This window comes from Triticum urartu, chromosome 3A (genome assembly GCF_056163025.1).
Source record: "Triticum urartu cultivar PI428250 chromosome 3A, HENAU_Tu73, whole genome shotgun sequence".
NCBI classification, from domain to species: domain Eukaryota; kingdom Viridiplantae; phylum Streptophyta; class Magnoliopsida; order Poales; family Poaceae; genus Triticum; species Triticum urartu.
In genome coordinates, this window is record NC_141875.1 from 732,378,642 (window position 1) to 732,450,392 (window position 71,751).

At 43.3% G+C, this 71,751-nt stretch overlaps 5 protein-coding genes and 1 long non-coding RNA gene across 14 annotated transcripts; 2 read left to right on the plus strand and 4 right to left on the minus strand.

Annotated features, from left to right (window-relative positions):
• Positions 1–1,983: 1,983 nt before the first annotated feature.
• LOC125546286 (acetyl-CoA carboxylase 1) lies at positions 1,984–6,391 on the minus strand. 9 transcript variants are annotated; one of them, XR_007300531.2, is made up of 7 exons: positions 5,929–6,391; positions 4,999–5,091; positions 4,763–4,858; positions 4,254–4,415; positions 3,422–3,501; positions 3,113–3,285; positions 2,431–2,819 (listed from the first exon to the last, which is right to left on the minus strand). XR_007300531.2 is itself a non-coding variant. In XM_087514352.1 (7 exons), the coding sequence occupies exons 1-4, from the start codon at positions 6,010–6,012 to the stop codon at positions 4,439–4,441; spliced, it is 333 nt and encodes a 110-aa protein (XP_087370478.1). In that variant the 5' UTR covers positions 6,013–6,391; the 3' UTR covers positions 2,431–2,819; positions 3,113–3,285; positions 3,422–3,501; positions 4,254–4,438. The 9 variants fall into 9 exon arrangements, 5 of the variants coding, with proteins under 5 accessions (XP_087370477.1, XP_087370478.1, XP_087370480.1 ...); XR_007300530.2 differs by having other exon boundaries at positions 4,254–4,433; XR_007300528.2 differs by adding an exon at positions 5,772–5,841 and having other exon boundaries at positions 4,254–4,858.
• An 8,096-nt stretch (positions 6,392–14,487) lies between these two features.
• Positions 14,488–36,083, minus strand: LOC147982365 (uncharacterized). Its single transcript, XR_015599185.1, has 10 exons — positions 35,956–36,083; positions 35,548–35,624; positions 35,369–35,464; positions 33,855–35,040; positions 33,403–33,479; positions 28,974–29,062; positions 28,806–28,876; positions 28,673–28,723; positions 15,022–15,147; positions 14,488–14,792 (listed from the first exon to the last, which is right to left on the minus strand). It is a non-coding gene; the product is annotated as an uncharacterized LOC147982365 (long non-coding RNA).
• On the plus strand, positions 15,167–22,083 carry LOC147982366 (uncharacterized). Its single transcript, XM_087514355.1, has 2 exons — positions 15,167–17,320; positions 17,408–22,083. Exon 2 carries the CDS (start codon positions 18,483–18,485, stop codon positions 19,668–19,670), a length of 1,188 nt encoding a protein of 395 aa, XP_087370481.1. The 5' UTR covers positions 15,167–17,320; positions 17,408–18,482; the 3' UTR covers positions 19,671–22,083.
• Positions 36,084–44,181: 8,098 nt separating the features above from the next.
• Positions 44,182–44,953, plus strand: LOC147982367 (uncharacterized). Its single transcript, XM_087514356.1, has 2 exons — positions 44,182–44,443; positions 44,520–44,953. Exons 1-2 carry the CDS (start codon positions 44,427–44,429, stop codon positions 44,902–44,904), a joined length of 402 nt encoding a protein of 133 aa, XP_087370482.1. The 5' UTR covers positions 44,182–44,426; the 3' UTR covers positions 44,905–44,953.
• Positions 44,954–45,101: 148 nt separating this feature from the next.
• On the minus strand, positions 45,102–48,326 carry LOC125546287 (uncharacterized). Its single transcript, XM_048710504.2, has 2 exons — positions 48,008–48,326; positions 45,102–45,482 (listed from the first exon to the last, which is right to left on the minus strand). Exons 1-2 carry the CDS (start codon positions 48,239–48,241, stop codon positions 45,366–45,368), a joined length of 351 nt encoding a protein of 116 aa, XP_048566461.1. The 5' UTR covers positions 48,242–48,326; the 3' UTR covers positions 45,102–45,365.
• Positions 48,327–50,439: 2,113 nt separating this feature from the next.
• Positions 50,440–54,560, minus strand: LOC125546288 (UDP-D-apiose/UDP-D-xylose synthase). The gene is made up of 9 exons (XM_048710505.2): positions 54,148–54,560; positions 53,842–53,934; positions 53,641–53,748; positions 51,716–51,830; positions 51,494–51,627; positions 51,297–51,398; positions 51,109–51,201; positions 50,891–51,026; positions 50,440–50,774 (listed from the first exon to the last, which is right to left on the minus strand). The coding sequence occupies exons 1-9, from the start codon at positions 54,418–54,420 to the stop codon at positions 50,653–50,655; spliced, it is 1,176 nt and encodes a 391-aa protein (XP_048566462.1). The 5' UTR covers positions 54,421–54,560; the 3' UTR covers positions 50,440–50,652.
• Positions 54,561–71,751: the final 17,191 nt, after the last annotated feature.

Genomic DNA, 71,751 nt, shown 5'->3' on the forward strand with positions numbered 1-71,751 from the left:
ACATGTCCCCACCATTATCACCGGCATCTACTTTACAATACTAGCCTACGCCTTCCTCCCCTACCTCCAGGCCAATGGGGAAGTGCTGGGATGGGTCATTACCTGTGTCTTGTTTCCCAGGTTATGCATGCACCTCGTGGTAGTCGTCAGACTCGATTTATGAGTTATTCATTCTTTGCATAGGTCATTATCTTCATTGTGCCCAGTACTATTAAAGATATGTTATTATCATCTTTGTAGCTAGCTGGTACAGGCCATTTCATCAGACTATTGTCAATGCCAAGTATTCTTCTTCTTCTTCTTCTTCTTCTTCTTCTTCTTCTTCTTCTTCTTCTTCTTCTTCTTTCAAAGCAGGGATGACCACTCATAAAAATCCACTGTAGATGGTCTATACCGAAGAAGGTTCTCCTACAGGAACCCACATCCTGAAACCGCCAATTCACAACCAGGGTCAGTCGCCCTGTGATGACGGGAAGGCTATACCTAGTTCTGTCTAGCGGGCTGCATCAGGGGCCCAAGATTCGCCCACCGATTATGTCAAAGGGAAGACCCATGTGGCGATGGTGGCGGGGTCACATGACTGGACTTGCAAGGCTGCGCAACTGCAATGGCGAGGAGCTTACATCTAGTGTGTTGTGGGCCTCCCTTGCACATATCCCTGGCTGGCAATGGTGAGGATCACATCAGTAGACTAGGGACCAACAAGACTTGATTTTATGAGGAGGCGATGCCCTCGGATGGATGGTTTGTGACACAACTCGTTTGACTATGGCATCACGTCATGGTGTGGAGCAGCAGTGCTTGGGAAGAGTGGGGTGGAGCGCATGATGCGCCATCGAAGGTTGAGACGATGACCTAGATGGAGGGACAAATAGGTCTCTACAAAATTTCAGCATTTGTTTCGTTGGACGATTTGGATGAATGGAGTTCTCCTAAATGCAACTAGGTGGAAATGTTGTATATGATGATACAAGTTAGGGGAACACATGCATAGAAAATGAAAGAAAACGTTGGGACTCAAGATCCTATGTGATATGTCATATAGTTAGCACGAGATTATTTCGATTTCGTGCCCCACCTTTTTTGGGGTGCATGTGTGGTTGCTCACCTCGCACACCCTCATTGTCAGCTTGGTGGGGTTGGTGCTATGGCTTGATTCCAACCTCACCAAGCTCGAGGTTGTGGCTTGAATTGGGTGGCGACGGTGGCCGGTATTGCACGTGCACGCAGGTGGCCGCAACCTTGGGAGAGGTGCACTGCAACAAGGAAGGACGGAGTGGTCGGTCACGACGCCGAGGAGCTCTGCTAGCATGTCGACGCGGGCTACGAGCTCCAGCTCGATGGTGAGTGATGGCGATAGCGGGAGGGGTCTGAAGGCTCCCATAGGGGGGGGGGCGTGGCTGGGATTGAGCGCAGAAATGGGCAGCGTAGCACACCAAAGGGGACCGCGTGGACAGAGTGGTCCCCATGGCAACTTTGGTGATGGTGGGCCTTTTTCTTAGTTTAGAGAGGTTTGGGGAGTTATCTTATCCTTTTCAAATTTGAGCAGAACATAGAAGTTTTGAGGAATTAACCCAAAAATGTGGAGTCAAATCTTTTGGCAGTGATGGTGTGAACTCCCAGAAGGAACCTCTTTTTTTATTGAACAAGATCGTTGTGATTTCATTAATAATCGAGCTTAGTCAATTTGCTAGCCACAATACGGCATACATAACGCACATGACATTAGTTCGGGAGAATGTTTTTTCTACCATGTAGTATATGCTATATAGCATGATTCCCATCTATACAGAAGTAGACCATTAATTTATGCAACGCGTTTGTTACTTAAGTCGCATGAAAATGGTGAGTTGATTCCGCAGCGTCCCTGGTGAGGCCAAGCCAAGACTTAGATGAGTTATCATCAGAAAAAGCTTTTGCAAAAGTAGTGCAACATTCCGTAGATTGCTGTCATCCAAGGACATCAGATTTTTTGAATTGAATACAAACCAAAACACCTTTTTAAATTTCTTCAACTGCTCAAAGAGGTCCATGAAAGAATTGAAGTGTCAACGATGGCTAGAAAATTATGAAGAAAAGAGGATACAGAAAATTAGAAATTTATACATCGGATGATTGAAACCCTAGACGTGTAGATAGAATGACAGAAAATTAGGATGGATCATGGATGGATGAATAGTTGAATATGTACTAATAAAGAATAAAAAGAACTACAGAAATAGGGCTTTGGGGGGGATCGGGGATGGATCAGGTCATCAGGAACATGTACATGAATGGATTCATGGATATGTACCGTTTAGTATAGATACTAGTGGCAGGGGCGCGCCTCCTCTGCGGTCCTTTGCGCACCAATCCAGCTGTTTTATTTGTGAACGTGCGTATGGAACCCAGATGGACACCAGTTGTTCAAAAAAGAGCACAATTAACATAGGTGCAGCAGCAAACCGTTTAGTGGTAGGTCTATATTAACATAGAGAGGTCATATTCTTGCAGAGTGGATTAGAAGCACGTCCTAGAAGCACGTCCAACAGGTAAAATGATAACCAGAGATACATAGCTCTCTACTGCCAAAAAGAATCAGAAATACATAGCATCTAAAATTGAATGCTAGCTACTACGTTGATTCTTCCTTTTTGAGGGAGTGAACGGTGTACCTCGGCGCCCATCTTTATATGTTGTTGCTTCCTGCACCCGCTGCAGCTGGCACCACGCCTCGCCTCATGGTCGCTGCCAAGCAGCCGATCAGCTCCATCTTGCCCGTCGTTAGGAAGTTGGCCCACTCCAATGCCCCGGAGTGACCAGCATGATCCGCAAGAACCCTATAAAATCAAGAAGTTCAGGGACATGGGCAAGATCTTTGTATAAAACGACCAAAGAATTCGATATAGAGCGTGAAAAAGGAGGCAAACTCATTCTGCAACTTCTTAAGCTTTAGCTCCCCAGATTTATTATCTTACAGTAAAGTGAAAGATAATCAAAACAAGACTTTATAGATAATCAAAATAAGAACTCATTCTGGCGAATTTAAGGTCCTACTCTTATCATGAGCTGCAGGGACAAGTTCATGCCTACCATATGCACACGAAGGGTTTAAAAAACACGACATAATTACCTAAAATATGCAGGTGGAATTTCCAGTTTGCTCCATTACGTTAGTAGCCCTGCCCAATGAGAATTTGAGACATGCCAGCCACCAAGATCAGGAACAGGCAAATCACAGGGGAGACAAAGTGGGGTTGGGGAAGGAGGAGCTACTGCCCGTGAAGCAAGCTTGAAAATTTCCCCCTGGGGTAACCAAAGGCGAATAACTTCAGCGAGCGATCTCCAAAAGAGAGCCATTGTTAGTACTCCCTCCGTTCCAAATTACTCGTCATAAAAATGGATGTATCTAGAACTAAAATACATCTAGATACATCCATACCTGTGACAAGTAATTTGGAACGAAGGGAGTAGAATATAAGGGTTGTGTACATGTAACTTCGGCATCCTTCCCTAATTCAGCTGCACATCAAGAAAAAATTCAGTCAAACAGAATGTTTAGAACTTCAGCATCATTTTCAGCCTAGAACTAAAAAGCAGCTAAATTTCATCGCTGATATCAATAGTGGTAGAGGCAAACTTATGTAATTCTGTCTACTAATGTAAAAATGAGCACAATTAAAGAAATCTTAGGTGTTCTTTTTCGATTCGTGCTTATTTACCCCTTGTATATGTGAGTTAAAATAAATACACAGCAAGCTAGTTCTACAGGTTTTTGGATAGCAGCGACTTATGTTTGCGCAGAGACTGATTTAAATGGGCTAATCCTGCCACCCAGAGGCTGAATTTGATGAACACATATGAAATAATAAACTCAGATTGCAAAAGGGGCTATATACAGAAGGGAGTATAAAATCAACCATCAGCCTACCAAGGTTCAGATAATGATAGAAAATACTAACATCGATACCCATGTCCCAAAGAAAAGAGAACGAATGCGAGCCATAAACAGAATTAGCAAGTTTGAGATGAAGAGGTGCAAATACTAAGCAGAGAATCTACTAAGGATGATATAGCTAAAGTGAATCCCTAATGTTTGGTGGTGCTAGTATCCATTTGGAAGACCAAACTTTAACTTAGCTTAGCTGGTTGATTGCATGAAGTAGCATCAGTATGTGTGTCTCAGAACTGTTACGCATCAATTATTGGAAGCCGCAACAGCAATATAAGGGCTCAACTGAATCAGCTTCTATCGAACGAACGAACGAACTGACCTCGATTGAAACCTTGAGTTTTCCGGCACCGAGCAGAGCAGAGCAGATCTCAGTCACTCACCAGAAATCAAGACGAAATCGTGCGCACGCACGAGCGCACCTCGAATCGTAAGCCAAAGGATAAGGAAGCCCCCGATCAGATCGAAACCGAATGGACGGGCCCTGCCGTTCGGCAGCGCGCTAGCTCAGGGAGAGAGAGGCCGACGTCCCGACACATATATCAATACAGGAAGAAAAGGTTTGTTCTTGAATTTGAAATGCAACATTCAACTATTTTAGTACAGTATAAGTATAACTGACAAAAATAAACGATTGCATTGGAGAAAATCCTAAGACTTAAATTTTGTATAACTCGTGCAACATTTTGCACTTTGCTACATCGTCCAATGAAGTTGTAATTCCTTGAAGCTGTAGAACTTCTACCAATACTCAGGACACAAATGTTTGGCTCAGACTAATTCCAACAAAACTGATATTGAACAACACAATGTTTCAGGAGAATAACGAACCTTTTGGTGCCTTCTTTGAACACTACAGTCTCGACTGTCCAGTGCTGCCACGTTGTCATGCTTGTTACAGAGCAATTGAACCTCTAGATGTTGGCTCTACAAAGAAATAACAGAAAGGCAAGATTGTAGATAAATAAACTCTATCAGTACAGAAGAAGCACTTGCTGAATACTGAACATGAGTAACACAAAGATACAATAGAAAATAATTACTGTTATCAGTGTATCATGTATGACCTGAGATGCCACTTTCATAATAAATATAGGAGATCCAGGAACTTCTCCTTGCACTTGCTTAAACAAGGCTCTGACCTCATCATCGTTGTGTACCTGTAAAACCATTTGGATGGCATAAAAATCATCTTTGGTTAATATACAATATTTGCAGAAAACTTGAGTTCATTTTGTATGGACAGTGGACATTTCCATGCAACTGTTTGGAAGTAGAGCATTCAATCTCACTATGGTAGAGTTGAATTAAAAATATTAAAAGAATATCAGCCTCCCTTATTCCTTTACAACCCCCACCCCATGATAAATTTTTGCCCAAAAACAAACATGTCATTATTCTGTTCTTAGTCTCAACTACGTACAGATTATTATACAGCATTTCCACTGCCCTGCCCTGAACATTAGTACAAGAGACCCAAGTACAAATAAAGGACCTAAAATGTCCCTACAAATAAAACAAAATTACAAACTTGCACCTAGCACACATATATCCTACTTATCCGTACACAGTCTACAACTTATCCAGTAGACCCGCAAGGGCAAAAGGTACTTTACGTATTGAACTGAAATTAGGAGAAAAATGACTTGAAGGTACAACAGAAATCTGATTTGATCAGATTAATATGCAATAAATGCAAAGCATGCCTGCTCGAGTTGGATCAATGTCAAACTAAAAAAGCTCAAATCAAATGTATGTATCTGAAACATTAGAATTATCTCCAAATCATGCAGAAATTGAACTGTTCCATGTGAAATTCCTAAAAAAAAAAACTCATTACCCTGCAAGTAGTGCTGCACTTGAGTGCATTCTCGAGTCATACAGATTCCTAGTTTCCTACTGCTACAAAGCTATAATAATCATTGGATTAGTGCAAGGAACAGAAGTGTAACGATGTGTAGTGGATTCAAGAAGTGGGAGGGAGGTGCAGGGGTTACCTTCTTGCAGGTCAACGGGGAGGCGAGGTAGTAGATGCAGTCAGTTCTCCGACCACGCCGCAGCTCCTCCTCGTCAACCGGCATGTGCGGCGATGGAATCCATCGCTGCAGTAGAGCGAGCAAGGCCGAGCAGCTGAATCAAAGGAAGCAACATAGGAATGAAGCGGAAGCACTTCTCCTTGACCTGGATTTATTATTTCCACCATCAAGCCGAGCCTGCCGCCTCCCCCACGACAGATCAAACCACCACCAGCACCTGCTCGCTTGCATAGGCGAGGAGATGAAGACGAGGACGAGGGCTGGGGAGACTGGCGGGGACGGGGGCGGGGGCAGGAGTAGGCGGTGGTCCAGCGAGGAGACGGAAGGACAGTGCACGCTGGGAGCAAGGGAAGAGGAGGAGACGTGTCTGAGTCAGGCGATGGAAAAGGAGGCGGCGTGGAGACGAGGATGTGGGTGTGTGAGTCAGACGCGTAGGTTGCCTTCCTAGGGAAGGAAGAAGGAAGCTGCTGGGAAATTTCCTTCTGATCCGAATAGTTTTTTCGTCCTAATTCTTTTTTTGCCAACACAGTAAATAGCTCGCCCTGGTTTTACCTGTGATGAGGTGGACATCGCTATGAGGCGCTATAGTAGCGACTCTTATATTGGGTTTAATTGCCGCCTTGCGGGATGCCAGATGGCCGCGCGGCGCACGCAAAGACGACGACTAGCGGCGGCCAAGGAGCCGAGCGATAGGTCAACAGTCGACGAGAGAACGAAGTTGCGAAGATGAACTGACGAGCAACGAAGGCACACGACGAGATCTTTGATTTGTTTCAGAAGCAAAACAAGCGGCCGTGGCGCCGGGAATATCCTAGCGGACGCTCATTGCGGCAGATTGTCGAGCGAACGCACAGAGCCGAGCGACCTAGCGATTCAGATGGGCCGGCCCAACTACGCGCTACAGTATCCGGTTTTGGGTACTTTCGGAAGGTTCCTGACCTTTTTTTTCTTTTTCTGTTTTTTTATTCTTTCTATTTCCTTTTTGTTATCCAGAATTTCAAATTCCTTTCTGTTTCCTTTTTTTCTTCTTTTTCGTTTTTTCTGTTTTTTTCTTTCTTTGGTTTATTATTTCATTTTCTTTTTCTTTTCTCTTTTTTTTCAAAATATTCCAATTTTGTTTTCCTTTCCGTAAAATGTTCAGTTTTTTAAAAATTGTTCTCAAAATTCGAAAATTGTACTCGTTACACAAAAAAGTACAAAATTTTGGAAATTAATATAATGTACCAGGCTTCAACTTTTTTGTTCAGGTTTCCAAAAAATGTTTGTGCTTCCAAATATATTCGGGATTTTTCAAATTTGTTCTCTGTTTCAAAATTTGTTCTCAATATTCAAAAAATGTTCGTGCTTCCAAATTTATTCTATGTTTCAAAATTTGTTCTCAAGATTCAAAAAAAATGTTCATGCTTTAAAAAATCCGCGCTTCCAAACTTGTTCTCTGTTTCAAATTTTGTTCTCAAGATTAAAAAAATGTTCGTGCTTTAAAAAATGTTCATGTTCAAATTTTGTTCTCAAATTTCCAGGCTTACAATTTTGTTCTCCATGTCAAAATTTGTTCTTAAGATTAAAAAAAGGTTCGTGCTTTAAAAAATGTTCATGTTCAAATTGTGTTCTCGATTTCAAAATTTTGTTCCCTAAATTCAAAAACCGTTCTGGATTTAAAAAGTGTTCAGTTTATCAAAAATTTCTTCATGCCTTTTAGTTTCTCTTCTAGAATTTGGAAAGTGTTCTCTTTTTAAGAAACACCTTTTCAAAATAATTTTCGCATTAGGAATTTGAGAAAATGTTCGGGTCTCCATTACATTTAGCTCCGCACGCCATAGAAAACCAAGAAAGCTTGTCTATCGCGATGGTTATGCTCGTGCGTACAAAGATGGAGGTCCTTGGTTCGATCCCTCTCTCTAGGATAAGTTTTATGGGATTTTTTTACTGCGTTGCGCCAATGGGCCGGCCCAGCTGGAGACGCGCCTGTGCGTCCGCTCGACAATTCGCCGCTGCGAGCGGCGCATAGGAGCTCTCGTGGCGCCGTGCCTTGCGTCTGGCTGGGGTGACGCTTCGCCATCGCTAGCTAGCTATCTGCAGGGCCGGCCCATCTCGTTTCTTTTCTCATGTATAATTTTTTTCATACCTATTTCTTGCTGGGCTATACTAATATGTATCCTATATCATGGGCCCCCTCCCGGCCTGGGCCCTGGGCCGTCGCCCCTCCCGCCATACCCCAGGGCCGGCCCTGCTGACGCCTCACCGAATGTCGGCATTGTCGCCACCATCGGGAGCTCCTATATGGCGCTTAAGCGCCCATTCAGTCAACTGGCGCCTGCAGCAGCGTCTTACTGGGCCAGCCCACGAGCGCGCAACGCCAGCGAACAAAAATTCCAAGAAAAAGTTGCACCGCACAGGATTCTTACTCACACCTATGCAGTCTAAACCAGCTCGGCTAACCACTAGAGATGCTAAGTACTTGTGGTGATTACTACCTCGGTAGTAATTAAGGACAATATGGGTTGCGCGGTTCCAAAAAAAATGAGAGTTCACAGATTAAGAGAAGTTTGCGAATTTTTTTCGAAAAAGAAAAGGTTCACGTATTCATAGAAGTTCACAAAATAACGAAAAAGTTCACGGATTTGAAAAAGTTCAAGAAAATTGAATAAAGTTCAGTAATTTGAGAAAAAAGTTCATGAATTTGAAAACAATTTCATCAATGTTTTAAAAGAGTTCATCATATTGAAAAAAAGTTCATAGTTTTTAAAAAAAGTTCATAGTTTTTGAAAAAAGTTCATCGGATTTTCCAATTCACGACCAACGTCTCTGATGGGTGCTCTAGCTTGGATGGGCTATCTGTGACCGCCTTGGAGAGGCTATTATGTGTGAGTGGTGTTTTCAATCGTGTACTCCTAAAGTTCTAGCCCTTTCTAGAAAGGTAGTCTTGGCCAATGATTTGGCTACTTAATTGATGAAGAAAAATCGGTTTTGCTAATTCTCGGCTAGCTAGCTGAAGCTGAGAAATAGTTATACCCCAATCACGCAGCTGACCGCCGGATCCCGAGAAAGTGATTTGTGTCGTTAAAGGCTCAATAGCGTGTGGGGGGTTGTGGGATGATGCGGCCCATTTCCTTTTTCCGTTGGCCTTATCATTTTTTTTGTTTGATACTGCCTCAGCTATTTATCTCATCAAAAAGTAAGGCTGCCCGTAATGGGAGTATCATAGGTAGAATCATGTATGCCAACTAAGCGTTTTTTATGAGGTGGCATAGAATTAAATGAAGAAAGGGATGCTTGAGTATCATATCAAGATACCGTATTATATTAAATGATATGCTACTTTGTGTCATGCATAGTAATAAATGTAGCCTTTTATGATACCAACATATGATACTATGCATTACGGATGTAGTATCATACACTAGTATATGATACACCCCATTGCAACCAGCCTAATAGAACCATCGTTTGTGAAAATTTCTGGCCAACCGAGCCTTAGAGGCTACACTCTATAGCCACTCATCTCTCCTCACATGCATACTGTTTTCTTTGCTCTCTCTCTCTCTCTCTCTCTCTCTCTCTCTCTCTCTCTCTTCCCTTGCATGCATCAGCCTACCTTTCTCCTTTCTTGCTTTCTCTCAGCCTTTACACCCCAAGAGGCCGGCTCTTCTGTAGGTTACATAAGCTCCTGTGAGGCTGTAGCTTTTAGTCTGAACTAAGCTCCGAGCCTATGTGGACCCGCGGGGCACTAGGTTGAGGCTACCCATTGGCCATGCCCTCAGCCATCCCTGTTTCTCATATGTGCGTGTGATTTTTCTTCAAGAAATGTTGTCATGTCATGTGTTTTTTCTATTGCAAGGCTGCTCAATTGTCCTATGTGGATGCTGATTTTCTGTTCACTTTACTGCAAATTAATTGCAAGGTTGTTCCAGATTGGTCGATAGTTAGTCGAGAGGCAGTTGCAAGGTTGTTCCAAGGTTGAATGGGTTGAACAAATTTACAGGCGCCTCGTAGTCGACAGAAACATCGTGACTCACCGACTGACACCTTCTCTTGACATCGCAAGGGTAATAATAAAGATTCTCTAGCAGCAACACTACCAAGAAGGGCCGATGTTGAAGCACCGCCTTCATCGGATCTAAACAACAAAGGTCATATCCTGGGTTTTCACACCAAAGATAAAAATTCAAGAATATCCAAGCAATGCCTTCAACAAGTAATGATGAAAAACTCCCTAATGTCAGGTATCACAAACTAGGGTTAGGCGTAGGGTTTTCATCTCGGAGCTCGAGACCATGTACTCAAGAAGCACCACCAAGTTGAAGTTACCATGGTCTATTGCCACCACTTTCGGTGATCCCGGTAGTACATGTGTTGCACGATCTTCACATGGGATGGGACGCAAGTGAAGACAATGTCCGCACAAGCAGATGGCCTAGCCACAACATGTGTGAGTCGCCACCAAAGGCTCGGAACGACGAAGGTTGTCGTCGCACATGCAACGAATATTGATGAGAGAGGAAGGTCGCACCGCTAAAATCTCTGTTTTGGACACTCTGGCAGAGTGGCAGTACCACACAGTCCACATGCTCTGATGCCCTCGTTTGTAACGGCAGAATTGGTTAGCAAAACAAAATCGTCGTTGACGTCAGATCTAAAGGTCCAAGACCCTACGGCCCATTGTGACAACCGCATAGCAGTGTGGAACCACGACGCCATCCGTGCGCCTGAGCGCAGGACCGCCATATTGGCACATAGAAGGTCGCCGATGTCGTCCATATAACTACATATGGGATGGCGGCAACCGACGCCTCGTCACCATGGGCCGCTAACCCAGCGAGAAACACCAGCGCCAAAGTTGCACAACGATACCCTCTGCCCTTAAGTCATCATCTGGAGGTCACGTCTCGCCTCGCCCGCTAAAGACTATCAGAGCAGAGATCTTTCTGCCATCGCCTTCATCGACCAGTGTCGAGACTTAACCCCCTACCACCTCTAGCAGCACCGAGGGAAAGAAAACGGGCCGTGGGAAGGGGGGCGGGGGCGATTGTGGGGAGGCATGTATGAGTACCTGGCTATGTACGTGATGGGACATCTTTTCGGAAGAAGAAAAACTTGATGGACAGATGCATGCATGCATGCATATAGGGCGCCATAACTCTAAACTGAAACGGATAACAACACAAGTCGGATAATGACCAAACTCCTCTCTACGTATAGGTTGCGGAACGCAACAGGCTCCGGTCCCTATTTCTCTCGTGTTACTTAACACGTACGTACGCAACAACTTGATTAATTTGCGTCTTGCCGTATCGCAAGATCTCAGCGACCCGTTTCGATGACGAAGATTTTCAGGTACAGATCGATTGATCGATCGAAACAATCTTCCGCCCTTTTCTTCCCCCGGAGAAGACCCCAATCGAGTCATCCATGAAGCTTAGCTTCAAAGCTTCACCATGGATCCAATCCAAGCTTTTTCTTCTTCTTTGCAGGTGCAGCTACTATCGGTCGAAGCAACCCGAGGAGGACGAAGAATCGGCGGCGGGCGAGTACGAGGACGTGGATCTCGAGGACGGCCAAGGCCAGCATGGAGGCAGCGGCGAGAAGCCGGAATCCGGCGGCAGCGTGGACTCTGATGGGCCGCTCACAATCGACGTCGTCGGTACCATTCTCATCGGCATCTCCTTCATAATGGTAGGCTGCTTCTTCCTGGGTGGCTCCTACCTCCAGGCCGGCCTGACGGGGGCGGACGTCGCCCTCCTGGTCATCACCGGTGCCTTGTTGCTCGCCGTCGGGGCCGCCGGTTTGGCCGGTCTCGCCTTGCGAGGCTACACTGTCTCCTCGTGGTTTAGGGTTTCTGATTGAGATATATTTTCATCCTGTGCTTACTTTATTTATTGTCTCCAATGGATCCAGAGTGGATCGATCTGTTATTATATATCATCTTTGTAGTTAATTGTGTTAGCTACCGGCTGTTTTATTCAAATTTACTAATAGTTGTGGATTTGAACTATTCTGAGTGATTGAAGTGATGAAATATGCGATGAAATGATCCGCCCGCGCCCCCCGGCGACCGTTCAGGCTTCCCCGGCCTATCCCCGCGCGCCCGCGCTTCCGCCCCATCCCCTCCTAGTCCCGCCGGCGCTCGCGCGCCTCCGTCGTCCGAGGAACAGCGCCCGAGCGCTCGCTGCCGCGCCGCGCCCGCAAGGTGTTTGACAAAACGCCTACAAGGTATGTATTGCTCAAACTTCATGAATTTGATGCATGTTTTGAATTGTAGTTTTTATAGTATAATATTGAACATTGTAGATGAGTTCGTCGTATGATTCTTCCGAAGAAGAATTTGATATGGAAGAGGAGGAGGATCTTGCAATGATCCTAGCTATGCATATAAAAAAAACCGAAGCACGGTGGTTCGGTTATGGGTCGACAGAAAATTTGGAGGGATAGGATCGATGCCCACAACAGATTGATTAGGCATTATTTTGCGGAGAATCCCATATACCCCGAGTCGTATTTTCGTCGCCGGTTTAGGATGAGCACCGAGTTGTTCAGGTGCATTGCAGAGAAACTAGCGAGCCATGACCGTTTTTTCAGCAAAGGAGGAATGCCGCCGGAGAGCTCGGACATAGCACCTTTCAGAAGGTGACAGCCGCTTTGCGTATGTTGGCATACGGTATACCGGCTGATCTTGTTGATAATCACTTGGCTATGGGTGAGAGCCAAGCCATCATGTATGTCAAGCGCTTTGCAGTGGGAATTGTGCAAGTGTTTGGCGAGGAGTATTTGAGATCTCCCAATGTTGAAGACGTCGCAAGGCTATTGGCGATGAACAAAGCTCGCAGTTTTCCTGGCATGCTTGGCTCAATAGATTGCATGCATTGGAGTTGGAAGAATTGTCCAAAGGCATGGCATGGGCAATTCCACGGCCAAAAAAAGGGTTCCACTATAATCCTTGAAGCGGTGGCCGATCAGGAGACTTGGATTTGGCATGCATTCTTTGGAATGTCTGGATCTTTGAATGACATCAATGTTGTCAACCGGTCACCACTGATGAATAAGATTGCAAACGGTGAGTTGCCACCGGTGCAGTTTGTAGCAAATGGTCGTACGTACAACTATGGCTATTATCTAGCGGATGGCATCTATCCAAAGTGGCAAACCTTCGTGAAGCCGTTCAAAAAGCTGGAAGGTAAGAAAAATCTTGACTTCCACAATGCTCATGTGGCGGCTAGAAAAGATGTGGAGAGAGCATTTGGGATTTTGCAAGCCCAATTTGCTATTGTGAGAGGACCGGCTAGATTTTGGGATTAAAAAATGCTTTGGTACATCATGCACGCTTGTGTGATCATGCACAACATGATCATCGGGAATGAGCGTGGCCAAGATTTAGACTACTTACAGTATGAGCTCTTGTGATATCCCGTGCGAGTGCGATGGAGGGATGAAAGGGTAGCCCGTTTTATTGCCTCCTATCATGCCATTCGGCGTCCCGCAACGCACAACGAACTTCAGAATGATTTGATTGAAGAGTGGTGGGCATGGCATGGACGACAAAGAGCATGATGATATCTGCATTCGACATTGTATTGTATTGTTCATGAACTATTTGCTGTGTTTATTGCATTTGTTGTACTGAACGATAAACTATTTGTTTGAGTTGTAATGATAACGAAATTGAACTATTTGTTGTTGATTTATTTTGTTTGTTTGATCATTTTTGCTCATGTATATGTGGTTTGTGCGGCGTGTGCGCTGTATTTTTGTGCTCTGCTGGAGCAGCGCGCGCGCTGCATTATAGTGCGGCTGCTGGAGCCAGCGCAGGCGGGCACGCTAAACCAGCCGAAGCGCGTGCGGCAAACAGGTTTTTTGCGCACGGCGCTTAGCACGGCTGTTGGAGATGCTCTCAGGAGTTGTGATAATAACGCGCTTCCACTCAACCTTGACGGTGTGTCCATTGTTTGTGTTTGTAGCCAGCTCAGCAAGGGGTGCCCACTCAGCAATTATATTCTTCTTTATTAATTAGTGATATGAGGACCGGATGGACATATCCAGGGGTCCATATTCTTCTTTATTAATCTCTACTCTTAATGGAGCAGTTGGTAGTCTCCGCCGGTCAATTTTCGTCCCACCTCCCTTGGTTTTTTTTGGTACTTCGTCCCACTTCCCACTTTCCACCGATCCCCCGCATTTTACCTCCCAACCGATAAAAAAAACATCAATATACAACTACGGCCATCCTGAACCGCGCCGGTTCACAGATAGAAAAAACCCCTACAACGATCAATCATGGTTAACCTACGAAATGACGGGCTGATCGATCTGATCGTCTTGACCTTGATCCCATTGCGAGCCGCGGTCATTCGTCCCCGCCCCTCAAACCCTTGGTCGTCGTCACAAACCCTGAAACCCTTGTCCGCCGCCACAAGCGCTCATACCGTAGGTCTCTTTCACAGCGTGCAGTCTTATCCCGGCGACGACGCCGTCCGAGTGCAAAGACAGGCTCACGTCCCCGATCCGTCGCTCTTCAGCGGACCTGCGTGCGATCCAGTCGCCGGCGGAGTGGCGATTGCAAAATCAGGTGTGGCGTTTACATATTCCTACCTTTACATATTCCTACCTTTACAATTACTACTCTTACAAATCTGCATCTCTGATCGGTTCCGTGGTCGTACTGGCATTGTGATCTCGATTCAACATCCTCAACTACGCCATACCTCTTGCTCTCATTTTATCAGCCCTAAATTGAATCATCTCATTGCAAGGAACTCAGTTTTCGTGCACATAACCGACAGGAGTTTGGGCCTGGTGCCGGCCCCAGGGTGGGGTGTCATCAGCAGCAGCATCTGGAGGTTAGTTGACACAAACATAAGGTAGTTAAGAGGCTTGACTCTAATTGGTGACATGCAAAAGTTAAGGTTTCTATGCCAACAGGAAATAGTCAGATGGTTGAAAATGATTGAGTGCAGGTACAGGCTGGATGAATAAAATCGTTCAGAGTGGGAAATAATGTCATCCTCCCATATGAACCACCGTTTTGAATGGGAAATGTTTGTCACTATTTGACAGGCATACCTGTTTATCACTATTTGACAGCCCCAAATGCTTGCAGGTGGTGAATCATCAAGTGGCAACAGGCATCAGGGACGGTGTCATCGAGTTTGCATCTCACAACTTCAGAGGATCTCCATTTTCCATCCTCTTAACAGCATCACATGCAAAAAGTGACACAAACATAAGGTGGTTATAACACTTTAATCTAATAGGTTCCATGCAATAGTAAACAATCTAGGTTTCTATGCCATCTGAAAAAAGTCAAGGGTCTTATGCCAATGTGAGCATCAGGTGGTTGAAATTGATTTAGTCCAAATACGACTCCGTAACCAACAATCCATGTTACATTGATGGGAGACCATAATTGTTTTTGCATAGCTAACATTAATTTCCCATCAGAATTCACTTGCCTTTTCGAACTACTAGCAAAACCACCGTTTTTTATATATCTGGTCCAGTATGTGCACACAACCTGTTTTGGTGCCAATTAAATATACTCATGCCAGCTTACAGTATATTCTCATTGCCAATACAGCAGTTAACTGATGTATAGCAATTAATTTCATAGGTACACATGGGTAATTCAAGAAGCAGGGCGGTTGATCAGCTACCAGAAGAGGACGTTTCTACAGGTATGCAACATTTCTATGAGAAAGTACTACACATGTGTTAACGAACATTCGCAAGCTTTCATAGCGTGATAACTGTTGAAGTTAATTCTACGGGCATGCTTTAACCTATCATAATCTGCTACGCATGAGTTCTGTGCACTTTTCGTATTCACATAATTAATGCATAATGCTTTTCAGTCCTTACAAGATCTACAATAGTTGAAGATAACAATGCAAGCATCTTACCCATAGCTCAAAGTGGTGTGGACAATTCAGCTACTGTTACAGGTATATAGCTTGTGTGACTATTGTTGGGAATGTTGCCATGTAGATACGACGTTTATAACATTGTCCTTATATTCATGTTGGTTGTCATCCTACAGATGGAGAGCATAAAGAGGATTCATTCACAGCTCCGAGTACCAATGATTTGGATTGTAGTTTAGATGAATATGGTACTCTCTCAGCCTCATTACAAATGTCAAGATTGTTATAACCATATTTTTGTAGTGTATATTTCATTGATTTTTTGTTATTTACTGGGTATCACTATACAGGTGGAACAAGTTCACCATGGATTAAAGACCTTCATGATGGTTCGTTGTTGGGTTCCAACCATCTAATTCTTGATTGTCACCCTACTATTGGTCATTTCCATTAACAACATGTGCCTATGCTGATATATTGGTGTTCTACAGAGGGTGAACCTGCAGACGAATATATCAACGGTGGGACAAATCTATCAGGTACTCCCACGGATGCTTGTCTAACATCGAATATGACCTTATGTACAGATGTTGTGAAAAAGCATTACGATCTTTCTGTTTGATATTTTTGACATGCTGCAAACGAAATCAGATGCGGGAATCAAAGTCATATATCAAAGGAACCTGACAACACACAAATGCTTTCAGCTAAGGATATAAAAAAATCAAAGATGTCGTGTTACAAATAGAGGATCAACAGCGCTGCTTGTCGAAATCTGGTAATTTGTTTAACTGCAGGTTGATGAATAATTGTTAAGGCATTTAAGTTGTGGAACTGTTTTCAGGTATTTTGCTATATGCAATGGCTGTTTTTATTCACTAACTACCGTATGTTTAATATGCGTTGTAGACCCTAAGGAACTTAACAAAGCCTTGAGGTGGGAAACTTATCGCATTATTAAAAAACAGGGTTTGAAAATACAACAAGTCGATGGCCACATCGTTCAACGTCGTGCCCTAGGTGATATCACGAATGTTCGTCAACCTAAGATTGTGAGATCAGGTACATCAGGTAGTCATTGTTTATCTTTTTGTATGCGTGGCTTCCCCTTGGTATACCATAATATAATACTGACCCATCGTTCTGAATCAGATGACTTAATGTCACAAAAGATAATGCTGCACTAACGGAAGAAGAACGCAAAAGAGCCCATAGAAACGCCCTGAGGAGAGCTTCTTATCGTAGGAAAAAAGAACTTGCTCTTGAAGAAGATAAACTCCGCGCCATTAATTTGTCTGGTAAGAATCAAGTGTTCTAACCATTACCATTATTATCTTCAAGTCATTTCTTACCAATTAATTTTTGTGTAACATTTATTAACCATGTTCAACCAGACAACGCAACTAGCTCTGCCTATACAACATTATTATCGCATCCTGATTCAGCATATACTGCTACATCGACAGAGACATATGGTCTGGTTAACGACAATGATCAAAATGGTAATTGACTTGTTAATAATGGATTCATCAATGTTGGAATATTAATTTTTACTTTCTACATTTAAAGTATGGTTTCAATGACACCAGACATTGACGAGAATATACTTGAAGAAACATGTCTGGTAACCGAGGAAGATCGCAAGAGAGATCATATAAATGCACTTAGGAGGGCAGCTTATCGGAGGAGAAAGGATAAGTTAGAATCAAGTGAAAATCTACGGATGCTATCTAATTCAGGTAAATATTTATGTTATTAATTCAGGGCGTTTAAGAACATAACTTAATGTAGTCGATGCAAAAACCCTAGCGTCATATGCTTGATCTTAATGCAAATTAATCATTGTTGGGTCCGAGAAGAATGTTCTGTTATTCATTTCTCACTAAAACAATATTTTCCAATTACAATATTACCGCCTCACTAATGATGCTTGCACACATTATTTTAAAAAAGCCACGGCTGATATCCCTAAATATACAAACACATTCCACGATGATGCAACATTACCCCCTCCATCATTAGACGCCTCCGGTGTTACCCATGACAACGAGGGATCTAAGAGGATACAGAGAAACTCTCGTAGCCGAGCATGTTATCACAAGAAAAATGAGGAACTGACGGTTGATGATAGAGATGATTTGAATGAAAAGATACGAGGGAAGCGCGTGCAGCGCCGCAAAAGCAGGTCGGATATTGAGAAGGGGCAGTCAAGTGCTCGAAGGAAGGCCTGTTATTCTAAAAGGAAAAATACCCCGTGCAAAGAATCTCTCGCACTCCCTCGTCCAGACATTACTAACTCAACAGCTGATAGTCTCGCGATCCCCCTCTCTCGGGCTGCCGACGATGATTCATCGGATGGCGACCCTCCCCCGGGCATGCCGAATTACGGTGTTTGCACCCCTGGTATGTAATCGATTTTCTTCTGTTCTGATGCAACTTCTCAGCAACCTTATACTGACCTGATCAGGTCTTTGTCCCTGACTGTTCAACTATAATGCAGACGACATCAATGTGTTCCCAGAGCCCATCATGGGCGATGAGCCGACACCAGCCGAAATGATGGATGAGGAGTACTACTTGTATCGTGACCAAGGTATGGTCAAGTCTGTTTTAGGAAGGCTAGGATCTTCATTGTAGTTGTAGTACTATGTCAATATTATTTTCATGATCATGTTTCAACGAATGCCTATAGGATCCGATAATGACGCATTCGAGGATGACGAGGAAGCTAGCATGACGTCTTTTATATCTGGCGAGGTTGATCCATTAGACTGTGTGTACACAAACATACCAGACCACACCCACATCCTGAAGCTCGACACAAACTGCAAACACTGCAAGGCCAGAAAGTTTGTTTCTGAGACTGACGGATTCTGCTGTCGCAATGGACAGATCGAGCTTAAACAACCGGAACCAATCCCAGAGCTTATGAGGCTATGGTCCAGCATGGGTGCAGATTCCAGACATTTTCGTGAGAACATACGGTTCTTCAATGGGCATTTCGCCTTCACAACCCTTGGCGTCAGCCTTGATGAGAACTACACGAACATGAAGTCTGGGGTATACACATTCCGCGTACACGGAACCATCTATCACAATGTGCATTCGTTCGGGCCTAGCTCACGTCCAGAACATCTGCAGTTGTACTTCTATGATGACGACCTAACCATAACCCATCATAAGGCGGCCACAAATCAATTAGATCAAGAGGTCGTGAAGAAGTTAGTAGACATACTTAAAGAGAACCCTTACTCCCAGCAATTTAGGAGTTTGGGTGCACACAAGGGGAACCTTGATGATTATAGGATAGACCTAAACACCGATAAGAGGCTTGATCAAAGAAAATATAATAGACCTTTGTCATATGAGGTTGCTGCAATTTGGGTTGAGGGCAGCGACCTGGCAAAAAGGTTTGACCGTAGGATAACACTTTATGGTAACAACAACGAAAGGCATAGCATACGCGTGTCATCCGGAGCATATGACCCGTTGTCTTATCCCCTATTCTATCCAAGGGGCGAACTAGGTTGGCATCCGAAACTACCTAAACGTAATGTTCCTTGGGAGGCTGTACTACATCCTCAACTTGTCCAAGATGATGATGAGGATGCAGGTATGACATCTGTGTACCTTTTTGTTTCAATACATGAATTATTTCTAAAGGTAAGCATTGTTTTGATCATATACTATCGTGTGCAGAGGGAAATAGCAGGTTGTGCGTCTCCGTCAGAGACTACTACTGTTATATGCTGCAGACACGGCCTGCAATCTTCAATCCCATACTCTGTGGAGCACGACTGCTGCAACAATGGGCTGTTGACATGTACGTTAAGATTGAGAGCTGTCGGTTGAGGTGGTACAGGAAGAACCAGACGCAGATTCGTGCCGACTTGTATAAAGGAGTGGTTGATGCCATCACTTCAGGGGAGACGCGGGCAAGCGTTGTTGGGGTTAGAATAGTGCTCCCTGGTACATACCCTGGTGGCGACCGCGACATGAAGAAGAGACATATGGATGCCATGGCAATTGTCCATACATACGGGAAGCCAGACATCTTCCTCACCATGACTTGCAATCCTAAATGGGACGAGATAACAAACGAGTTGCTGCCTGGTCAGAAGGTGCAAGACCGACCTGATATTGTGGCTCGTGTGTTCTATGGCAAACTAGAGCACATGAAGTACATGTTGTTCAAGAAGCATATCCTGGGTGTTGTAGTTGCTTACGTATACGTAGTTGAGTTCCAAAAAAGGGGCCTCCCCCACGCACATTTTTTGTTGATCATGGACTCAACATATAAGCTTATCGTCCCGGAACAGTATGAGCGACTCATTTCCGCGGAGCTCCCAGACAAGCATAAGTATCCGGAATTGTATGCAATGGTGGTAAAGCATATGATGCACGAACCATGTGGTGCTCTCAACCCGAAGAATGTTTGCATGCAAGAAAACGGTTGCAAGTGCAGATATCCACGGGCGTTCAATGAGAACACAGCACAGGGGAAGGACTCATACCCAGTGTATCGACGGAGAGACGATGGAAGACGTGCTAAGGTCAGAGGGAAGATGCTGGACAACAGATGGGTTGTGCCTTATAACCCATACCTACTGCGGATGTTCAATTGCCACATCAACGTTGAGGTCTGCTCTAGCATTAAGGCTGTGAAATATCTTTACAAGTACATTTACAAGGGCCATGATAAGGCTTCTTTCAGCATCGATCAGCCCGACGCTGATGGTAACATTGATGAGATCAAGAGGTACGTTGACGCTAGGTGGGTCACACCTCCGGAGGCTATGTGGAGGATATTTGGCTTCCCACTTTGCGCCAATTACCCGCCTGTCTTGTAGTTGCCCCTTCATCTCCCTAATATGCACAGGGTTGAGTTCAATGCGCAGGTTGACTTGAAGAATGCTGTAGCTTCCGAAAATGCTTCAAAATCCATGTTAACGGAGTATTTCAAGGCTAACCTGGAACACCCTCGGGCTAGGCATATATTGTACAAGCATTTTCCCGGAAGCGTTACGTGGCAGAAGAAAAATAAGTATTGGAAGCCGCGGGTCAAGCGTTTTCAAATTGGGCGCATAGTGTCTGCCAATCCTGCCGAGGGGGAGCGATACTACCTGCGGGTGTTGCTTAACCATGTTACGGGCAAAACATCCTTCGACGACTTTCTCACCGTGGATGGCGTGCTATGTGGGAGCTTTAGAGAGGCTGCTGAAAGGTTGGGACTCATCGAGGCAGACAACACGCTCGATGACTGTCTTAATGAGGCTGAGCAGTGGGCGATGCCATGTTCACTTAGGAGGCTCTTCGCAACCATCTTGGTTCACTGCGAGCCAGGCGATGTGCGTGGATTATGGGATCGGCACTTCGAGGCTATGTCAGATGACTATCGTTGATCACGCACGTCCACTGACGAGGTGGAGCAGATGGTGTTGCTTGACATTAGGGGAATGTTGCAGTCAATGGGTAAAGACATTGTTGATTTCGCTCTTCCAAACATAGATGATGCGTTTGACCCTACAGAGAGCGAGGCAAGAGAGGTTATCGAGGAATCAACCGTTGAGTTTGACATGTATGACACAAAATTGGCATCTTCACTCAACATGGAGCAGAGGGCCGCATACGATGAGATACTAGGGGCTGTTGAACGCGGTGATGGGGGTGTTTTCTTTGTTGATGGCCCTGGAGGTACAGGTAAGACCTTCCTATATAGGGCGATGCTTGCCAAGGTGAGAAGTCAGGGCAAGATTGGTATCGCTACCGCGACGTCCGGCATCGCCGCTTCTATCATGCCTGGCGGCAGGACTGCCCACTCCAGGTTCAAGATCCCATTGAGTTGCGATGATGGAGCCTCGTGCAGCTTCACCAAGCAGAGTGGGACCGCCAAGCTGCTACGGATGGCCTCCTTGATCATATGGGACGAGGCCAGCATGACAAAGCGACAAGCGGTTGAGGCATTGGATAATAGCATGCGTGACATAATGGGAATACGCGACCGACCCTTTGGAGGAAAGACTGTTGTTTTTGGCGGGGACTTTAGGCAGGTTCTTCCAGTCGTCAGAAGGGGGTCGCGCCAGATAGTTGATGCAACCCTCCGAAGCTCTCATCTATGGAAGGGCATGCGTCAGCTTCGGCTCATCACCAACATGAGGGCTCATAATGACACGTGGTTTGCCGATTACTTGCTAAGAGTCGGCAATGGAACTGAGGAAGTTGATGATCAAGGCAACATAGTACTCCCTAAAGATATTTGTCTGCCGTCTACAGGCGAGGTTGACGACCTGGAGAAGCTTATTGAGCACGTATTTCCGAGTCTAGAGGACAACATGGCTGATTCGAATTACATGACATCTCGAGCAATCCTTTCCACAACTAACGACAATGTAGACAAAATAAACATCCGCATGATAGAGCGTTTTCATGGAGATGAAGTAATCTACCATAGTTTTGATAGTGCGGAGGATGACCCATATGGGTACTATGCTCAAGAGTTTCTTAATGGATTGACTCCTAACGGGCTTCCTCCGCATGCTCTAAAACTAAAGCTGAACTGCCCTGTGATACTTCTAAGGAACATTGATCCAGCTAATGGGCTTTGTAATGGCACTAGGCTTGTTGTTAGAGGTTTTGAGAGGAACACCATTGATGCAGAAATCGTGATTGGACAACACGCTGGCAGGAGGGTCTTCCTTCCTCGAATACCTCTCTGCCCATCTGAAAATGATATGTTTCCGTTCAAGTTTAAGAGAAAACAATTTCCTATAAGGCTTAGCTTTGCTATGACCATTAACAAGGCTCAAGGGCAGACCATCCCGATTGTTGGTGTCTACCTACCCAATCCCGTGCTCTCACATGGTCAGCTCTATGTTGCTTTGTCTCGAGCCACCGCGAAGAGAAACATAAAGATACTCATTCAGAAGGAGAAGCCGAAGGAGAAGACCAACAAGCATAAGGACAATCCAAAAAAGCGTAAAAGAACTAGCGTGTCCTTACTGACCTCGATGAAGAACATCATCTACAAGGAAGTCCTTACAGGTTGAAGACCCGTTAATATCAAGGCAGGTTTTGTAACGACAGAGCAATTACTCATGCGATTGTCTAAACATGATGTAATTCGTTTTTCTACATGTATTTTTTAATATGTTATTTTGATAGCTGGAGGTATATTCGATCATCGCAAGATACGCACTGCAGTTCAATAATCAGCCGTCATATTGTCACCATCATCGCTGTTATGTTTTTTCTACTATTGTTGTTTTTATGTCAGTGTACATGTTACACAGCATACTATTTAGTGTGTTAGCTGTAATCCAGATTTAATGATTGGCCTGCTAAATTCATTGCACATGCAAAGGGTCTTTTTTAATTAAGGCAAGTTATCGTACCTGTTCTTATTTATTTTGGTTATTTGATACTATGCTTGACTGTAAATTTACATATTATTCTAATATGTCACAACTAAAAGATTCAGAACGGTTTGAATTATAAGACCAACACACGAATAAGGGAAGTTTGTCCAACTTTTGAAATTATATTTTGCATATGTACTTTTAATAATTAATAAAGTGCGTGTAATCCCATTTTCTAATAAGTTTAAATACCCATTAGACTATGTAGTTTGTGGCAATGCAAATGTCTGTTTGCTGAAGTGTGCAATTTTCGTCAAAAGTTATATTACCAGTACTTTCACCCAGCTATACTAATTAACTAACATTTCAATTCAAGTTACATATTATTCTTTTCCATTCCATTGGTTCATTTACGTTTATGAGTTTACTATTGACTCGACAAAAACAGTTCTAAACTGTATATTTGTACATGGCTGCATTAATCTTGGACCTGACGAGGATTGCTTCAGGGAGCAAGCATCGTTTCATGGTTTCTGGTCCATGAGAACTTGTGTTAGGCTGATATCGAGCATCGTGTGATGTGAAGCCTGCGTGGGACAGCAAGGATTCCATGAAGATGGCTGGTTGGTCTGAAGGTGGTCGACTTATAGTTGACCATGCCATGACTATTTGCTGTGCTGGCATCAAATAATTAAATGTTCATCGAAATGTGTATCCTTTTCTAGCTGCCATGTAATACTAGGAATCTCTTTATAGCTTTTGATGGAGCATGCACTAGATTTATATGGAGCTCCAAGTCCATGATAAATAATTAAACCGCAGCAACATGAAACTATGAAAGAAATTACTATAGTTATTTATATAAAGCCTAAAGGATAACATTGGAGGACTTTTTGATGGATTTTTTATATTGCTAATACTTTGTGACCTGTTATTTAGCATGCAGGTTATTTTTTATTGGCATGTTTAAAACATAGCCTCAAACCAAAATTATAAATAAATTAATTTTACAAGACGCAGACTTATTAATATATATCCAAAATATAAGATGCCGATGTCCAGATATAATATCCGGAAACAAATAATATATTATCGGCATACTAAGTATTAATTACGGCATGTGATCATATCCGGTCTTTACAAAATGGCATGTTTAATATTTTTCATTGTAATCTAATACTTGGTTGATCACGCAGAATCACAAACATGATTCTAGTGAATATATAGTAATTGTAATCATATGAGTTGATTCATTTTTTGATTTTGTAATTATTGTTTCCTTATAAGCATCTATAAAATGCTTCACCCTTTAAACAGCCAAACCCAAACCATACCGCTCTTGCACCCTTGCCACTACACCTATCTTTGACATGTCATCATCCAACAGCATCGATGGTGCTGATGATCATCAACAAGAACAAGAAGATAAGAAGGAGCTGCACCCTGATGAAGAACCGAGCAGAGATGGGAATGTTGGTGAGGGATCTGCACCGAGATGTGAGAAACTAAAGAAGAATGAGCATATCCTGCCTGTGCAATTCCCATCCATGCTTTCGTCGAACCATTTTGCTAACCTAATCCGACGTCGTGAGGTGCATCACATCCCTCATGCACATCTCCCCTTAGGCTGGGATATCCAGCGTAACACAGGGTCAAGTGCAGCGAGGAAAGACGTTTGGGGATCCAACAACTATGAGATTCTACAGGCACAGAAGCATACTAGCATGTTGGTGCAGGTTTTGATTGAACACATAAATCTTCTGACAAAGTTGGTCGAGAAGCTTATTCAAGAGAGGGACAAGAAGCCAGGACCAGCTGACAAGGACGAAGCATAAGCAAATTTACAGTAATGTTGACATGATAGATTGTTTCTTTTATCATCCCGTGTAACCGTTCGGACTTGAACAATAATAAAGTTTGCTTTTCAGTTCATTTATGGATGCTACGTGTGTCCTAACTATGCTCAATGACAATCTGATTTTCCCTTAATTCTTATTTATAATTCCCTAATTACGCTCTAATTTCTTAAACTAATTATACACGACGATAGCGTGACCAAAAAACAGCTTAATTTCATAATATAATTTGTCACGCTAACTCTTAGCCAAAAGTCATAATTGCAGGCATGCACACTATCTCTCCCGTCTCTCTATCGGCACCTTCATTTGTACCTTCATTTGTCATTTAGACAGTCGTGATGAAAAATAATAAACTAGTTTCTCCCGTTGTGCAATTATATTATTTGATATAGATGATGATTGTAAAGTTATGTGTTAGGCACGATATATCATTTGTCCCATAGCTACGCACGGGCAGATACCTATATCAAAATTTTATATATCATCAAGTTAATGAAAAAAATAAATATATTATATTTAATTAATATATTTATGTGAATATAAGAAATGTTAATAAATATCCATAAAAATGAAAGTATGTTTATCAAAGGCAAGTGATAAATCACATGCGTTTTCATAGGCAAGTGATCATAATTTTAATCGTACCGAATATCATGGACCGATTTTGTTATGTACGTTTCCTTGATTAATACATCCCGATTTAATAGGTTGCCGAATATTACATATCTGAATATAGATATTTCACCCATGGGGGCCTAGCCAGCCAAAATCGGATTTTCATCACTTTTTCATTTTCCCGCCGCCCACCATGCTTATATAAATAACCCCCGCTGCCCACTAATTGTCTGTACAGCAAAAGTCATCTCCTCCACGACGACCATGGTGATCTCATACGGATCGATCACATCTAAGAGGGTGGTGGCGCCGGCGCCAGCTCCTGTCACCAGTACACTCATCTCCCCTCCGATGAACAGGCAAGATATAATCATCTTTTAGTACGTCTATTTGCCATCACTATATAACGGTTTTTTCTATTGAAATCATCACCATTGTTTTGCAACTTGTTCTTTTATCTAAAAAGATGGATCACATGGGATACACTATAACATATTAATAGGCTTGGCCATCAAAACATCTATTGTCGGCTTGTTTTCATCTTGTATATTTGTTAAAACCAGATGTAGCAAGCACTAACACAATCACCTGAGTATATTACTATTTTATTAGCATTCATTTATATAGTTCCATAAGTTATTAGATTCATGGTGTGGCTGTAATCTCATTGGGGTTGTTTCTTATAACCATTGGGTACTGCATGTTTTCAAATCCATATTTATCCCATGTGCAATAGTACTGATTGCAAAGAATGCACCTGGAGAGAACATGAATAATATGTATAAATTTCACATGATTAGTGTTTGGCCACTAGAATGTTATGCTGCTTGTCTGCTAAATTTTGTGATATACATGGAAATGCATTTTACCTGATCCTTTTGTTTTTTTATACGCACAGGAACATCAATTTTCATCATGTCCAAATGGAACACATTTATCATAATTGCTGGATTATTCAAGCTAGGGTCATGTGGAAGGCTCACATCAAAGAGAATGGAATGGGAAACTTGTACCTTCAGTGCATACTACTCGATCGGCATGTAAGAATACTTTATAGCCCATATATTGTAAATAGAATTTTGATATACATGTTTATTTGCTCATTGTTGTTATGTGTCATGATAATATGCTAGGGAACAAAGATGGAAGCGATTGCATACAACAACCAGGCAATCCGTTTCAACATCGTTCTAGAAACCGGTAGGACCTATGATTTCAATCGCGTCGGTTTTAACACCACAGAAATGCCAGATGGTCATTTCTGGTACCTAGCCATGGACTTTGTCGCCACGCTAAGTTCTACGACCGAGGTTACGATGTCGGCGCAGCAGATAACGTCGACAATTTGCCCACCGTGCTTTCCACAGTTCGCAGAAATATTTGAGCTATGGGACAAAACCATCACGGGTGCATCATTTAGTTTGTTGATTGTGCATATTACTCCGTACAACTCGGAGTCTCATTGTGATTTAAATTTTGCAGATGTGGTTGCTATCCTTGCCTATGTTGGTCAGATAGAATTTAAGTGGGATGCAATATATAGGCGCCGCGTCCCTTCTCTCGAGATTGGCCTCATGAACTTTCAGTAAGTGCCAATTATAATATGAGTTTATCATGTGCTTATTTATGCAATTCTATTTCTGCAATGATACTCACATTTGTATTTGTTTATAGACGACAGATAATTTTCTTACGTGTACGTGAAGAACACGTTGGGCCTAACTTCTGGCATTTGCAATGCACTGACAACCTGTTCGAGAAGTTTGTTGTAACTTATATACAGGTAAATCAGAGGCATCGTTGCTTGCAAACTATGAGGGAGAGCACATTCTTCTTCTCTCCCAACATTAATTATTGTCATCATTATCTACAAGGTAGGGTATGCGTTCTATTTTTAAGTTGTTTTCAATAGAATTTTTCTGTAATACTATGTCACTACTATATAACACTTATTGTTTTCGTAGATATCCATGAAGCCAGTCTGACGACACTTGATGAAACACATGCGTACGTCAATCGTGTTGTTCAAGGTAGGAACAATGGACGTCAGAAGTATCATAGCTGCAATTAGATCATCCTTGAGGGTTTTGGACAACTGACTATGTACTGATGCATAATCAAATGTCACGAATAAATTGCTTCTACAGTTTTGTTATGGATTGAATTGAGAATTATCATTTTGGCATTATGATTAATGTATTATACATATGTATACTTTCATATTACGCAGTGATCAATATTTCGTCTTACGCTGTCGTCTTTTTCCCGTCTCTCCCCCACCATTTCTTTTTTCACACAAGCCAGGAAAGGTAACATCACACGCACGCAGCTGTTAGTTTATTCGAAAAACTGACTTAGTCCTCTTCCCCTCGTGCTATCCCAACACAGGCATGATCCTGGGATAAAAACACGCGCACCCACGCCTCCGCCGACGCATGTTTGGCCCCAACCGCCCGAGTCCTCTGGTCCATGTTCTCCTTCTCTTATCCCTCCTTCGTTTATGCCTAATTGATCCTAACACGATGGTGCGCGCATGACGCGCATGTAAAGATTATGTTCCAGTTGGAATATATATCAAACAATAGTTGCTTCATTTGTTCATTTACGACTTTTTTTCTCCTGACTATGAGCATTATAGTTTATTACTTGATCTTTAAAGTTTTGCGCGAATAAAAGGCCAATGTTAGGTGTTTCATGCACTATTATATTGTGACAAGACTCAGTATTGCTTTATTTTTTTGATCAAGTAAGCTATACACAATATATCTTCCCCGTTGCCACGCACAGGCGCCTATGCATTTTATCATGATGGTTACGGTTTTTTTATGGCAACTTGTAAGTATGGAAGGATATGGGCCACTTTCCGATTACATGATAACGATTACTTAAAGTTTTCAATACGATGTAGTATCCAATCTAACGGTGTGGCCTAACATATACCTAACACATCAATGCCTACTTATCAACATCAACGTTAAAAGAAAAATCACTTGTCGTAAATCTATGGGTGATGGAAAGTATGTACCTTATATTCAAAGCTTATTGAAAGTCAACAATTATTTCCTGCATGCTTTACCTGCAAATTAAAGTGGAGCTTGACCCTATTATCATGCTGTAATGGACTGAAGTTATCATAATGTTGTGGATCTTAATCTTACATGAGAAGGCATCAAGGCTCCCCCTGATTGTAGATTCACCAAGGTTTTGTTGATAAATTAACACACTTACACTGAAAACAGGCATATGTAATACGATATATTAGTATCAAGGAAATCCCATGCTACCATGAGCACGACGAGTTCAAGAAAGCAGAAAATATGACATACCAGTCGAAATAGCTTCATGCTTAATGTCAATTCATACACATAACAACCAGAACAGATGTGTGTCTAGAAGCTTAGCTTCATAATAAAATCTGTCAAATCAAAACATCAAAAGGTAACTACAATGAATTTATATACAGTAAACCAAAACAGAAAAATAAAAGGCCAAAGCATTATTTTTCATTAATAAAACAAGTGAACAAACAGTTCATTTTTACTTCACCGTTACAACTTTAATATTTTAATATACAAATCACAGATTGTATATATTGCATTTTTATACGCGAAAATTTTACACATCATAAAAACTATTTTGTAACTTAAAGAAATAGTAAAGAAACAAAATTGTTTTAAGCATGTTTGGATCTCTTACATCTTATCTGATTTATTAGCAGACGTACTCTGTTGCAATCCATCGGTGTATATATTAATATGAGTTAATAAAGACCCATTATTTCATTTGTCTGGGATAGAAAAATAAGATCGTATTAAATCTAGAGATATGATTACCCTAATAATGATATAATGCTTGTACATACAGACGACCACGGGGAGGAGGAAAAGGAAGTTTCTTTTATTTCCCTTTCTGTTGTATTGACAAAACAAGTGTGCTAAAATAATGGAATCAGGAATATATTATCTGATACTGGGACTAAGATCAGATCCGTCCACAAGTAAAAATATTGTATACATGGAAATGAATAACTGCTTTATTTAAACGACGCTGATAATTTGGAAGGGAATATCAACTCTCCAGATTATTAGATGTCACGGTAACAAAATGATAAACTCCATCTGCCTACTATTTAACCACCCACACAAGTTCACATATATCCCATCAGCAATTTCCGATCGAGAACTAAAGAACTAATAATTTTCTATCCAATGGAGGCGATCATTGGGAACGCTGCGCACGCACCCGAAGAGGGTGCGCCTGCCGCCCAGGAGGATGTTCCCGGTCCCCAGGAGGATGTGCCTGCGCCCATGGATCTTTTGCCCCCACCAATGCACGCCGTGGAAGATGCACTCCAATACATATTTCACAGTATCATGGGCATTCGAGACGAAGATACATTAAAGTAAGTTGTCTTATTATACATTATTTTGCTATATACCAATCTTGTTTGAACACCCTTTTACACAGCAAGGAAAGTTAGCTAAATGGGCAATCCTAAAATATTCATAGGTACATGTCTACGTTTTTTTAGTTGGATCCGACGTTACATGAACTATGTCATGCAAAGCCCATGAAAACAGATTATAGATTCGATACGTGTAGATACATCTAGGTGAGGACAATCTGACCTCGTGCAATGTCATGAATTCGGTTTATAGGTTAGTATAGACAAAGTTAAACTAGAAGATGACCATTAAGGTCTTTTCCTAAACGTTGTTGGGCATTTTTTTTTCAGCTCAATATGGATACGAAGCTCCTGGCCGTACCAGATCGACATCACCCTCCGAATGATCCAGGACACCCTTTTTTTTCATAAAAAACTTCATCCCGAATGCTTCAACCTTGTTGTACGTAAGCTTGCGAGCGCTGAATTAGAGAGGACCGCAGGCACCAACTGGGTTGGGAGCAAACATTATTTCGACTTGCAGTTTCATTCTCAGTCACAGGCCCTGAGGTACTCCTGGATGACTCTAGGAGAGCGTATCACGACGCTGATTAACTATGTTGTGGTCCAGCCTCTTCCTAAATATGATGTGTTCAAGTCTATAATTGTAAGACACGCTCTTTCTTAAGGTTAATTTTACTTATTATAATTGCAATTGACATGTGTCGACCTGCCACAGTATCTACTACCGTTGAAACTTTCGGATTCGTCGTACGGGTTACTTGTAGTCAACCGGCTGAGGAGGAGGGTTGTCGTGATGGATCCATCCTTCAACACGTTTGATCCTGAAGATAGCACTCATAACATTTTGATGAGGAAGGAAATCACACTGCTGAAGGAAGAACTCAACACTGTGTTGCAGACTAGGATCGCTGATTGGAACACACAAATAATGGATTGGGAAGAAGAGTCCATGTCCTGTTCTGCTCGTCGGTAATCTACTAAATAGATCGCATACATAAGATGCAGACCATTATAATGTTTAATATTTTTTTTGACGCAGCAAACACTCCGGCTTCTTTGTGCTACAGGAGATGGCCCACCAGATTGGTCGTTTACGTAGCATGGGCTGGACGAACACTACCGTAAGTACTTAAATTATGAGTTGATGTTTGCTAATTATTATCCAACCAGTTTATTAAATGGTTGAGTTTTTGCGCCTTTCCTAGGATCCAATTCAGCTCAGACACCATGTTACGGTCCAGATGTTAATGTTCAAAGACAATGAAGTTGCTGCAAACATCCCGCCAGAGATTAGAGCGGCTCTGAGGGTTGTAAGCAATTGAAGATGGACTGATGCATGCAGATATGCCAATAATATTTTTCTATAATTCAAATCTGTTTTGCATCGATTTGACAATTATTATTATTTGATATGAATACTTAGATAATAACTGTATGGGGTCTTCTATAGACGTATGTTCACAAATTTTAGGATGTTTTGGTATTATCAAACTATTCAAACTTTATGGTGTTTTGGTATTATTGAAGTTTGGTTTTATTACCATATTGTTGGACTATTAATTGATTTTGTTGCAACGTCCTGAATGAATCATTCGGTTGTTTGCCATGAATGAGCCGTTAGCCCCATCTGTGCAAGCTGTACATGGGTAATAGGGCTTGACGCTATATGAGATGAGTTGCTAGGGTTTAATGTTTTTCCTAAACTAGGCAAATGCATGTGTGTGCACATGATATTTACATCCTTCGGCAGCAGCATTGCGCCTCGAATTGTGTTAATATCTATACTACTCTTAACCAAATGAACATTTTCTTTTCTATGACCACCCCATTATGTGTACCAAGATTAATTTGGTCCACCAGATTATCTAACGGCCTAAAACGGAGGTTATGATTGCACGTAGCATTTAACTGACGGACTATACTCTGCCGAGCGGACGAATATTCCCCCCTCGTGCCACGCTCCATTCACGAAAAATTCTGCCGAGATCCCCGTGCCCCTCTCCCTCACGTAGCTCTGTCCCTCAAAACCCCCACTGGTTTCCAGCGCCTCCAACCACAGCTAACTCTCGCCCCCAGCTCTCAGGTCGCCTACGGCAAACCGAAGAAGGATGTGGAGGCGGACGTGGGTTAGATATAGTTCATGCGTGTCTTATGTATGCGATCGGTCGTTGATGGGGCGGGGGTGACGCATCAGGAGTTATCCATCTTCCTCCATTATCCTATACCACTCGATTAACGGTACCATGCGCCTCTACCTAGCCCTTTGCTGTTACCTCTGCCATGATAAGAATTTAAGATGTGCATGAATACTGTAAGGAATAAGATAACGAGCAAGAAGCCGAGGTAGTGGATTCGGCATCTGGGTCAAGAGTAGGTCTTAGCCATGCTTCATGGTGCATGTGAAGATAAATTCAGCCACTGCCTCTGACAGGCTTTGTTCCGTCGGCGGCGCAGTGAGATAGTAAATGGCAGGAGCGCGCGGCCGGCCTGCTGTACGCTTACGGTGCCTTGGTGTGCAGGGGCACGACTGCGCCCGGGTATGGAGAGTGGTTTCCTTTAATGGCTTGAAGCAGGCGTATTGTCTTGGTGCCGGCTTTGATCTGCTTTGCTCACGGAGGATGCTGAGGGGTTGGCGGCTTTGGCGCTGGGAAGAGGAAGCTGGTTGTGCTTTCTCTTGTGTTTCAGAGAATATACTGTGCAACCTGTACTAATCCTCTGTGTCTTCCTGCTAATTCCTCTGTCTATGAAAGTTAATTCCTGACTACTTGTGTGCACCGATCGAAATAACGGTAGCAAGGAAAACTAGGAATATGTGGGACCATGATTAAACTCGATCTTTTTGTCTCCCTCAGAAGTCTCAGTTTGGTTTGTACACCATATATGTTGTAGCTAATGTTGATGTGTAGTGATTTATCATCCATTTGATTGAAAGTTCAGGTGGTCTTGGGGACCTCTATGTGGCAGAAGATAGAGAGTTGGTGCCTTTTTGTTGCAAAATTTTATAGCTTTCTAGGTAGTTCTCAACTTGATGCAATATTAAGTTGTTGTATGTGGTCCTAGGCTCACAACAAATGTTGAATTATAGCAGTGAATGCAAGTTTTATTCCATGTACAGTACGTAGCAGAAGTATAGCTTACTATACTTGTATAATTACTACAACTCCCACATTAACGCACGGGCAGCCCTAAATAGTAAAGTCCATACACGATATTGCAAAAGATCCATAAAGTCATGAATTATATTTGGCAAAAATAACTATATGTACTTATCATGTCAATGCCTACTGATCAACATCAGCGCTAAAATAAGTAGTTGATTTCATGCATCCAGAATTAGTATTGGTTACCTTTGGCATTGGGAAACCATGGAGAAACTCGAATTGAAAGCATTCATCGAACTTGTGTGGTCTCTCAGATATTACAACTGCAAAAAGTAAATTGAGACTGTACATTACTACCATAATATGGAATGAAGTATTAGTACAAACTGTTAAATCATAAAAAAGTATCTAAGCAGGAAAATGATTATTGTGCATGACGTGAATTTATTTTTGCTGTAGCTAAACTTTGGCATGCAAGCAATGAAAATCTTTTTATTTAATTATTACAATAATTTAATTATTTAGTAAGATATGATTTTTTTACATCTTTTATTATTTATTAACAGGTGTGCATTTGATGGAAAAAGGAAACAGATCTGCACCATCAATAATGGTATATATGGTAGAAAACAAGGTTATATATGGTATAACTATATTCAGCCATGATCTGCTACCCAGTTATTCTCCGCATGTCCTACCTATATATGTTAACCTTGTCTGCCATCCGTCCTCCCCCTCCTTGCTGTTCGTTCGGCCATCACAACAGCAGACCTGGAGGAAAATTACCCAAGGAGTACCTTGTGTAAGCAAGGACCATCTAGAAGGCGAGTTCCTCTAGGTACGAACAATTCTGGATCTTTATCTTCTCTAAAATTGTAATAGTTGTTATATTAGTATGTTTTATCTTGCATTTTCTGTATGTTCACCTTCAAAATTATAGCATGGATTCATAACACGTGATTTTCTGAAGCACATTTTATATCAATAAAAGCATGCATGCAATTCTTAACATGGCAGACAACAAACAAATAAACAAACACTTATGAAAATCTTGAAATTATGACTGTCAGGATAATAAGTCCTTTCATGTAATAAAAGCCCTGTGCGTTGCACCGGGTCTACAAAATGTAAATCTATGCTTACACAGTTCGAAAAAACTACGAACAATCATCATTCCAATCAGTCAAACAGCCATATCAGAACAAATAATTCAAACATTTTTGGTTAAAAATATTTGTCAAATATGTAGTATCTTTTAAGTTTGTAAATCCCGTACCATTCATAGGAAACATACACATGGATATGCTCTAACTGGATTTTCCACATGGCAAGTTGAAGTAATTTTTGTTGTATCAAAAGTATTGTGATAATATTTAAGATCAAACTTGATGAATGATTTCGGATTAAGTAGTTAACAAGACAATACAAATAGATCTCATTGTTGCATGCCTAAGGCTCAAACCCAATAATACACATGCACCCATAGTGAACAATAACCAGATAATTCATGTGCAAAATCATTCAAAAACATTGGCTGCATGTTCTCCATTAATAATTCACAACCAAGAGTCAAGTCATGTTCGTATGTAAGTTTCATAGCTTCATATATATTGAGCCTTATATGGAAAAATAGTTGGAAATTAATAAGTCAAATTAAATTGATGGTCATGGTTGGCTGTCAATTAGTGTCAGTGTTGGCAGGCAATTATACAACTAACCATCGAGAAACGAAATTGCTACTTAAATTCATTGCTGGTTAGAATAATAGATCCATTATATAGTTTACAGAAGCTTTTAGAGATGAAGACTCATCTTAGTATAGTCGTAGGTCTGGCCGATGACAGCGTTGGGGACTTGGTGACGACCTGGCAAACCACGCCATGCCTGGTAAACACTGCAACATATCAATTTCCTATGTGTGAACTAATTATCCATAACTACCTTAATTAAAGTAGTAGTTACTTAGCTCAAAAACTAAAAAACATTTTCCATACCCCACAATAGTTCCATCTACAAATAAACAGCCAAACATCCATTGACAACCACTGTGCTAACAAGTATCAAAATGCGCACACCTCATAGCAGATCATATTTATGCTATAAATATATATGATTGAGTGGAATAGTTAAGAGCTCGTGAAAAAGGAATACTGAACATTCCAGTTTTGTATTTGATGAGCAATATGGAATGTGATGAGCAATAACAGCATACCTAGAGCTCTCGTTCTTTCTCAGTTTTACATATTGCCCGGACCTATCCAGTATATATGTATTGTACTGCCACCATCAGTTATATATTGGCTACTTCCTAAAAAAATATTTGTTAGTGTTGGTTCACTAATAACATGTATGGCAAGCTATTTTCATGCATCCAGTATTAGTATTGGTTACCTCTGGCATTGGGAAATCATGTAAAATATGGAATTGAGATCATTCATCGAACTTGTGTGATCTCTCATATATTAGAACTGCACAAAGTATTTGTAGACTGTACATTACTACAAAAATATGAAATTAAGTAATATTACAAAAATAGCTAAGCAGGAAAAAGATCAGTGTGCATGTCGTGAATTCATTTTTGTTGTAGTTAAACTTGGCATTCAAGCAATTAAAAGTTATTTATTTAAATAATACAAAAATTTAGGTCTTTAGTAAGTTCTGATTTTGTACATATTTTCTAATTTATTCCCAGGTAACCTTTAGTTTGAAAAAGGAAATAGAACTGCACCTTACAAGTATATATGGTAGATAGTTTTTAAGCCATGTTATGCTATCCAGTTATCCTTCGCATGGCCTAACCTTATATGTTAACCTCCTCTGCCATTCCTCGTCCCCCTCCTTGCTTTCCCTTCGGCCATCACAACAGCCAGACCTGGAGGAAAATTTCACAAGGAGAACCTTGTGTAAGCAAACAACATCAAGGAGGTGAGTTCCTCTAGGTATGAACGATTTAGGATCATTAGCTTATCTTAAGGTATAAAAGTTGTTATATTAGGATCAAGTTTGGTTGATGTATAGTATCGAAAGTATGTTTTATCGTTCATTCTCTGAGCGTATCACCTACAACATTATGCATGCAAATCTGAACACATGATTTTTTGAAGCACATCTTATGGCAATACAAGCATGCATGCTATTATGAACATGGCAGATAACAAACAAATAAACAAGCACATTACAAACCCTGGATACCAGTAAAATTCATTAGTTCCTTTTCTTTGTTCAGTTTGTGGTCTTAAAAAATTTTGACCAAACAAAAATATGAGAAACTGTGATATGTCTGGAAGTATAATGGAAGAAAGGTGTCTTGTAAATATGGCAGCAAATTATCATATTGATCATGTACATCAATAAATAAATGCATACCAACCAGCTTATCCTATAACTAAATGCATATCAATCATGTACACCAAATAAGAACACTTATCTTCTTTCTGGTGTTGCTGAGTATTTGCATTTAGTGAGCATCACTGGTAGGCCTCAAGCGTCCCATAGATGTCCAACATCAGTAGATAAAAACATGCTTAGTCAGATTGATACTCAAAAAATTGCCCTTCGTGCTGAAAAGGCGGCAATATGCTCCATGAGTTAGTGTCGCAATGGGAATAGATAAAAGCTACGGTCAATCCCTGAAAAGTTGTTCCTTTATGTTCGCAAGCAAGTCCTTTGCATTGGGCAACTATAGGTCGCATTATCAAAAGTCACAGATATAGAAGTAAAGGTGTTGATCGACAACACGGAGTGCCCAAGCAAAAATAGTGCAATGAATATATTATACACATAGATTTTTAATTCTTTTTGTTAGAAGACAACATTCCATATTCTAGATAAGAAACCATATATGTAACTAATTCACACACTTTACTGTTGTGTGTGCACCATATAACCTTGTGTATGTTGACCGTATAGCATTGTGTATGTTCACCATATAAGACGCAAGAAGCCGACAAGAAAACTAGCCACACCTAAATAACTGAGGTACAAAACTTAAACTGCAGCTAGCCGCATGCATGTTTCACACTAAGCTGATGCTTTTGCTACATACCTCATTAAAAGTGCATGTAAACCCCCTTGTTGCTATGTCAGTCAATACTTAGATGTAAGGGTCTATTGCTATGTTCAGTTAGACTTAATGCAATTGTATCTTAATTTGATTTCAAGCTTGGAGCTATTTTTTTAATCAAACCTCCAAATTATGCAGAATAAAGAGTCTGATCAAGTAACTAAACTGTCCTAAATACTTAGCAAAGTTGGCCAGTTCGCATCTGTAGGATCATAAATTATAAAAATAGTAAGAAAATAGGATAAAATACTAAACAAGATTAAAACATGCATGTCCCCAAGACAAGAAAATGGAAGGTATTACGTAGGTACACTGCATGACCGAGATTGTATCTACCAGGGGAGTATTTGTAGTAGCTTGGGCAATCGTCAGAAGAGTTGACCATGCGCAAGCAATCTGAAAACACTTCTCGATCAATTGATAGTCTCAAATCCATCTCTCTTCTCCTAAAGCTAACGTAGTAGCAGTACACGCTCAAGTAGCTAGCCCTAAATTACAGCAAACCGCGGACCTCCGGCCATTAGAAGGGACGGGGGAGGGGGAGGGTCCGTTTGTCTCACCTTGCCGCGGAAGTGGGTGTGGGGGAAGGGGGGCGGCGGTTTGGTTGCGGAAGACGGCGGAGTGGTAGACGATGTAGACCACACGCTGCACCACCGTGACTGCACCTCATGGTGGTGCTTCTTGCCGGCGATGAAGACGACTGGCTGCACCACCGTGGCCCGTACGTATGCCGTCAGGGAGCCGCCTCGAAACAGAAGACGAGGAGGAGATCAGGCAAGGGAATCCACAAATGGAAGAAGTAGATGAGGAAAGGGTTTGAACCAGCGTACCGTAGTTTCTGCCGTTGCAGATCGAAGCACCAGCAACGAATCTTGAAATCTCCCCGCGCGTCGGCCCACCTCCCCGCTTCGGATCGACCTTGAAATCGCCGGAAACCAGCAACGTCGCGGATCTGGACCGACCACGACCGGATCCAGCAGCCACGCATGCGCGATGAAGCTCGTTGCGTGCGTCCCCTCCGCCGCACACGGCTCGCCGGAGACGCATCTGTCACTGGGCGGAGTCTTGGTCGTTGCGGGAAAGGCGACGTGCGCGGTGATGCGTCGGGGGGAGGTGAGAGGGCGATAGGTGGCGACTGAGTGGAGAGGAGAGGTGAGTGGAGAAGGTAGGAGAGGGCCTGATGCGGCGTTTGCCGGGCGGAGCCGCACGGTCGCCAGCCCGTACGTGGACGCACGCGGCGTCGCGGCGGCGGATGGGAAGTGGGGCGAGGGGGGAGTGAGTGGAGGGGAGACGAGCGAGTGGAGGGGAGAGGAGCGAGTGACTGGATAAGGGAGGTGGCGGGGTAGGTGGAGAGGCGGGGAGGTGGGCCGACGCGCGGGGAGGTGGAAAAGCCGGGCGCGCCAGGGGAGGTGGGTCGTCGCGAGGGGGGCTGGGCCACGTAAAGGTTTCGTCCCGAATGGGCCGGCTTTTTTTCTTTTCTGATTCATCACTTTTTTTCTCTTTTGAAAACCTAACCGAAAAACCTTTGAATTTCAATATAACTTATTGAAAACACGAATATTTTTTAAAACAGTGAGCAAATATGAAAATAGCGAACAATTTGTTCAAACACGATCATGTTTTAAATTTTGAGAATAAACTTTAAAACAAATAATAATTTTGTCAAATTTAGTCAAATTTGGCAAATCGAAAAGTTTTTGAAACTTTGAAGTTTATTGGAAAATGATATCCATTTAAAAAGAACCCGAACAAATTTGGAAGCCTGAACAGTTCTTTACAAACACAAACATTTTTTGAATATTGAGAACAAACTTTGAAAATCATAACCTTTTTAAAAAATCCAGAATATTTTCATAAACGTGAACAATTTTTTGAAATATGAACATTGTATTAATTTTGATAACTAATTCCAATAAACAATAACTTTTTTGAAAATCCAGTACAGTTTTTGAAAAGTCAGAACATTTATTGGTAAATCCATAAAAAATTTCTAAAAAGCAAACACATTTTTTGAATCTGAGGAACAAATTCTGAAAATACCTAATTTATTTTAAAAATATATATCAGTTTTCTTTAAAAAGCAATAACACTTCCATATTTTGAATAAAATATTATGAAATATGCACACATATTCTGGAAATCAAGAACATTTATGTAAAAAGCAAAAAGCTTTTTCAAATGTCATGAACATTTTTTAAAACTTGTGAACATGTTTATATAAACATGTGGTATGACATTTATTTAAATAACATATATTTCTAATAATATCAAATAGGTTATCTTTTTTGCATACAAATAAGTTGTTTTACAATCATTTTTATATTTATTATATATTACATATAATAATATGATGAAGTAGGGAATATCATTTATATTTCATCATGGTATACTTATATTAATGTTGGGATGATTTTTGTTGTAATTATTTTTTTACCTCACAAAATGATATTAAACAAAAAACAATGTAATTATGTATTTGTAATTAAACAAAATTGTATATATATAAACATGGTTCAAAAAAATAAATATTTTTATGCTTGTTACATATATTAAGGGTAACACAACAAAATCATATAAAAAACAAATATACTTTGTTAATTTTGGGTTGTTTGTTTTAGTTTTTGTTTGTCAATTTTCCATAGCCCATCATTTTATTTAAAATGGTTTATATGATTTCAAACGCCTTCTAACTTAAATGAACATTATAGTTTGTTGTTTTCCCCGAATTGTTCTATTTGTGAAATGATTTAAGCAACATATTTTTATAATATAACCAAATGCTTTTCTTATTATCCGATAAAACCGTTGTTTTACTTTCAGTTACAATTCTATTATATATTATATATAGTTTTATAATGCCGTGAAAAATATTTAATATATTTCATCATAGATATAAATTGATGGGTTACGACATACGCACTGAGGCAACGATGACAGATCGCACTGAAACACCGCGAGAAGAGGTGCCTAAAGCTAACCTTACTTTGTATCTATATTCTATGTGATAAAATGAATGATCTATTTATATTCTTGTTTCTTCAGAATATAGTATACATGGATATGGACTCTGGAGATGCACGGAAAGATTCCTTTGAGGGTTCAGATGCAATATCACTGCAAGGGGCTGAAAACCCACAACATAATCACGTCGATGAGGTTATCTCTCATAATAAACCAAAAAAGGATGCCAATTTACATGTTATCCCACAAGGTAATTTTAAATATTATTATCAAGAATTTTTGGTGATATTGCCTTTTGTATTCAACAATTTTGGATTTTATTGTTCACTAAGCTGGCTCACTTTTTTATGAATTTCATAGACTATGTTTGTACCCCTAGAGATATTACAATCATCGAAACAATCAAGTCTGCCCCTAAGAATACCCGGTTTGTTGACATTGGAGATGCCTTGTTATCAACTGACGATTTGGAATGCCTTATAAAAAATGACATGTTCTTACATGACGGTGTAAGACCAATTGCACAAAATTTGTAATTAATTTATTATATATAATATCATAATTTATATATATAATCTAATGGTTGTTTGCAGGTGATAAATGCTTACATATATTGCATGCTTGCTCACGAGCATTTACAAAACAGGGCGGGTGAAAAGGTACACATTATTAGCACGTTTGTATCGGGCCAGATAAAAGAAGACGGGGAAAGAAACATAGACCCATCAAAATATCGTCGCATTGTGCGTCATGTTAATACTTATCTACAACAAGATATGGTTAGTTTTGTCTCGTAATCCATGCATATAATTATGAATTGTTTTTATTTAGTTCATATGCTTAATGATTTATTAATAACTATATCTAATTTTGACTATGACTTGTATCTTATTTACACCAGTTATTCATCCCGATTAACATGCCGGGCTACCATTGGTATCTAGCAGTTGCCAACGCCAAAAAACGAGAGATCCAAGTATTGGACTCACTTGGTGAGAATGTCAAACGCAATGACCTTGCTACTACGGTAACTATCTATTTATTTTCTCATCTTAACATTTATTTTGTTTGACTTCATCCCTACCATCTCTCATATATATATATATATATATATATATATATATAAAAGTTACTAGGGCTCGAGAAATGGCTGAAACTTGCAGAGCATAGTCCGGAGTTTATCAGAGGTCATAAGTGGCCTGATCTCAATGTTACAAAATGGACGGTTGTAGAGCAAATTCATGAGGCAATACAAACCGATGGGTAAGCACTTGTGATAATGGTTTGTTTTTAGATTCATTTGTGTGGCATTCTGAGGCATTATTTTATCATATTATAGCGCATCATGTGGATTGTTTATGCTAAACTATATGGAATACTGGTCATCACATGGACTGTCAGACCAGTTCACGCAGGTATTTCAGTTTTATACATTATCTCAAAAAAAATTATCAAAATATTTTCTAAATTGTTTTCATAATTTATTTGTAGGAGGATATGAAACATTTTCGGCAAAAATTAGCAATTATTTTGCTCGATTCAGATCTTAATAAGCTAAGAGGATGTCCCATGTACCATCAACCTGTCAACGAAGAAACTTTAGCTAATTCTGATCTTGAGATCCTGGATAATCCTTCTGACGTGGTCGAAGAGAAACGTCCTGCCCCAATCACTATCATTCCCACGGACCAACGTGAAATACTTGCCGGCCTCTGCAACTACATCATGTCGATCAATGATGTTGGGTGTTTGGAGTAAGTATCATGTATCAATATTTAATGTGCGGATGTATATTATTGTTCTTCTTACCATCCAAATTACAGGAAGGTATGGGTCTGGAGCTCCACACCCGATCCCATGAGTTTAACTCTTAAGAAACTTCAGTGCATACTTAACATGGAGCAGCCCATGGACAATGATTGCTTCAACACCGCCGTGCTTATGCTGGCATGTGACGAGGGAGTATTGTTCATAGACCCTCCTATACACTACATGGATCTACGATTTTGTGTAAGTTACCGTAACTCTTCATTCTAGGTGCCATTAGTATCAAAATGTTGAAACAATATGTCTTCTTTTACTTAGTCCATGCTGCTAGAGTCAACACGAGGTCAAAAATTTTGTGAGAAGGAAACTATCCAGACATTGGCAACATTATTTGATAGCTGGCCTGGGATGGAGACCGACATCTCATCCAGACATTGGCAACATTATTATGTCCATTGTTATCATGCTTTGTTTTTGTTTCTAATAGCTCCACTTGTAGATTTATCTTCCCTATGCATCTATCGGCCGATACATATTGTACGTCATCGACAAAGAGGCACGTCGTCTATATATTATGGATCCTGTTCAATCATCACAATCGTCAGAGGATAAAAACTTGATGCATTCACTGAAATTAAAAAAAATCAAGGGATTTCAAAGAAGCACTCGAAATAAAGCTTCCTGGATGGAATTCCAATATATCTAAATGGCATAGTTTATTTCCGGCCAGTGTTCCAACGAGTATAGACGGGTAATGAATTCATAACAAGATTATTTACTTTTGTTATCATTATATTATTTATATTATTAATTTCAAGTTTTTCAGGAATGTGTCTGGCTATTTTGTTTTTCATTTTATGCTCTGGTGGAACGGTAAAGAATTGGTCAAGCCGGTTTGCGTGGTGAGAAATGTGGGTTACATGTTTTAAGACTTTCGGCGTGAAATTTTCATACTAACTACATTTATTTATTCTGCAGGATGGGTATGAATTGAGGAAGCATTTTTTATTATACTTGCTAAATCATCGTGGGAATGAAGCTAGAGAAAACTTTCATGATATTGTGAAAGAATTTCTTAAGCGCATCATCTAGATATTAATATTTTTGTAATAGATGTTAAGTTGTAACATCACTTAGTTTGTTACATTGCAATAATGGACTTCAGTTTGTGTTACATGTTAAAAATGTGACAATGTAAAGCAACGTGTAACTCTGGTAAAATATATCAAGAGCCCGTGGCAACGCACGGGCATTCTACTAGTTAGTGATAAGTGATATGAGGCAAATCTTTTACCACCTCTTAGGGGGGAAATAGCCATTGCTTATGTTCATTTTGAAGCATATTTGAACTAAATTTTGGCAAAAGAAGTGTTGCATGGCTAGGCCAGGCTAGCCCACCCTTATCCATGGCACTAGGCCCCCTTCCAAGACATCCACTCATACAAACCCATCGCAGACGGTCTATATCGAAGAAGATTCTCTCATGGGAACCCACATTGGTAAGGTGGCTATCCGAGATGGTACTGAAACCACCTTGAAAATGTGCTACCAATTCATGGCCAACGTCACTGACGATCGCCCTTGGATGGGCTATCTGTGACCGCCTCGGAAAGGCTATTATGTACTCCCTCCATTCTGATTTTCTCGTTGTGGTTTTAGTTCAAATTTAAAATAAAATCACGACAAGTAAATCGGAACGGAAGGAGTACTCCTTAAGTTCTAGCCTTTTTTTTTCCTTTCTACTCCCTCCGTAAAGAAATATAAGAGCGTTTAGATCGCTATTTTAGTGGTCTAAACGCTCTTATATTTGTTTACCGAGGGAGTACAAAATTATCATGGCGAAGGATTTTGGTACTGAATTGATATATATTTTACCGAGGGTGGTCAGAATTTATGGATACCACGGTAAGCAGATAATTTCCGCGTCCAATTTTTTAAAACAAAACTTGAATTTAAAACTGTTGGATTTAGTCATCGTCGGCATTCGGCACCACCGCAAAGCCATCCATGCACAGACGCACACAGAAACATACATAACTTTTGGGGTGTTTCGAGAGTGGTTGGGTGAGATTCCATTTAGTTTCACAAGCGTAGGCAGGTTTGCTCCGATCCTCCGACTTTGTTTGTTTCCTTCTCTACTTACAATACATGTTTTTTTAGCATCTAAAGTACTACTACAATACTTGTTGCATGTACGATGTTCGATGTTCATCGCGCGCGTGGTGTGAGCCACGTCATCTCTACGCTCGCTATCTCTGTGATGGACGGATGCGATCGAGCAGCGACTCTAAAAATTAAATCCTAAAGAAAAGAAAAACTGCCACGGTTACAGATGGGATTTATACTGCAGATTAGTCGCGAGGTTGTTGCAGATTAGTCCCGTACCTGCACAATTAAACTCCTCCTCGATCGATCTCTCCTCTTGGTGCCTCGACTCTCTCCCCTCTTCTCTCCCATCTTCCCAGCAATCACAAACTCGATGACCAAGATTCTCAGGTCAACCGACTTACCAACCATGCATGCAATTTGAGTTTCCAATCCACAGCTTAACAAATTTCCTTTGCGGGTGCAGCTTCTGCCGGTCGAAGTGGGCCGGTCCGGAGGAGGAGGAGGAGTCGGCGCCGATGGTGGCTGCAGGGGAGTACCGGGACCTCGAGGGCGGCGGCAACAAGGACGACCAAGGGGCCCCGGCGGGCGGCGCGGGCCGTGGCGACGTCAGGCTGTTCCTCGCCGGCCTCGCGGCATACTTCGTGTCCTTCATCGGCATCTACTACATACTGCTCGGCAAATTCTACCTCCCGCCCGAGGCGGGGGAGGACGGCGGCGGGCCGGTCGTCGAAGCCGGCGCCGCCCTCCTCGCCGTCGCCGGGGCCACTGCGGGCGGCGTGATCTCCGCCTGCTGCTGCTGCCGTCGCGCCTCGCCGCCGGCTGATGATGAGCCGTCGCTAGTTAGTTGATCAGAGTCAGCATTCGTGTTCCTCAAGCCTGACGAATATGGATCATGGAGCTGCTGCAAAATCTCATTTATTCATCTATTTTAATTCCTATGTCATCTAGTAAACGAGTAATTCGCGATATTGGATCAATGCATTTGCCGCCAGATGAAATAGTGTGTCGAGTTATGTATGATTCGTGCTGGAAAAACATTGCCAGGTTTCGACTCATCACCACATATTCAGTAGCAGCACAAGTCTCATAAACAACTTGTTGCGAATCCACACATTATCTGGTTACACAGCGACAATGATGGGAGGAAAAACCTCTGATCGCGATGATGCAACGCCGTCAACTCGTCGTCGCCGCCACCGCTACCTTTGAGAGGAAGTTCAGCGACGTTCATCTACTTTGCTGCAACTAACAGTGATGATTCAGACCGTAAGCGGAGCCCGGTCGGTCCTTGCAGTGGCAGGAGCTAAGCCTAGGATGAAGCAGCTGGTGGCGGCAACTGGCCATCCTCGGAGTCGTCTCGGTCCTTGCTCTCCTTCCACTTGGCCCAGCCCCATCGCGCCACCAGGAACGCTCCCAGCGCGTACACCTGCAAGAGTAACCAGGCGAATGAATGAATGATGGCTTGGTCTGAAACCCGAAAAACAGAGGGTATGCTCTATGCTGTGCTGGTTTCTCTGAAGACTAATAATTGGAAGAAATACTACATGGTATCTAGCAAATCTATACCAATATAAAAAGACCCAAAGAAGCAGATCCAACTGATCTCGACCATCAAACCAGGTCAATCCAACGACCTACACTCCTCCAATGGCGAGCGTTCAACATGTTTAACGTGCAATTAATATCATACCAAATATTGCACTAATCACAGAATTATCACACAAATAATAGTATACCTAATATCCACGTGCAATTAATATATTGCCTAAATATTAACGTGCAATGCACGTGCGCATTCACTAGTGACCACAAGACGGCCATATACTGCAGCGATATATTCGCCGGTACATCACAGGAAACTAGAGGCATAGGGGTTATCTGAAGGAATGTCCTCATTTATCTGAAGTTACGACAGTAAGCACCAACTGGTAAAAAAACAGGAATGTGCTCTGCATCAACTAGATGAACCAAATCAGAGCTTCTTATACTGAAGTTAAAATCATCACTGTCTCTGTAAGCTGACGAAGACATAAGAAATGATGCCTCACAGAGCCTGCAGAGATACGTAATCGCTTCAAACCCCAGTGGCCTCAAAGCGGGTCGGTTGTACTAAATCCAGCGTCAAGTAAACATATAATTGCTACATCCATATTATACTTGCCGTGCTTGATTTGGAAGCAGAGATGGTTAGAAAAGCGACACACTGGAAAGTAGGTTACATGTCTAGCCCATATCGAACGCCTAAACAGAAGCCTACAGTGTAGTTTTGAACAACAAAACTACAGAGGATACGCTGTGCTGATTAGTTATCGTGTAGCGCCATTTTCATCTAAGAAGCAGAAAACAGAGGATGTGCTGTGCTGATTTCTCTGAAGACTAACAGGCAGAAATACGCAGTACTATCTAACAGGGATGAATGACTGACCACATGGTCGCATACACATATATGTGCTTGAGGCATATATGTGGGTTTTCTGAAGGAATGTCCTGATTTATTCTGAACTTAAGACAGTAAACACCAGCTGACAGCAAACGGTAAGATGCTCTGCATCAACTAGATGAACCAAACTAAGGCTTCTTCCTGAACTTATAACCATCATCACTGTCTCTGTAAGTGGACGAAGACATAACAAATGATGTCTCACAGAACCTTCACAGATACGTAATCGCTTCAATTCAAACCCCAGTGACCTCAAAGTGCTTAGTGGTCACTAAATTGAGCGTCAAGCAAACATAGAATTGCTGCATCCACATTATACTTGCCATGCTCTGGATGGGTGTGCTGATTTCTCTAAATTTACGACAGTAAACACCAACTGACAGAAAACAGTAATATGATCTGAACCAAATCAAAGCTTCTGACTAAACTTAAAATCATCACTGTCTCTGTAAGCGGATGAATACATAACAAATGATGTCTCACAGGACCTTCAGAGATACTTGATTGCTTCAAACCCCAGTTGACCCCGGGCTCAAAGTGGTTAGTGGTTAATAAATTCAGCAACAAGTACATGCAAAATTGCACTACGTCCACATATACTTGCCATGATCGATTTTGGAAGCAGTGATGGTAGAACATCCAGTTTTCAACTTAAAAAGCAGCACGCGAAAGTAGTTTAGGTGTGTACCACATATCGAACACCTAAACAGAAGCCTACAGTAAAGTTCTGAACAACCGTAAGATCGTGATGCAAGTAGCGCAGGTTCCTCCTGATTATGCAATCTACACTAGAGCGCTCACAAGGTTTCGGGAAATAAGATCTCACTAATAGTGAAAACTGAGGCTTGATAGCTGATCTAGCGCATACCTATAGTGCAGTAATTTAGTCACCAGGAAATCACACGAAAATGAAGGTAGGGGTTCTCTTACCGAATCTGTTGGTTTCTTAACACTAGAGACCCAACTGGCAGTGCATTCAACTAGATGAAGCAAGTCAAAGCTTCTTATTGGAGTTCAAATCATCATCGTCGCTGTATTATGCAGTAGCAGAAATTTTCCCCCCGGTGACCTTAAAGGCGGTCCATGGCTGGGTACTGAATCCAGCACCAGCTATACATAAAACTGCACCGCATCCACATTATACTTTCCATGCTCAACTCTGGAAGCAGGGATGGTAAATCCTCCTGTTCTGAAGTTCAAAAGCAACAATCTAGCCCGTAATGAAGGTATGTGCTCAGATGGTTAGATTTTCAGTTCTAAACAACTGACAATCGGCATGTCCCCCCGACGATCCCGCACTCTATTATAGAGCACCCACAAGCTCTCTGGCAATAAGATGTCAGTTGGCAGTGGACACTGATACTGCATACCGAACGCCAATCCAGGTAAGAATCTCCGCACTATCCAGTTCAGTTGAGTCAACCATGGAGGATTTTGGGGGATTTCTGGCTCGGCCGTGGGGTAATAATCGGGAATCGGGTGACGGCGGGCGAGGGCGGTGGCGTTCATACCTGCCAGAGGTTGCGGGGGGCGGCCATGTCCTCATCGACGCCCTCGCCGGCGGTCGTGGGCGGCGGCGGCGGCAGGTCCTCCCCCTCGAGCTTAATCGGCGGCGGCTGCCTGGCCGTGTGCTGCGCGGCGGCGGGGAAGAACCGCACGGTGGACGGCGGGGCCCCGACCACGCCGTCGGCCTCCTCCGGCTTCTTGGCCTGCTCCGGCGCGCCCGCGCTCCCGGCGTTGCCCATCTCCTGCCGGCGTTCTCCAAAGCCACAGACTTTCTTCCCCTCCCTCTCGCGGCGATAAGATTGGTGACGCGTGCGCGGTGCGGCCCGGCTCAGCCTTGGGCCGGTTTAATCAAGGACCAGTTTAGAATAATAATATTTACAATAATATTCATAATGCTAATTATGTCCAAAAAAAAAAGTGCAACTTACATTTCATTTCAAAATAAATCTACTCATAGGGATGTTCTGCAAAAGGATGAATCTGTTCATAGGTGTACAAGCTGCGAGGATTCGACCCTTTTGTGATATTGCCGAGGGCTACGGATAAAAAGAAAAAACAGTGGGCTGCGGATTTTTCTTAAAAGTGCCATGAGTGTATATTTCAACTACAGTCTTGCTTTACAATACAAATTTGGATGGGTTTTCTTTTTATTTTGGAAAAACACTTTGCACCAGTGGTTCTTCCATGGTGAAAATCTAGAGAAGATTACGTTTTTGCATTGAATTTTGTTTTTATGAGAATGAACTCTTGGAAATGTTCTAGACATTTTTGAGCCATATGATCAGTAATAGTTAATTTTTGGTATGAAATCACATTTACAGGAAAGCCAGAATTGGCCCACCGCATCATGGATTCGTGAATAAAATACAACTGCTGTGGCACAGTGAAGTTCAACAAAAAAGGATTGCTAGGCATAGAGAAATATTCTTCCATATAAACATTTAGTGATTTTTGTTGGAATCAACATATTATTTAGAGTGTACATATATTGTCTAAAGGAGAGTATACTGTGTGTCTCGTGAAAGAGTAATAAAGAGCACCCCCCTTGATTTCTTCAGGTCTCGTGTACCTCAAACTTTTTTAAAATGGATCCTGATGTTTACATCTTGTCTTTCGCATGAGACAATTTTTGGCATGGACAGTAGTTTTCATGTTGTGGTTGCATATTGAACATTTCAAAATAATATACTCATTATAGTTTCGATAGTGAAACATGTCACTAATGGATTATCATGATTATCTTCGGCGCACAGCGCGCAGACACTTCTAGTAGTGCATCAACATATGTATGGCCATGATGGCTTTCACAGAGCACATAGGTCCCTTTCTTCCTTTTTGCTTTTGTCTTTTCTTTTTCTTTTTCTCCATCGATTGATTTGGAACCACAAAGTAGATCTTGCCCACATTGTTTCCTTTGGAAGACTAACCAAATTGGGCTCTTTTGGAAGACTAACCAAATTAGCATGCTTCAGTTTTAGTCAGACGATACAACTTTATTGATCAATTAAACATAGTAATAGCACAAACCGGAAGAAACACGAACAACCCTCAAAACTAAATGGGAAACGCTTGGGAACAGTAGGCTAATAATTGGGCACACGTCGGCCAGGATCCAACTTTGATGAAACGGCATCCCTCCTAACTTGGTCCATGTTGCAAATACGAGACCCCAACATGTGAGGCGTTGTGATCCTTCCATGCTCAAGAGTCAACACATGCCTACTGAATGCCCACCCTTTTTCCCTTCTTTTCTCCCATGAGATACACCCTCTATGGCACGCGGTTGCGTCGTCCCCTGACTTTCCCCTGGGATCGCAACATGGATACTGTTGCAGTCTCAACATGGGACCACAAAGGGGTCGTTTTGGGGTGCTCAGCCCGTGATTGCAACATGGCCACTGTAGCAGTTGCAACACTGCCCTTGTTTCAGTGGGAAAAAAAAAACAGGTCAGGGGAAGATTGCAAAAGGACTCCTCTGTTGCAGAGGGCCGAGCGCAACAAGACCCCTGTTGGGCAGTAGATCTTGGCCGACGCATCACGCTGCCCAAACTAAATTGAAAGCTACAGCAAAGTTCTTTGTAGTCTCTAGCTGCACTATTTTGCATCACCACAACTCGGATGGTTTGCACAAACTGATGAGCAAAACAAGCCATATTACATCTCTTTCTAGTTTCGACATTTTTTGTTACAATAAGGCAACACTGCCGGTTTGCACACCATGTCGCCTGACACATCATTCCTAACATTATTGTTCATATTACCACACTCTGACTGAATGAAGCTCACTAACCAAATGTGTTAAAGATTGAAGGCTCGACATTAACTCTGCTGAAAACTAATAAGACTTCCAGATCATCATCAACTATGCCGAACAAGAATATCTCTCTCTCACTAACAGCAAAAGAATAATAGCACGGGAGGTGCAACCAACCAAACGTAACAAACACTGCCACCACAGGTATATGTAATAGATACTCAGATACTCAGTTCCCTTTGCCCGATATAGGGTTACACAATGACGAATCTAGGTAGGTAAGAAGATAGGTGGGTGGGATCTAGAGGCGCGACAAAAACGACGACGACGGTTTCACTACGATATAAGTATCTGGCTTCCAAAAGATCAAGAGCAGCATAGCTGCGCCGTCATCGTCTAGCTTGAAGGCGTCGCCGTGGCCAGACACATCTGCGTCTTGACGGCTTCCTTGTAGGTCTTGTGCTGGTAGGTCAGCGTCGTCTCCAGCAGGTCCTTGAGAGGGGTCTTGGGGTTCCACCCTGCAGTTTGTTTAACCAGCGTTTGGAGATCAGACATTAGGTACACTAGTATAAATCAGGAGGATAATGAAAGGCGGAACAAACACGCTGTTGCGTGGTTTCAGTGATATACACACCTAGCTGCTTGTTGATCAGGGTCATGTCGGGGATCCTCTTGTCGCTGTCGTCGTACCCTTCGCCGTAGAATTCTTTTGCGCTCACGTCGATCACAGGCTCCTCCAGCGGGGGCTCTCCTGAGACCTTAGCATAGACCTGCAGATGAATGCAAATGAGAGGTTCAGATTAGACACACTAACATAACTTACAGTTGCTATTAATCTGTCAATGGCATTACCTCTGTCATCATTTCAGCCAACTCCCTAACAGTGACTTCATTGTCAGGGTTCCCCACGTTGAAGATATGACCATTGGCTCGAGCAGGGTTTTCCTTTTGCAAAAGAAAACAGAGATTTAAGCTTCACTGATGCGGTACATACTGGTAACATCAGGAAAATATATGGAAGATAAACACAGAAGACATACAATCATCAAAAGAACAGCTTCAATGGCATCCTTGATGTAAACAAAAGTTCTCTGGGACTCGCCGCCATCGACAAGCTTCAGGGGCTCTCTGCGGAGGAGATTCTGCACATCCATTGGCAAGGTATATCTTGTAAGAAAGAAGACTGAAGACAGTGCAATGAAGCTATTCATCCTCAGCAAGGGATAAGTTTACATACGTTGCTGAAGCAAGCCAAAACCCGAGGAACACCCTCGCTAGGACCATCAACGCCAGGAATGAAGTCCATCCTTGGCCCAATCCAATTGAAAGGTCTCACAATCGTGAATTCAAGGCCATTTTCTGCGCCTTCAGCTGGGGGAAACTCAAATGTACATGGTCAGAAAAAGTTTAAGGGTGCTACTAATGGCACAATCAACAAGTTATAAGTTCTTCCACTCACCAAAAACAAGCCTCTCGATAAGCTGCTTTGCGCACGCGTAGGACCATCTCTGTTTCACGATTGGACCAAAGATGCAGGGTGACTCATCTTCTGTCAGCACATAAAATTCAGGTTCCTGTTTGAAAGGTGAAAAGCACACGGAGCATCAGCTGAACAGCCAGGTGTGATCATATGAATATGTGACTGTGACATGGGAAATACACATCACTGACGACCAAACAAATTATTGTTACTGCTAGGCTGAGGTAGTATTGCTACGAAGATAAGAATCTAGACAAGAATAGCAAAAATCATTGTAACTCTTAAGGGTCTCCTTTAAATGATGAAACTCCAACTGAACAATTGACCATATGAATAAGTGACATGGGAAAAACATATTACTGACGACTGAACAAATTATTGTTACTGCTAGGCTGAGTATAGTATTGCTACGAAGATAAGAATCTAAAGACAAGAATAGCAAAAATCATTGTAATTCAGGGTCTGGTTAGTTGAGTCTTTAAATGATGAAGCTCCAACTAACAATTGAATAAGAAAAGGGGAGTTCCTTATGGCAGCACGTTTTCCAAATTACTACATCCACTTGCAGAGCAATATGCAGTGACAGGCATAAGCATGACATGGCTTGAGCTGAAAAAATTATTTCAAGGTAAAAGAGAGCAGACAATGTGAAATGACAGTATCCTTGCTTACAACTAGTCCCTGGGAGTTACTATAGGATGGTACCGGACAATCAACGCAGACATATTAACAAACAAGCAACATAAGAAAAACCAACACTAAAATGAACAGGACATAGCTTGAACAATTAATTATTGTCAACCTATTAAAGTAATAGACTATGAAATGATAGCATCATTGCCCTGTAAGTTACCAGAAAATGGTGCTAGACAGATTAACCAATGTGCAACTTAAGACAAACCATCACTAAAATGTAAAATCAATGTATGCAGTCACACTCTGTTCTTCCAGTCAAGGCATGCCATAACCTTCACACCAAACAACCATTACAAGACATTATCCGAGTGTCAACCAACAACCAACAAGGATTCAATTAGAATAATTCCACTCCTAACCAACACCAAATCCAGGCCAGCCGTTTATTTAAGGACTGTACTAAAAGAACAGGACAATTACAGGTGAATGTCAAATACAGGACAATTTAAGGACTGTACCATACAAAGGTACTCCCTCCGTTTCTTCAAAGTTTGACAAAGTTTATAGTACAAAATAGTATTGACATTCACCATACGAAATAAGTATCATTAGATCCATCATGAAATATATTTTCATATTATATTTTTAAGTAGTGTTGTACATGTTGACATTTTTCAATATAAATTTGGTCAAAGTTTACTTAGTTTGACCGCGAACAAATCTAATCTAATACGCGGAGTAAAAAGAAAAGGAGGGAGTACTAGATATATCAACCAATGAGCAACTCCTCTTAAGAAAGAACATCCCTAAAATGTAAAATCAGCGTACGCAGTCAAACTCTGCTCTTTGTTAAGGCCAATACATTCCATAAGCTTCACGCCAAACCGCCATTACAAGACATTATCCCAGTGTCAACCAACAACCAACAAGGCTTCCACTAGAATAATTCCACTCCCAACCAACACCTAATCCAGGCCAACCTTTTATTTTAAGGACTTTATTACTACAAAGAACAGAATAATCACAGGTGAACATCAATCACAATCTAGCAACCTGCACCAGATCCAATCATCCAATCAATTCCATCTCAATCCAGTCCAACCAAATCAAATCAAATCCATTTGTTTATTCATCAACCAACCAAAAAGGCACCGCATTATCCACTGATGTCACTTGGCGAGTGACACACGCGCATAGAGCAAGTGCAGTGCAGACAGATAGTGTGAGCACTGAGCAGGGGGAGGGAATGGGGATGCCATGTTCGTCACCTTGCGGAGGGGGTGGTCCTTGGGGAGGAAGCTGCCGATGGTCTTGCCGTAGACCTCGCACGTGGAGAAGTGGATCAGACGCTTGCTGTTCTCCGAGCAGTACTTGACCTGCGCACGCACGCAGCACCGACATTCAGACATTGTTTGCTTGGCAACGCGGAAAGCGGCGAGAATATAATCTTGGATGGGTGGAGCACGTACCACCGGGAGCGCGTCGATGAAGTTGCTGTAGATGGTGTCGAGCGGCCGCGTGTTGTAGTCCGCCGGCGTGCAGATCGCCGCCAGGTTTATCGTCTTCGCGGAGCAGATCCAACCACCGACACGCAGAAACAAAATCGTCAGCGGTTTTCCAGAAATTAATTCAGGGAGCGCGAACTGTTTTCTTTTCAAGCGACGAACGCGCTATCGGCAACCGAATCAAGAAACTGAATCCCAGGAAAACCGCTCCATTTTTCGCGAGCCGTTCCGCCATTAGAGGACGGGCGGGAGGGGAGGGGAGGGGCGTACCAGATCGGCCATCTTGATGAGGCCCTCGAGGCGGGAGTCGTTCTTGATGTTGAGGCGGTGGAAGGAGATGCGTCCGGCGAGGCGGGGCGGGGGCGGGTCGACGAGGTGGCGGATCTTGTCGCAGTAGACGTCGACGGCGAGGACGACGTGCGGGGTCTCGGCCATGAGCTTCTCGCAGAGGTGCGAGCCGATGAAGCCGCCGGCGCCGATCACGCAGATGGTCAGCGGCGCCACGGCGGCGCCGTCCAGATCCGTCCTGCCCCCACTCGCCATGCTCTCCCTCCCCCGGCGGTCGCGCGGCGCGGTCGGGTGGACGGTCGGATCCGGGGCGGGGAGCGGAGGGAATGCGCGTGGGGATCGGGTCTGGTTGGATTCGGGCTGGGCTGGGATTATCTATCCGGCGGCGATGTCGGTGGTACGGCGGGGGTGGGGTGGCGGTATTTAACGGAGGGGGGAGAGTGGAGTGGCCGAAGGAAGGAATGGGTGTGGGGTGGGGTGGGATGGGATGGGCCCACCGGCCAGACCGAGATGCGCTGCCCTGTGGGCCCGGCCTCCCCCCTCTCTCTCTCGACTGGTCTCTCTTTTTCCTTGTTTATCAGATGCTTTTCAAGTTTTCTTCTTTGGATGCCTTTCTTCCTTGATGATTATGCTTGTAACCTGATTTGATTTGGTTGTGATGCGTGCGTCAGGCGTGTTGGTTTATGCCTTTGGTTTCTCTCCAGTCCAAAGTCCAAACGATGCTCATGTGCGTCTCAAGCTTAAAAAGTTGTCAATGTTTGATCAGTTTTGGTAGTTGTAGTAGTATCAATTTTTGGCTTGCCAAATTGTGGTAGCAAAGTAAGCCGCGTCTGCGACAGCGCGTACAGCGACCAGGTGTTACACCATCCTCTATCTAGCGCCGTTGCCGCCACCCCCACGTCGCTCTCGCCTGGACGACACAGGGGGCGACACCCGCAACCTAGCATCTCCGGCCTCTTCTCCTTCTTTCCCCGCGTCGCCGCCTGGCGAAGCCCGCATGGTTGACGGTGGCGACAGGGATCCTTCTCGCGGCTTCCTCGGTGCTTTGGCGGCGGTTCCCGATGGGATTCGACGGTGCTCCATGGTCGCGGCATGCGACGGTGGGCCTTGGTTGTGCGCCAGTTCACTACTGAACCGGTGTTGGCTAAGGCTCCCTTGCCTCCGTGTGTGCGCTGCGGACCACAAGGCTTGGTAGATAGACAGCACGTGCTTGCACAAATGGAGGTGGTCCTAGGGTTCTTCTAGCGCCAAGAAGGTGTTATGCTAGATGTTGGCCCTCATTGAGTTGGCCCTTGACAAGTTCCGTAAGGCTCCGCCGGAGATCTCCATTAGGTGCTTGATGCCCGCAGATTGCTGGATCGGATGAGATTCGGTCGTGTGTGCCCCTATTTCAGCTCGTGTGGCTTCAGGAGGGCGTGACATGAAGCTTCGTTAATTGTGGACATTATGGGACATGTCAGTATTTCGATTTCCATGATGACGACAGTGGCGGAGAACGTCATGGTGGCTGAGGTCAAAGGCCTAGTAATGGTGGATCGAGTATTTGAGGCGATGAGGAATTTGCTTGGTGATTCATGACTCGTAGCAGTGGCATCGGCAAGAGGGGGCGGTAGCACAAGATGAGTTCAGAGTCTTAACTTTCATGGTGAAAACCCAAGGTCTGGCCTTAATTGGTTGTGTCTGGCAGTGGCTTTGTTGAAGGCATTGTTTCGAGAGCGTGGATTTTATCTAGGGTGAAAACCTAAGATATATGATCGGGCGACGATGGCGCTTGTGCATTGTTTCCTTCTTGGAGGCGCCTCTTTTGAAGAATTTGAACTTCGGGGTGTTGTCTTGGTGGTGGTTCGTGCTACAGTTACTAGGAATTGATCACTGTAGGGGGGTCTTTTGTTTCTTCTTCTTGTTTATGTGTTGTGTGCATATGTAATGTCTCTAGAACATTTCGTTGTTGTAGAGACTGGGTGTAATTGGTATCTCTGCGATATTAATGTATTCTCTTTGTTGAAAAACAGTTTAGTGTGGTCATCTTGTAGGCTCGGAAGGGTGCATGGGAGCTGCCACATGTCTTACTTTGAGATTCGTACACGAAAATTAAACTTGTCACATCGCGTTTGCTCGAAAAAAACCCATAGAGTTTAAGTCAGATTGTTAACATTTAAGTTTATATTCATTTGTGTGCCTAAATAGAAGGCACCCACATTACGCCAATCTCCCCCCTCTTTCTCTTTCTCTTTCTTGACGCCATCAGCCGCCAGCCATCTCACTCGACGTGACATTCCTTGTTCATCGCCATGCCACCCCCGAATTCCCGATGCCATTAACCATGAAGGCACAACATTCCTTGCTCCTCCTATGGAGCCGCGGAGAAGAAGGCCCTCTTGGTCCTCTTTGATTCGATTTGGCTGGACCAGATTATAATTCGAGTAGCTATCCAGCCAGCGCGGGGAGAAAATTACCATGATATCAATCTAGGCCCGGCCGTGTTTTTTTTAGACAGTGCCATGAAGCTTTTATTCAACCGTCATAATATTTACAGGGACGAAAGGAAGTTCACTGGGGTGGCCTAACCAAACATGGCAGCCAAGCCCTAGTTGCAAAGCGTGCTTCGCTAGACTGTGAGCCTCGAAATTCGAGCTCCTAAATTCATGAAAGAAATTACAATTACTAAAACTAGCCCTGCCGTGGTGTATGGCCAGAGGGGCAACCGCCTAGGTGTTGGGGAACGTAGCAGAAAACAAAAAAAATTCCTACGTTTCACCAAGATCAATCTATGGAGTCAACTAGCAACGAGAGGAGAGTGCATCTACATACCCTTGTAGATCGCGAGCGGAAGCGTTCAAGAGAACGGGGATGATGGAGTCGTACTCGTCGTGATCCAAATCACCGATGACCAAGTGCCGAACGGACGGCACCTCCGCGTTTAACACGCGTACGGAGCGGATGACGTCTCCTCCTTCTTGATCCAGCAAGGGGGAAGGAGAGGTTGATGAAGATCCAGCAGCACGACGGCGTGGTGGTGGATGCAGCAGTGATCGCAGCAGGGCTTCGCCGAGCTTCTGCGAGAGGGAGAGGTGTGGCAGGGGAGAGGGAGGCGCCAAGACTTCAGGTGCGGCTGCCCTCCCTCTCCCCCCCTTTATATAGGCCCCCTGGGGGGGCGCCGGCCCTAGGAGATGGGATCTCCTTGGGGGGGCGGCGGCCAAGGGGGAGGCTTGCCCCCCAAGGCAAGTGGAGGCGCCCCCCACCCTAGGGTTTCCAACCCTAGGCGCAGGGGGGCCCAAGGGGGGGCGCACCAGCCCACTATGGGCTGGTTCCCCTCCCCACTTCATCCCATGGGGCCCTCCGGGATGGGTGGCCCCACCCGGTGGACCCCCCGGGACCCATCCGGTGGTCCCGGTAAAATACCGGTGACCCCGAATCTTTCCCGATGGCCGAAACTACACTTCCTATATATAATTCTTCACCTCCGGACCATTCCGGAACTCCTCGTGACGTCCAGGATCTCATCCGGGACTCCGAACAACTTTCGGATTACTGCATACTCATATCTCTACAACCCTAGCGTCACCGAACCTTAAGTTTATAGACCCTACGGGTTCGGAAGACACATAGACATGACCGAGACGGCTATCCGGCCAATAACCAACAGCGGGATCTAGATACCCATGTTGGCTCCCACATGCTCCTCGATGATCTCATCGGATGAACCACGATGTCGAGGATTTAATCAATCTCGTATTCAATTCCCTTTGTCAATCGGTACGTTACTTGTCCGAGACTCGATCGTCGGTATCCCAATACCTTGTTCAGTCTCGTTACCGGCAAGTCACTTTACTCGTATCGTAATGCATGATCCCGTGATCAACCACTTGATCACATTGAGCTCATTATGATGATGCATTACCGAGTGGGCCCAGAGATACTTCTCCGTCATACGGAGTGACAAATCCTAGTCTTGATTCGTGCCAACCCAACAGACACTTTCGGAGACACCTGTAATGTACCTTTATAGTCACCCAGTTATGTTGTGACGTTTGGCACACTCAAGGCACTCCTACGGTATCCGGGAGTTGCACAATCTCATGGTCTAAGGAAATGATACTTGACATTCAGAAAAGCTACAGCAAACGAACTACATGATCTTTGTGCTATGCTTAGGTTTGGGTCTTGTCCATCACATCATTCTCCTAATGATGTGATCCCGTTATCAATGACATCCCCATGTCCATAGCCAGGAAACCATGACTATCTGTTGATCAACGAGCTAGTCAACTAGAGGCTCACTACGGACACATTGTGGTCTATGTATTCACACATGTATTACGATTTCTGGATAATACAATTATAGCATGAATAATAGACAATTATCATGAACAAGGAAATATAATAATCATTTTATTATTGCCTCTAGGGCATATTTCCAACAGTCTCCCACTTGCACTAGAGTCAATCATCTAGTTACATTGTGATGAATCGAACACCCATGGAATTATGGTGTTGATCATGTTTTGCTCTAGGGAGAGGTTTAGTCAATGGATCTGCTATATTTAGGTCCGTATGTACTTTACAAATCTCTATGTCTCCATTTTGAACACTTTCACGAATGGAGTTGAAGCGACGCTTGATATGCCTGGTCTTCCTGTGAAACCTAGGCTCCTTGGCAAGGGCAATAGCTCCAGTGTTGTCACAGAAGAGAGTCATCGGGCCCGACGCATTGGGTATGACTCCTAGGTCGGTAATGAACTCCTTCACCCAGACTGCTTCGTGTGCTGCCTCCGAGGCTGCCATGTACTCCGCTTCACATGTAGATCCCGCCACAACGCTTTGCTTGCAACTGCACCAGCTTACTGCCCCACCATTCAAAATATACACGTATCCGGTTTGTGACTTAGAGTCATCCAGATCTGTGTTGAAGCTAGCATCGACGTAACCCTTTACGACGAGCTCTTCGTCACCTCCATAAACGAGAAACATTTCCTTGGTCCTTTTCAGGTACTTTAGGATATTCTTTACCGCTGTCCAGTGTTCCATGCCGGGATTACTTTGGTACCTTCCTACCAAACTCACGGCAAGGTTTACATCAGGTCTGGTACACAACATAGCATACATGATAGACCCTATGGCCGAGGCATAGGGGACGACACTCATCTTTTCTCTATCTTCTACCGTGGTCGGGCATTGAGCCAAGCTCAATCTCGTACCTTGCAATACAGGCAAGAACCCCTTCTTTGACTGATCCATTTTGAACTTCTTTAATATCTTGTCAAGGTACGTACTATGTGAAAGACCAATGAGGCGTCTCGATCTATCTCTATAGATCTTGATGCCTAATATATAAGCAGCTTCTCCAAGGTCCTTCATTGAAAAATACTTGTTCAAATAGGCCTTTATGCTTTTCAAGAATTCTATATCATTTCCCATCAACAGTATGTCATCCACATACAATATGAGAAATGCTACAGAGCTCCCACTCACTTTCTTGTAAATGCAGGCTTCTCCATAAGTCTGCTTAAACCCAAACGCTTTGATCATCTCATCAAAGCGAATGTTCCAACTCTGAGATGCTTGCACCAGCCCATAAATCGAGCGTTGGAGCATGCACACCTTGTCAGCATTCTTAGGATCGACAAAACCTTCCGGCTGCATAATATACAATTCTTCCTTAAGGAAACCATTAAGGAATGTCGTTTTGACGTCCATTTGCCATATCTCATAATCATAGAATGCGACAATTGCTAACATGATTCGGACGGACTTCAGCTTCGCTACAGGTGAGAAAGTCTCATCGTAGTCAACCCCTTGAACTTGTCGATAACCCTTAGCGACAAGCCGAGCTTTATAGATGGTCACATTACCATCCGCGTATGTCTTCTTCTTAAAGATCCATTTATTTTCTATGGCTCGCCGATCAACGGGCAAGTCAGTCAAAGGCCATACTTCGTTTTCATACATGGATCCTATCTCGGATTTCATGGCTTCCAGCCATTTGTCGGAATCCGGGCCCGCCATCGCTTCTTCATAGTTCGAAGGTTCACCGTTGTCTAACAACATGATTTCCAAGACAGGGTTGCCGTACCACTCTGGTGCGGAACGTGTCCTTGTGGACCTACGAAGTTCAGTAGCAACTTGATCTAAAGTTTCATGATCATCATCATCAACTTCCTCTCTAGTCGGTGCAGGCACCTCAGGAACATTTTCTTGAGCTGCGCCACTTACCGGTTCAAGAGGTAATACTTCATCAAGTTCTACCTTCCTCCCACTTATTTCTTTCGAGAGAAACTCTTTCTCTAGAAAGGACCCATTCTTGGCAACAAAGATCTTGCCTTCGGATCTGAGGTAGAAGGTATACCCAACAGTTTCTTTAGGGTATCCTATGAAGACGCATTTTTCCGACTTGGGTTCGAGCTTTTTAGGTTGAAGTTTCTTGACATAAGCATCGCATCCCCGAACTTTTAGAAACGACAGTTTAGGTTTCTTCCCAAACCATAATTCATACGGTGTCGTCTCAACGGATTTCGACGGAGCCCTATTTAAAGTGAATGCGGCAGTCTCTAAAGCATAGCCCCAAAATGATAGCGATAAATCGGTAAGAGACATCATAGATCACACCATATCTAATAGAGTGCGATTATGACGTTCGGACACACCATTACGCTAAGGTGTTCCAGGCAGCGTGAGTTGTGAAACTATTCCACATTTTCTTAAGTGTGTGCCAAATTCGTGACTCAAGTATTCTCCTCCACGATCTGATCGCAAGAACTTGATTTTCCTGTCACGTTGATTCTCAACCTCACTCTGAAATTCCTTGAAGTTTTCAAAGGTCTCAGACTTGTGTTTCATTAAGTAGACATACCCATATCTACTCAAGTCATCTGTGAGGGTGAGAACATAACGATAGCCACCGCGAGCCTCAACACTCATTGGACCGCACACATCAGTATGTATGATTTCCAATAAGTTGGTTGCTCGCTCCATTGTTCCTGAGAACAGAGTCTTGGTCATTTTACCCATGAGGCATGGTTCGCACATGTCAAATGATTCGTAATCAAGAGACTCTAAAAGTCCATCTGCATGGAACTTCTTCATGCGTTTGACACCTATGTGACCAAGGCGGCAGTGCCACAAGTATGTGGGACCATCATTATCAACCTTACATCTTTTGGTATTCACACTATGAATATGTGTAGCATTACGCTCGAGATTCATTAAGAATAAACCATTCACCATCGAAGCATGACCATAAAACATATCTCTCATATAAATAGAACAACCATTATTCTCGGATTTAAATGAGTAGCCATCTCGTATTAAACGAGATCCTGATACAATGTTCATGCTCAAAGTTGGCACTAAATAGCAATTATTGAGGTTTAAAACTAATCCCGTAGGTAAATGTAGAGGTATCGTGCCGACGACGATCACATCGACCTTGGAACCATTCCCGACGCGCATCGTCACCTCGTCCTTCGCCAGTCTCCGCTTATTCCACGGCTCCTGCTTTGAGTTACAAATGTGAGCAACTGCACCGGTATCAAATACCCAGGAGCTACTACAAGTACTGGTAAGGTACACATCAATTACATGTATATCACATATACCTTTTGTGATGCCGGCCTTCTTGTCCGCTAAGTATTTGGGACAGTTCCGCTTCCAGTGACCACTTCCCTTGCAATAAAAGCACTCAGTCTCGGGCTTGGGTCCATTCTTTGGCTTCTTCCCGGCAGCTTGCTTACCAGGCGCGACAACTCCCTTGCCGTCCTTCTTGAAGTTCTTCTTACCCTTGCCTTTCTTGAACTTAGTGGTTTTATTCACCATCAACACTTGATGTTCCTTTTTGACTTCTACCTCTGCTGATTTCAGCATTGCAAATACTTCAAGAATGGTCTTTTCCATCCCCTGCATATTGAAGTTCATCACAAAGCTCTTGTAGCTCGGTGGAAGCGACTGAAGGATTCTGTTAATGACCGCGTCATCCGGGAGATTAACTCCCAGCTCAGTTAAGCGGTTATGCAACCCAGACATTTTGAGTATGTGCTCGCTGACAGAACTATTTTCCTCCATCTTACAGCTGAAGAACTTGTCGGAGACTTCATATCTCTCGACCCGGGCATGAGCTTGAAAAACCATTTTCAGCTCTTCGAACATCTCATATGCTCCGTGTCTCTCAAAATGCTTTTGGAGCCCTGGTTCTAAGCTGTAAAGCATGCCGCACTGAACGAGAGAGTAATCATCAGCACGTGTCTGCCAAGCATTCATAACGTCTTGGTTCTATGGGACGGGTGCGTCACCTAGCGGTGCTTCTAGGACATAATCTTTCTTGGCAGCTATGAGGATGATCCTCAGGTTCCGGACCCAGTCCGTATAGTTGCTGTCATCGTCTTTCAGCTTGGTTTTCTCTAGGAACACGTTGAAGTTGAGGACAACGTTGGCCATTTGATCTACAAGACATATTGTAAAGATTTTTAGACTAAGTTCATGATAATTAAGTTCATCTAATCAAATTATTCAATGAACTCCCACTTAGATAGACATCCCTCCAGTCATCTAAGTATAATATGATCCGAGTTGACTAGGTCGTGTCCGATCATCACGTGAGATGGACTAGTCAACATCGGCGAACATCTTCATGTTGATCGTATCTTCTATACGACTCATGCTCGACCTTTCGGTCTTCTGTATTCCGAGGCCATGTCTGTACATACTAGGCTCGTCAAGTCAACCTAAGTGTATTGCGTGTGTAAATCTGTCTTACACCCGTTGTATGTGAACGTTGGAATCTATCACACCCGATCATCACGTGGTGCTTCGAAACAACGAACTGTCGCAACGGTGCACAGTTAGGGGGAACACTTTCTTAAAATTATTATGAGGGATCATCTTATTTACTACCGTCGTTCTAAGTAAACAAGATGCAAAAACATGATAAACATCACATGCAATCAAATAATAGTGACATGATATGACCAATATCATATAGCTCCTTTGATCTCCATCTTGGGGCTCCATGATCATCTTGTCACCGGCATGATACCATGATCTCCATCATCGTGTCTCCATGAAGTTGCTCGCCAACTATTACTTCTACTACTATGGCTAACACGTTTAGTAATAAAGTAAAGTAATTTACATGGCGTTTCTCAATGACACGCAGGTCATACAAAAAATAAAGACAACTCCTATGGCTCCTGCCGGTTGTCATACTCATCGACATGCAAGTCGTGATTCCTATTACAAGAACATGATCAATCTCATACATCACATATATCATTCATCATTCATCACAACCTTTGGCCATATCACATCACAAAACACTTGCTGCAAAAACAAGTTAGACGTCCTCTAATTGTTGTTGCAAGTTTTTACGTGGCTGCTATAGGTTTCTAGCAAGAACGTTTCTTACCTACGCCAAAACCACAACGTGAATTGCCAATTTCTATTTACCCTTCATAAGGACCCTGTTCATCGAATCCGATCCGACTAAAGTGGGAGAGACAGACACCCGCCAGCTACCTTATGCAACTAGTGCATGTCAGTCGGTGGAACCGGTCTCACGTAAGCGTACGTGTAAGGTTGGTCCGGGCCGCTTCATCCCACGATGCCGCCGAATCAAGATAAGACTAGTAACGGCAAGCAAATTGACAATATCGACGCCCACAACTACTTTGTGTTCTACTCGTGCATAGTAACTATGCATAGACCTAGCTCATGATGCCACTGTTGGGAAACGTAGCAGAAAACAAAAGAATCCTACGTTTCACAAAGATCAATCTATGGAGTCCACTAGCAACGAGAGGAGAGTGCATCTACATACCCTTGTAGATCGCGAGCGGAAGCGTTCAAGAGAACGGGGATGATGGAGTCGTACTCGCCGTGATCCAAATCACCGATGACCAAGTGCCGAACGGACGGCACCTCCGCGTTCAACACACGTACGGAGCGGATGACGTCTCCTCCTTCTTGATCCAGCAAGGGGGAAGGAGAGGTTGATGAAGATCTAGCAGCACGATGGCGTGGTGGTGGATGCAGCAGTGATCGCAGCAGGGTTTCGCCGAGCTTCTGCGAGAGGGAGAGGTGTAGCAGGGGAGAGGGAGGCGCCAAGACTTCAGGTGCGGCTGCCCTCCCTCCCCCCCTTTATATAGGCCCCCTGGGGGGGCGCCGGCCCTAGGAGATGGGATCTCCTTGGGGGGCGGCGGCCAAGGGGGAGGCTTGCCCCCCAAGGCAAGTGGAGGCGCCCCCCACCCTAGGGTTTCCAACCCTAGGCGCAGGGGGGCCCAAGGGGGGCTGGGCGCACCAGCCCACTGTGGGCTGGTTCCCCTCCCCACTTCAGCCCATGGGGCCCTCCGGGATGGGTGGCCCCACCCGGTGGACCCCCCGGGACCCATCCGGTGGTCCCGGTACAATACCGGTGACCCCGAATCTTTCCCGATGGCCAAAACTACACTTCCTATATATAATTCTTCACCTCCGGACCATTCCGGAACTCCTCATGACGTCCAGGATCTCATCCGGGACTCCGAACAACTTTCGGATTACTGCATACTCATATCTCTACAACCCTAGCGTCACCGAACCTTACGTGTGTAGACCCTACAGGTTCGGGAGACACGTAGACATGACCGAGACGGCTCTCCGGCCAATAACCAACAGCGGGATCTGGATACCCATGTTGGCTCCCACATGCTCCTCGATGATCTCATCGGATGAACCACGATGTCGAGGACTTAATCAATCCCGTATTCAATTCCCTTTGTCAATCGATACGTTACTTGCCCGAGACTCGATCGTCGATATCCCAATACCTTGTTCAGTCTCGTTACCGGCAAGTCACTTTACTCGTACCGTAATGCATGATCCCGTGATCAACCACTTGATCACATTGAGCTCATTATGATGATGCATTACCGAGTGGGCCCAGAGATACCTCTCCGTCATACGGAGTGACAAATCCCAGTCTCGATTCGTGCCAACCCAACAGACACTTTCGGAGACACCTGTAATGTACCTTTATAGTCACCCAGTTATGTTGTGACGTTTGGCACACCCAAGGCACTCCTACGGTATCCGGGAGTTGCACAATCTCATGGTCTAAGAAAATGATACTTGACATTCAGAAAAGCTACAGCAAACGAACTACACGATCTTTGTGCTATGCTTAGGTTTGGGTCTTGTCAATCACATCATTCTCCTAATGATGTGATCCCGTTATCAATGACATCCCCATGTCCATAGCCAGGAAACCATGACTATCTGTTGATCAACGAGCTAGTCAACTAGAGGCTCACTAGGGACACATTGTGGTCTATGTATTCACACATGTATTACGATTTCCGGATAATACAATTATAGCATGAATAATAGACAATTATCATGAACAAGGAAATATAATAATCATTTTATTATTGCCTCTAGGGCATATTTCCAACACTAGGACCCCGACCTTGGGGGCCCATGATCTTATTGGTATGCATGTATGACATAGCACAGTAAAACAACGGCTACACCGTCGTCTGCGCCGGCGTCGACCGCTCCATCCCCATCCCTCACCGCCCCTGCTCTGGCGGTCGTGCTCGCCGCGGCCTTCCTCGCCGGCCATACAAGGATGCCTCGACTCCTGCAAGCTCCGCTCCACGACTACGGCGCCGGCCAGCCAATCTCCGCCAACCGTTGCCCTCGGTCACCTCGCCGGCATCGTCGCCTCGATCCACAGCTCCCACGTCAAGCACCCATCTGTCCCAGTCAAATCTGGATCGAGGACATGTGCCTCCACCGCTAGTGCCACGTCTGCGCCGTGCGGTCCCTGTAACCCCTCCGGAGATGTCGGTTGTGCTGCTTTACCATAATGGCGGCCACATATGCCCGCCTGCTGAGCCGGCGAGCCCCTGCTGCCTCACCTCTATTGTGAATGCCGACCAACTCAACACCTGTGGGCGCGAGGCGGAGGCGACCGGAGACTAGCAGCTCGTCAAATCACGCCGTGGCCCGCGCCACCAGTTTTGGCCGCCCAAGCATTCAAGCCCTCCTCCATCCCAAGCTGGCTTAAGGGCCATTGTTGTCGCTGCCTGGCCCCTGGTCACCGCGCCTTCGTCTGCTGCGACCCCGTTCGGTGTGCGCGTTGCTTGGAAAACGGCCACCGAGTTCGCGGCTGCTGCAACAAGTGGAGGCCTCTTAGATCCCTCGCAAGCCTCGTCGTACCGCCGCCGCTTCCTCGCCCTCGACTTGCTATTGCGACGGTCCAAGATCCTGCTCCTCGGTTCGGTCCAGGCAGGGGTTGGCCTCTTCCCCAATTTGGCCAGCCACAACTATTAGACTCTGCTGGTATCGGTTTGATGCCACGACCTGATGACTTTGTAGTCGTCCTGGCCACAACGGAGAGGCAGGCCGAGTCGGCGTCGATCATTGTGGGGCAGACTGAGCTCCTCCGCGCTCAGCTTCGTGATTGCATTGTGCGTGTTGGGAATGTTTTGGCAAGTGCAGAGGCCGCTCTCGCCAAACTCCAAGTTATGCCCGTTGTGACCCCGCTACCCGAGATCCAGGTTGATTCTATCGATGGGGAGGCAGGAATGTATGGAGATCTCTCCCCTCGTGCTACATCGTGCCAGTCGTCACTGCATGTCATGCCGATTGCTTCTGAGGGTGAAGCTGTTGTCGAGGTCGTGGCTCCGATGCTGTAGATTATGCCTGAGTTGCAGAAGTTCTGTGAGGAGCCCACTTCGCCTATTTCGATGGAGCTACCTAAGGAGTCAGGGTCGCTTGGAGGGGGCTTGGCGATGCCAACTGCGACCTCACCGCAGTCGTTGGAGCCCAATCAGCCGCTCGCCTTTGTGGACTGTGAAGGTTTGGATGTTGTTGTTGCTCTCTCACCTGTGGCTGTTGGGCAGGTGACGCCTGATGTGGCTGGTACTTTGGCACCTAATTCTGTGGCGCTGAAGCCCATCTTTGACCGTGAAGCTATGTGGGCACGTATTGACGAGGTGGTCTTCAAGAAAAAGCTTTGTGGCTTGCTCACCTCCTTGGAGGCAGCTAGCCCTGGGTCTGGCAAGGCAATTGCTTGCCTCCTAGCGGAGGAGGCTTCTACGGGCAAAATCAAGAAGGTGAAGAAGGTTCTTAGGAGCATAGGCAAGAAGAGTGGCGCCCTTGGTAAGGCATCTGCGGCTGCCTAATGGATGATACACAGTCTCTTCGACCATCATCTTCAACTGGCTCGTCTTTGTGGATTTGGTGGTATGTGTTGTCTTCAACCTTGGTTTCGTTCGGGGTTTCTTTGCGACATAGAAGTGTGAGGGATTGTGGTTGTTGCGACTTATGTGTGTTTGTTGGGTTGACCGTGGGATCATGGAGTTTCTCTCTTAGCGAGTAGTCCGCATGTGGCTTATATGTATCGGTTTTCGCCTAGTTTTCCGTTAATTAACTGGGCAATTCTCTTCTTCTTAATTAATCGATGAGGCAAATCATTTGCCTCTGTTTCGAAAAAAAAATGAAGAACAAAAAGGGTAGAAGGAGGAAACGAGATGGGCTGGCTGCTGATTGCTAGTGCTAGGAAATAGAAGCGTCGCATCCCACACTCTTGAACAGTGAATTGAGGATCACTTCATCACTCTCGCTGCCTGCAACGGCCGTCTGCCGATTCTCTTTTTCATTTTTATTTAGTCCGTGTATTAGCTTTGGTCAAAGTCAAACTTTATAAACTTTGACAATGTTTATAAACAAACATATAGACAATAACAAATTAATATCATTAGGTTTATTATTGAATGTACTTTCACATCATATATATTTGTTATGGTAAATGTTTATATTGATTTCTATAAATTTGGTCAAACTTTATGAAGTTTGACTTCAGTCAACTCTAATATGCAAAGTAAATAAAAACGAATGGAGTACAAGTTTCTAATTTATGTATTCTCTTTCCTTGATCCAAATTTCTAATGTCCAATTTCTAGTTCTAGGTATTCCTTTTTCTTGACAATTTCTACAAATTTCTAATTCTATGCAGTAGATATCTTGGACAATGTTGATCTTCATATTGATGACTTTGTATCAACAAACGCCCGAAGAATTGTTTTGTGAAGCATTGAAGCATTATTGTTGTTGATGGAGTCATTTGAATTTGGATCTTATTTAAGGTAATCATGTTAGTTTCATTTGTTGTCTTCATAGTCTTTCTGTCGTAATATGGCACTGGCCAACAATTATTGTTAGACATCTCAAACTAGAGATTTATGGTTCAAAATTTACTCTCAATATTATGCTTATGGAGTTAAATATCTATTTGTTTATATAGAATACACATACATACCGCCGGTTTATATAGTCTGAGGGCTTAGGGGCCCATATCATCGAGTTCGCCCTAGGGCCTTCCGCCAGATAGAGCCGGCCCGGATCAATCTTACTCCAGGTCCATACAAACAAATTAAACGAGAACAAGAGAACCTAACGCAACTTGTGGCTAGCACATGTGCACCCCCATGAAACCAGCTCCTAAAGCAAAGCAGTCGGTCTCGGTTTCTTTCCTTGCGGGGATTAGTTTAGCTTATGATTGCCTCGTGTCCGTGAATGCCATGCGTAGTCGGCACACCAACCATCCATGTGGAAGTAGAAAATATTTGATCACGTATCGAGGGGCATGGAAAACAAGACCCTACTTATGCCAAAACAAGATCCTACTTACTAATTTACTCATGATTGTACCTTCGTCAATATTTCTAAGATAAGTGATTCCAATCTGCTGGCCGGTCAGCGCCTCGCGCTGATCGCCTCCTTGCGCCGCACGCTCGTCATTTTAATATGATGGAGTCTATTAGGGAATTTGAGACAAAATTATCATTGGCTAATTCGTTGTTGTTTTTCTCGCAGGGGTCTAATTCGTTTGTTAGCAGCAAGTAACTCAATTAGGCCACGAAAGGGAGAAGTATAGGCAATTTGGTGAGAGACATTGTTCTTTCCTACAAGGAGATAAGTGCAATGGGGGAAGAGATACTTTTCTTTTCTGAAGTGTCTCAAGGAAAGTTCTTCCCTACTCCGAACCTTACAGTTTATAGGACCCCAATATTACCATGACGTTCCCTCAATGAGGTCACCAAGCCAACTATCATTCCCTGCGGGCGGGAGACCATCCGAGCGAACACCACGAGCTCGGAGTGCCCCTTCAACAAAACCTTTCCCAACAAGCGCTCGAGAATTACCATACTAAAACGACTACATTTGTCATGCTATTGTATAAAGATCATTAGGAATTTGTCGTGTTGTAATAGATTAACAGTTTTGCTAAAGCACATCTAGATGTGCCATAAGTATTGCACATCTAAATAATATGTCATTGATCTTATATTGAGATTCGTATGGATATTTTTTTTCTTTTTTATATTTAATTCACTCACTTAGATGTGCAATAATTAGAGCATATCTAGATGTGCCCTAGACACACCCATAGATTAGTTTTCATGCGCCTTTAAGGATTTGCCACGATGCACAATGGATAACAGACAAAATAAAAAAATTCCAACTTGTTCAGGATTCACAATGTTAGAAAAGAAAATTACAATACTACATTGAAGGGATCTGATGAAAAAATTTCACTGCTCTAAAATAGAACTTGCCATCCCCTGAGGTGTTGCTCATATTGCCATCCAGAGCAAACTGTCTGATGTTGTCAGCTCGTAGTTCACTTAAAAGGGTGCGTGGCAACGCATAGTGATCGCCACATGTATTGCTTTGATATTTGTACACAAGAATTAAGCGTGTCACAACGCGCTCACTCAACTAAAAAAAACTTCGAGCTGATGTCTGATCGTTAATGTTTTAAGTAATATAAACCACTTTTGCAGCTCACTGAAATGCACATGCATTACGCCAATCTTCTCACTTTTTCTCTCTCTCGACATGCCATTAGCTGCCAACTATCTCACTCGACATGACATTCCTTATTCATGGTCATTAACCACCCTGTTGTGGATTTTCTGGAGGGGACATGCTTGTCCCAGCGAAAAAAAGGGAAATTCACAAATATTCTGAATTTGTTGAAGACCAAAAGCAGAGCGAACCTTCAAAATGAGCGAATCGTAATAAAAAGATGTTGGGGGCGAGGGTAGTAGTCACAAATTCATGACAACCAACCACTATCTAAAAACCCAGGTTGGATAACTACGTGTTTCTTAAATCCTAGATGTGTCACTAATTTCACTCGACGTGACATTACTTGTTCATTGTCATTGACCACCCTGTTTTCAAATCCTAACTCCGCCATTAATTTCACTCGACATGACATTACTTGTTCATCGTCTCGCTGCCCCCAAATTACTATCGCCATTCACCATAGAGGTTAGTCAATCCTTGTCCCTCCGATGGAGCCGTGGAGAAGAAGCCTCTTGGTCCTCCTTTGATTTGATTTGGCTGAACCGGATTATAATACGAGCGACCATCCACCCAGCAGCGTGCGGAGAGAGACTCCTCACACATATAGACAACTAAACAAAAAACAAGAGAACCTACGCAACTTGTGTTAGTGGCAACAACATGATACTTAATGCTAATTTAAAGTCACATGTGGATGTGCATCCCATCAACCCACCTCCTCAAATGAAGAAGTATTCAACGGATCCTTTCCTTCAAGGAGTTATTTTAGTTTTCAGTTGCATGGTCGGCACACCAACTATCCATTTGGAAGTGTGAACCAACTTGTGGTTGGATGGTTAGGAGGACAGTGGTATTCTCAGCCCACCAGGGTTGAAACCCTGATGCTCGCATTTTTTTCTGGATTTATTTCACGATTTCTGGCTACTCGCGTTCAGTAGGAGGATAAGTTCCCGCCGACTACGAGGCATTTTTGGTGACTTCATCAATCTTAAGATCAAAAGGGGGCTTAGTCTCTCGGGGATGTTCATAGGAGGAAGGTGTGCGTGTGTGTGTGTGTTTATAGGACGAGTGTGTGCGTGTATATATGAGCGTCCGCGTCTGTATTGTGTTAAAAAAAACTATCCATTTGGAAGTAGAAAATATTAGGTCACATATCGAGGAGCTCCGAAACAAGATTTTACTTTTTTTAACATAGTACAATCGTAGATGCTCGCATACACAAATCTTGAAGGACCCATGCATGATACTAAGCCCACACAACATTTTGAGATTGATAAAATTATTACAAACGCCTTGTAGTTGACTTAAACTTCTCGTTCTTCTGAACGAGACGCCCAAAATAAATCTAGAAAAATATGACCACCAATACCATTGTACCAAGTCTAGGACTTGAACCTGATGAATTAATTTTACCCCCAAGGAATCTAACTGTTTGAACTACCCTCAATTCGCGAAATAAGATATTGCTTAACGAAGTAAGATTCTACATAACTTACTGATGATTGTACCTTGGTTAGTACTCTAAGGCAGATGATTCCAATTAGCTGAGGCTATTCATAGTGGGAGTAATTTAGACTAGTGTCATGCATACTTTTAGTGTAAAGTACTCCCTCCATCACAGTTTAAAGGGCGTATCTCCAAAACCAATTTTTTTCACAATTAGAGGGAAATAGAGCGCAGGTCATTAATTAGCCCGCTGAAATTACTCCTTCCGCTTGCCTTCCTGGTGCGCAGGCA

Coding starts and splice junctions, on each gene's coding strand:
- LOC147982366 (XM_087514355.1), top strand. CDS start 18,483: ATGATCATGTTTCAACGAATGCCTATAGGATCCGATAATGACGCATTC.
- LOC125546287 (XM_048710504.2), bottom strand. CDS start 48,241: ATGGGCAACGCCGGGAGCGCGGGCGCGCCGGAGCAGGCCAAGAAGCCG. Junction 45,483..48,007: donor CCCCCCGCAACCTCTGGCAG/GTATGAACGCCA, acceptor TTACTCTTGCAG/GTGTACGCGCTGGGAGCGTT.
- LOC125546288 (XM_048710505.2), bottom strand. CDS start 54,420: ATGGCGAGTGGGGGCAGGACGGATCTGGACGGCGCCGCCGTGGCGCCG. Junction 53,749..53,841: donor TCATCGACGCGCTCCCGGTG/GTACGTGCTCCA, acceptor GTGCGTGCGCAG/GTCAAGTACTGCTCGGAGAA. Junction 51,202..51,296: donor AAGCTGTTCTTTTGATGATT/GTATGTCTTCTG, acceptor CTTTTGCAAAAG/GAAAACCCTGCTCGAGCCAA.
- LOC125546286 (XM_087514351.1), bottom strand. CDS start 6,012: ATGCCGGTTGACGAGGAGGAGCTGCGGCGTGGTCGGAGAACTGACTGC. Junction 5,092..5,928: donor CCCCGTTGACCTGCAAGAAG/GTAACCCCTGCA, acceptor ATGGTTTTACAG/GTACACAACGATGATGAGGT. Junction 3,286..4,762: donor TTCAAAGAAGGCACCAAAAG/GTTCGTTATTCT, acceptor TGGTTACCCCAG/GGGGAAATTTTCAAGCTTGC.